This window comes from Coregonus clupeaformis, chromosome 8 (assembly GCF_020615455.1).
Source record: "Coregonus clupeaformis isolate EN_2021a chromosome 8, ASM2061545v1, whole genome shotgun sequence".
Taxonomy (NCBI): Eukaryota; Metazoa; Chordata; class Actinopteri; order Salmoniformes; family Salmonidae; genus Coregonus; species Coregonus clupeaformis.
In genome coordinates, this window is record NC_059199.1 from 58,746,884 (window position 1) to 58,817,774 (window position 70,891).

The 70,891-nt window shown below is 45.2% G+C and overlaps 3 protein-coding genes and 6 non-coding genes across 11 annotated transcripts; 6 read left to right on the top strand and 3 right to left on the bottom strand.

The window, feature by feature from the left end:
* Positions 1-4,787: 4,787 nt before the first annotated feature.
* On the bottom strand, positions 4,788-19,626 carry LOC121572250 (SNF-related serine/threonine-protein kinase-like). Of its 2 annotated transcripts, none has more exons than XM_041884220.2 (4): positions 19,526-19,626; positions 7,764-8,113; positions 6,440-6,658; positions 4,788-5,610 (listed from the first exon to the last, which is right to left on the bottom strand). In XM_041884220.2, exons 2-4 carry the CDS (start codon positions 7,884-7,886, stop codon positions 5,161-5,163), a joined length of 792 nt encoding a protein of 263 aa, XP_041740154.1. In that variant the 5' UTR covers positions 7,887-8,113; positions 19,526-19,626; the 3' UTR covers positions 4,788-5,160. The 2 variants fall into 2 exon arrangements, with proteins under 2 accessions (XP_041740154.1, XP_041740153.1); XM_041884219.2 differs by lacking the exon at positions 19,526-19,626 and adding an exon at positions 18,933-19,130.
* Positions 19,627-25,641: 6,015 nt separating this feature from the next.
* LOC121572248 (60S ribosomal protein L14) lies at positions 25,642-28,338 on the bottom strand. The gene is made up of 6 exons (XM_041884216.2): positions 28,248-28,338; positions 27,473-27,574; positions 26,928-27,022; positions 26,479-26,578; positions 25,971-26,024; positions 25,642-25,737 (listed from the first exon to the last, which is right to left on the bottom strand). The coding sequence occupies exons 1-6, from the start codon at positions 28,248-28,250 to the stop codon at positions 25,675-25,677; spliced, it is 417 nt and encodes a 138-aa protein (XP_041740150.1). The 5' UTR covers positions 28,251-28,338; the 3' UTR covers positions 25,642-25,674.
* A 2,379-nt stretch (positions 28,339-30,717) lies between these two features.
* Positions 30,718-30,789, top strand: trnap-agg. The gene has a single exon. It is a non-coding gene; the product is annotated as a tRNA-Pro (tRNA).
* Positions 30,790-31,801: 1,012 nt separating this feature from the next.
* Positions 31,802-31,873, top strand: trnap-agg. The gene has a single exon. It is a non-coding gene; the product is annotated as a tRNA-Pro (tRNA).
* A 1,019-nt stretch (positions 31,874-32,892) lies between these two features.
* Positions 32,893-32,964, top strand: trnap-agg. The gene has a single exon. It is a non-coding gene; the product is annotated as a tRNA-Pro (tRNA).
* A 1,013-nt stretch (positions 32,965-33,977) lies between these two features.
* On the top strand, positions 33,978-34,049 carry trnap-agg. The gene has a single exon. It is a non-coding gene; the product is annotated as a tRNA-Pro (tRNA).
* Positions 34,050-35,072: 1,023 nt separating this feature from the next.
* On the top strand, positions 35,073-35,144 carry trnap-agg. Its single transcript has one exon. It is a non-coding gene; the product is annotated as a tRNA-Pro (tRNA).
* Positions 35,145-36,165: 1,021 nt separating this feature from the next.
* On the top strand, positions 36,166-36,237 carry trnap-agg. Its single transcript has one exon. It is a non-coding gene; the product is annotated as a tRNA-Pro (tRNA).
* Positions 36,238-48,842: 12,605 nt separating this feature from the next.
* On the bottom strand, positions 48,843-56,142 carry LOC121573016 (XK-related protein 8). Of its 2 annotated transcripts, none has more exons than XM_041885050.1 (3): positions 55,508-56,142; positions 54,322-54,509; positions 48,843-50,286 (listed from the first exon to the last, which is right to left on the bottom strand). In XM_041885050.1, exons 1-3 carry the CDS (start codon positions 55,828-55,830, stop codon positions 49,538-49,540), a joined length of 1,260 nt encoding a protein of 419 aa, XP_041740984.1. In that variant the 5' UTR covers positions 55,831-56,142; the 3' UTR covers positions 48,843-49,537. The 2 variants fall into 2 exon arrangements, with proteins under 2 accessions (XP_041740984.1, XP_041740985.1); XM_041885051.2 differs by having other exon boundaries at positions 49,691-50,305.
* Between the last annotated feature and the right edge of the window lie 14,749 nt (positions 56,143-70,891).

Sequence of the window (70,891 nt, forward strand, 5' to 3'; positions counted from 1 at the left end):
TCTGTGTCACGATCGTCGAAGGAGGAGGACCAAGGCGCAGCGTGATATTCGTACATACTTATTTTATTAAGTGCACACAATAAACAAAACAACAAACGATAACGTGACGTCCTAGGTCTAACACAACCAACACGGAACAAGATCCCACAACTACTGTGGGAAAACAGCCTGTCTAAATGTGGTTCCCAATCAGAGACAACCAGCAACAGCTGACACTCGTTGCCTCTGACTGAGAACCACTCCGGCCAACATAGAAACACAATAACTAGATAATTAACATAGAACACAAACACATAGAATCTACACACCCTGGCTCAACATATAGAGTCCCCAGAGCCAGGGTATGACAGTACCCCCCCCCAAAGGCGCGGACTGCGACCGCGCCTAAACATAAACCAAACAGGGGAGGGCTGGGTGGGCATTCCTCCTCGGAGGCGGTTCCGGCTCCGGGCTTGACCACCACCCTCCAACAATCCCCCCGTAGCGCCCCTGGTCCGGTCTGGCCCCGCTGGCTGGACCTGGACTGGACATCGGTGGAGCGGATTGCTTAGGCTCCGGTGTGGAGCAGCTGACCGGGCACTGGTGACCCAGGCACGGGTTGTGCCGGACTGACGACGCGCATCCCTGGCTTGGTGCGTGGAGCAGGAACGGGCCGGACCGGGCTGACGATGCACACCCCTGGCTTGGTGCGTGGAGCAGGAACGGGCCGGACCGGGCTGACGATGCGCACCCCTGGCTTGGTGCGTGGAGCAGGAACGGGCCGTACCGGGCTGACGATGCGCACCCCTGGCTTGGTGCGTGGAGCAGGAACGGGCCGTACCGGGCTGATGATGCGCACCCCTGGCTTGGTGCGTGGAGCAGGAACGGGCCGTACCGGGCTGACGATGCGCACCATTAGCTTGGTGCGGGGAGCAGGAACAGGCCGGGCCGGGCTGGCAACGCGCACCATTGGCTTGGTGCGGGGAGCAGGAACAGGCCGGGCCGGGCTGGCGACGCGCACCATTAGCTTGGTGCGGGGAGCAGGAACAGGCCGGGCCGGGCTGGCAACGCGCACCCCTGGCTTGGTGCGGGGAGCAGGAACAGGCCGGGCCGGGCTGGCGACGCGCACCATTAGCTTAAATCTCAGCTCTGTTGAAGTAAGTACACTCAAGAAAAAAACATTTTGCTGATCATAGTGAATCAGGAGTGACATGAAGACAGGGTTTATGCCCCACCAACACTAGACAACTATACACTGAGTGTACTAAACATTAAGGACACCTGCTCTTTCCATGACATAGATTGACCAGGTGAATCCAGGTGAAAGCTACGATCCCTTATTGATGTCACTTGTTAAATCCACTTCAATCAGTGGGAGGAGACAGGTTAAAGAAGGATTTATAAGCCTTGAGACAATTGAGACATGGTTTGTGTATGTGTGCCATTCAGAGGGTGAATGGGCAAGAAGGGTGAATGGGCAAGAAAGATTTACGTGCCTTTGAACGGGGTATGGCAGTAGGTGCCAGGCGCACCGGTTTGTGTCAAGAACTGCAACGCTGCTGGGTTTTTCACGCTCAACAGTTTCCCATGTGTATCAAGAATGGTATTTATTTTCAGTAATACCAATTACCCCACCGAAGACATTCTTTAAAAAAGTCATCAAATACTTTATATAAAAAAAGAAATAAAAAATAAAACAGAATAAAAAGGAACGTTTTACATTTTCCTGTCTGAGAGTGTTGAACCTTCCAGACATGGTGTCACGCGCTACGGGGGGGTAGAGAGAGAGTGGTGGTCACGCCTGGAGCCGGATCCGCCTCCGAGGCGGAATGCCCACCCGGCCCCTACCCCGTTGTGTTGGTGTGGCGCGGTCGCAGTCCGCGCCTTTGGGGGGGGGGTACTGTCACGCCCTGGCTCTGGGGACTCTTAAATGTTGAGCCAGGGTGTGGATTTTCATTGTTTAGTTTTCTATGTGTTTCGTTCTAGATCGTTTATATCTATGTTGGCCAGGGTGGTTCCCAATCAGAGACAGCAGTAGCTCGTTGTCTCTGATTGGGGACCATACTTAGGCAGCCTTTTGGCATGTTAGTTTTGTGGGATCTTGTTCCGTAAGGTTTTGTGTATAACCTAGGACTTCACGTATCGTTTGGTTTATTGTTTTGGTTCGTGTTGTGTACGCAATAAAGTATGTACGCTTATCACGCTGCGCCTTGGTCCGCTTCATCTGTCAGCGATCGTGACAGAAGATCCCACCACCAGAGGACCAAGCAGCGTGCCCAGGAGGAGAAGTTGGCGATGTCCCAGGTGGGCGAATGGTGGTCTTGGGAGGACATATTCGCGGGCAGAGGGCCATGGGCAAAAGTAAATGCCCAGGCAGGAGAGGAGAAACGGCGGACTCCGTGCCGACGACGGACACGCGAGAGGCAACCCCAAGTAATTTTTTTTGGGGGGGCACACGGCGTGGACGACGGGGCTGCTGGAAGCAGCTACAGGGCGAATCGGTGGACTAGGAGAGGAGGCCACCAGGTTTGGGGGGCTGGAAGGGTGGTTGGCGGAGCCTAGAGGTAGAGCAGAGCCAACTCCCCGTACTCAGGCTAGGCAGCGTGAGACTGGGCAGGTTCCGTGTTATGCGGAGCCACGTACTGTGCCGCGAGTGTTCCGGCACAGTCCTGTACGTCCTGTGCTAGCACCATGCACGTGTCGTGCTAAGGTGGGCATGCAGCCAGGATGGAGTGTGCCGGCTCAACGCTCGTGGCCTCCAGTACCCCTCCTCAGTCCCGGATATCCTGCGCCAGTGCCACGTGCTGTAGTGCCAGTACGAGTGCACAGCCCTGTACGTCCTGTGCTGATGCCTCACACAGATTGTGTGGAAATAGGCATTCAGCCAGGACGGGTTGTGTCAGCGCTCCGCTCCAGACCTCCAGTCCGTCTCCACAGTCCAGCCCGGCCTGTTCCTGTCCCTCGCACCAAACCAGTGGTGCGCGTCGCCAGCCCGGTCCGGCCTGTTCCTGTCCCTCGCACCAAACCAGTGGTGCACGTCGCCAGCCCGGTCCGGCCTGTTCCTGTCCCTCGCACCAAGCCTGTGGTGCGCGTCGCCAGCCCGGTCCGGCCTGTTCCTGCTCCCCGCACCAAGCCAGTGGTGCGCGTAGCCAGCCCGGTCCGGCCTGTTCCTGTCCCTCGCACCAAACCAGTGGTGCGCGTCGCCAGCCCGGTCCGGCCTGTTCCTTTCCCTCGCACCAAACCAGTGGTGCGCGTCGCCAGCCCGGTCCGGCCTGTTCCTGTCCCTCGCACCAAGCCTGTGGTGCGCGTGTCGCCAGCCCGGTCCGGCCTGTTCCTGCTCCCCGCACCAAGCCAGTGGTGCGCGTCGCCAGCCCGGTCCGGCCTGTTCCTGTCCCTCGCACCAAACCATTGGTGCGCGTCGCCAGCCCGGTCCGGCCTGTTCCTGTCCCTCGCACCAAACCAGTGGTGCGCGTCGTCAATCCGGCACGGTCCGTGCCTGTTCCACCGGTGCCTGGTCCGGCACCGGTCAGCTGCTCCACACCGGAGCCAGAGCAATCCGCTCCACCGGTGTCCAGTCCAGCTCCGGCCAGCGGGCCAGACCAGAACAGGGGCGCTACGGGGGGGTAGAGAGAGAGTGGTGGTCACGCCTGGAGCCGGATCCGCCTCCGAGGCGGAATGCCCACCCGGTCCCTACCCCGTTGTGTTGGTGTGGCGCGGTCGCAGTCCGCGCCTTTGGGGGGGGGTACTGTCACGCCCTGGCTCTGGGGACTCTTAAATGTTGAGCCAGGGTGTGGATTTTCATTGTTTAGTTTTCTATGTGTTTCGTTCTAGATCGTTTATATCTATGTTGGCCAGGGTGGTTCCCAATCAGAGACAGCAGTAGCTCGTTGTCTCTGATTGGGGACCATACTTAGGCAGCCTTTTGGCATGTTAGTTTTTGTGGGATCTTTGTTCCGTAAGGTTTTGTGTATAACCTAGGACTTCACGTATCGTTTGGTTTATTGTTTTGGTTCGTGTTGTGTACGCAATAAAGTATGTACGCTTATCACGCTGCGCCTTGGTCCGCTTCATCTGTCAGCGATCGTGACACATGGAATTGTATCAACTCGCTACTCAGGGCTTTTACTTGTGACATATACGCTGTAGTTAAATGCACTAAGGAGGAACAATGGGTCCATGTTGAAGACGCACACGCTCATCCCCAGAATATTTTTACGTGTCTGTTTTCAAAAGATAAAGCTAAGAACATTAATAACAATATGGAAGAAAATGAAACGTATTCTACAAGAACCAATATCACTCCCTAGAAACACAACCTTATGGAACAAATACTTGGAGAGCTTTTCAGAGTTCATTGATAAATTGGCCCACATGGAAAACTAAAGGCATAGACACCTTAATTGACTTGGTAACAGGAAATATATGTATTTCCATGACTGCTTTAAAAAGCAATTTTGGATTGACCAATGTAGATATTTTCAAATACATCCAACTTAAATGTTTTATATCGCAGAATTTCGATTTGAAATCTTTTGGACATAAGAGCAATCTGGAGGGAATCCTATTTGAGTCAGAAAAGGATATTCATATGATAGGTAAGACATACCAAACCTTGCAGAGAGCCTATCCAACTGACAATCTCTTAGAAAACAATATAAACTATTGGAACCAAGATTTTTAAAAGAACTGATGTAGTTGTTTGTATGATGTCATCGTTTATATGTGTATGTGCTGTTGATAAAATATCAAATAAAATCTTAATTTAAATAAAGAATGGTCCACCACCCAAAGGACATCCAGACAACTTGACACAACAGTGGGAAGCATTGGAGTCAACATGGGCCAGCATCCCTGTGGAACGCTTTCGACACTTTGTAGAGTCCAGGCCCGGACTCATGTAAGTTTGGTGGGACAATGATGGAATATTATTCTAACCCTCAGAAAACTGGACACATGAATGTTCTTGAAACGTTCCCAGGAAGCATGTGTAGAATATTAATATCTTATGTTATGTTACACAGAACATAGCAACCATGTTCTGTGTAAGTTCTGTTTGACAATAAGGGAATGGTCTCATGGAAACAGTCCTTGCATGTCACTGAAAGATTCCTATGAAAACATTAGGTAATGAATGACCTAATGAGACTATTTAAGGGAACGTTCTCTAAAGTTGTGGGAACGTCAGTAGTTATCTGGGAGACACTCACCCACGGAAGGCGCATCATATTCATCTCCCAGCAGAATCTCTGGTGCTGAGTAGGCCAGAGAGCCACAGGATGTGGTCAGGTTCTCTCCTGGCTGGAACTTGTTGCTGAAGCCAAAGTCAGTAAGCTTGACCAGGCCCTGCTTCTCGAAGAACACCACATTCTCCGGCTTGAGGTCGCGGTGCACCACGTGTAGCCGGTGGCAGTAGGAGATGGCATTGGACGATCTGGGCAAAATACCGCTTGGCAGTAGGAGATGGCATTGGACGATCTGGGCAAAATACCGCTTGGCAGTAGGAGATGGCATTGGACGATCTGGGCAAAATAACGCTTGGCAGTAGGAGATGGCATTGGACGATCTGGGCAAAATAACGCTTGGCAGTAGGAGATGGCATTGGACGATCTGGGTAAAATAACGCTTCGCCACCTGGAGGGAGAAGGAGAGGAGAGAACAAATGTTCAGCTTTAGTATTCTGGTCATAATATTTGGTAGGATATTTAGAAGGCTGCTGTAGGTCTCTTTGATCAAACACAAATATAAATGTAAGCATGAACACACACACACACACACACTCCCCCACCACCACACACACACACTCCCCCACCACCACACACACACACTCCCCCACCACCACACACACACACTCCCCCACCACCACACACACACACTCCCCCACCACCACACACACACACACTCCCCCACCACCACACACACACACTCCCCCCACCACCACACACACACACTCCCCCACCACCACACACACACACTCCCCCCACCACCACACACACACACTCCCCACCACCACACACACACTCCCCCACCACCACACACACACACTCCCCCACCACCACACACACACACTCCCCCCACCACCACACACACACACTCCCCCACCACCACACACACACACTCCCCCACCACACACACACACACTCCCCCAACAACACACACACACTCCCCCACCACCAAACACACACACTCCCCCACCACCAAATACACACACTCCCCCACCACCAAACACACACACTCCCCCAACAACACACACACACTCCCCCATCACCAAACACACACACTCCCCCACCACCAAACACACACACTCCCCCACCCCCACCCACACATTCCCCCACCACCAAACACACACACTCCCCCACCACCACTACACACACACTCCCCCACCACCAAACACACACACTCCCCCAACAACACCCACCATCTCCCCCACCACCAAACACACACTCCCCCAACCACCACATACCTCCTCTGTGAGTCCTCCGTCGTGCTTCATGATGCAGTCGTACATGTCTCCTCCATCACCCAGCTCCAGGATGAGGTAGAGCTTGGTCTGCGTATCGATGACCTCGTACAGACGCACCACGTTGGGGTGTTGCACCAGCTTCATACACCTGACCTCCTCGAACAGGTGAGCTCTGGCCACCGGGTCTAACCTGGATTTATCTATCACCTTCACAGCTACCTGGAATAGTAATGCCAAGAGTGTGCAAAGCTGTCATCAAGGCAAAGGGTGGCTATTTGAAGAATCTCAAATATAAAATATATTTTGATTTGTTTTAACTCTTTTTTTGGTCACTACATGATTCCATATGTGTTATTTCATAGTTTTGATGTCTTCACTATTATTCTACAATGTAAAAAATATTAAAAAATAAAGAAAAACCCTTGAATGAGTAGGTGTTCTAAAACGTTTGACTGGTAGTGTACTTAATTATGTATTAAAAGTAAATGTAATTTGCTAAAATATACCTAAGTATCAAAAGTAAAAGTATAAATAATTTAAAATTCTTTATGCTAAGCATTCAACATGTACTTTGGGTGTCAGGGAAAATATATGCTGTAAAAACTACATTATATTTTTCAGGAATGTTTAAGATATAAATAGTAAAGTACAGATACCCCCAAAAAACGACTTAAGTAGTACTTTAACGTTTTTTTACTCTAAGTACTTTACACCACTGATCATCATCATCAACAAAATGATCAACAACATCATCATCATCAGCAGTTCCATGGTCCAGTCTGAACATAAAGAGATTTCCAGTACTTTTGAATACTTTTTAGGCAGTAGTTCTGAAAGTAGCGCTCACTAGCCAAAAGTGGTCCCCGGAAATTGCGTACTACGTCACATATGTGCAGATATGTGCACCACGTCATTGCTCTCTCTCTCACTCTGCTGTGGGTGCATCTTGCTAGCTGTCACTCAAACGGCGAGGGGCTGAAGCTCATTGGCTGAAACTCAAATTGCTAGGGGGCTGGCCCACATGTGGGGAAATGTAGGGAAAATGGCGCCGCACAGCTTCCAGAAAAGAGTCGCTTTCAAACTAGGGACTTCGTGGCTAATGGAGGTAAGAGTAATTCTGCTGATAGATTATACATGTATGAACTAGGCTACACATAGACACATCCAGCCCAAAGCGTGAGGTTTAAAAAAGACTTACTAGTTGTTCCGGAACATGTCTTTAACTAAGTGTCACCTTTATATGCAATAATAATTACAGAATGATTGCAAAACAATTACTTTACATTAATCAATCAATTAACTATTGACAGACTTAGCTATCTACCTTTTCTCCAGTGAAGACATGGCGTGCTAGTTTGACCACAGCAAAGTGTCCTCGTCCCAACGTCTTGTCCAGGTCGTACAGCCCGGCGATCTTCCCATCGTGACCCCTCTTGAACCCCGCCATGACTGCTGGGAACTGGGATGAACTCGGTCTGATACGTTGATCTAAGGTCAGTTTTGCATTTTACCCTCTAATGGTGAAAGTCGGGATAGTGGGGTGATTGAGCTGATCTTAGATATGTGCCTATGGGAGACCTCTACTGATGTCGGATGAAGTTGACTTTAGATTCTGATTTTAGATCAGTCTTCTGTTAGTGAACTGGAACAAATGGTGCAGTCTGCGTTACAGCCCTGTGAGAGAGGGGGGAGGGAGGGAGGGAGGGAGGGAGGGAGGGAGGGAGGGAGGGGAGAAATGGAGGTAGAACGTTTTGACAATCTTTACACACAGGAACCAGTCCAACACCGTAGAGAGGGATTACACACCTGTCTGATTACAGAATACTTCAGACACGTAGGCCTAACGCTCCTTACTGGAATCTGACAGGTAGGCCTAACGCTCCTTACTGGAATCTGACAGGTAGGCCTAACGCTCCTTACTGGAATCTGACAGGTAGGCCTAACGCTCCTTACTGGAATCTGACAGGTAGGCCTAACGCTCCTTACTGGAATCTGACAGGTAGGCCTAACGCTCCTTACTGGAATCTGACAGGTAGGCCTAACGCTCCCTTACTGGAATCTGACAGGTAGGCCTAACGCTCCTTACTGGAATCTGACAGGTAGGCCTAACGCTCCTTACTGGAATCTGACAGGTAGGCCTAACGCTCCTTACTGGAATCTGACAGGTAGGCCTAACGCTCCTTACTGGAATCTGACACGTAGGGCCTAACGCTCCTTACTGGAATCTGACAGGTAGGCCTAACGCTCCTTACTGGAATCAGACAGGTAGGCCTAACGCTCCTTACTGGAATCTGACAGGTAGGCCTAACGCTCCTTACTGGAATCTGACAGGTAGGCCTAACGCTCCTTACTGGAATCTGACAGGTAGGCCTAACGCTCCTTACTGGAATCTAACAGGTAGGCCTAACGCTCCTTACTGGAATCTGACAGGTAGGCCTAACGCTCCTTACTGGAATCTGACAGGTAGGCCTAACGCTCCTTACTGGAATCTGACAGGTAGGCCTAACGCTCCTTACTGGAATCTGACAGGTAGGCCTAACGCTCCTTACTGGAATCTGACAGGTAGGCCTAACGCTCCTTACTGGAATCTGACAGGTAGGCCTAACGCTCCTTACTGGAATCTGACAGGTAGGCCTAACGCTCCTTACTGGAATCTAACAGGTAGGCCTAACGCTCCTTACTGGAATCTGACAGGTAGGCCTAACGCTCCTTACTGGAATCTGACAGGTAGGCCTAACGCTCCTTACTGGAATCTAACAGGTAGGCCTAACGCTCCTTACTGGAATCAGACAGGTAGGCCTAACGATCCTTACCGGAATCTGACAGGTAGGTCTAACGCTCCTTACTGGAATCAGACAGGTAGACCTAACGCTCCTTACCGGAATCTGACAGGTAGGCCTAACGCTCCTTACTGGAATCAGACAGGTAGGCCTAACGCTCCTTACCGGAATCTGACAGGTAGGCCTAACGCTCCTTACTGGAATCTGACAGGTAGGCCTAACGCTCCTTACCGGAATCTGACAGGTAGGCCTAACGCTCCTTACTGGAATCTGACAGGTAGGCCTAACGCTCCTTACCGGAATCTGACAGGTAGGCCTAACGCTCCTTACTGGAATCTGACAGGTAGGCCTAACGCTCCTTACCGGAATCTGACAGGTAGGCCTAACGCTCCTTACTGGAATCTGACAGGTAGGCCTAACGCTCCTTACCGGAATCTGACAGGTAGGCCTAACGCTCCTTACTGGAATCTGACAGGTAGGCCTAACGCTCCTTACCGGAATCTGACAGGTAGGCCTAACGCTCCTTACTGGAATCAGACAGGTAGGCCTAACGCTCCTTACTGGAATCTGACAGGTAGGCCTAACGCTCCTTACTGGAATCTGACAGGTAGGCCTAACGCTCCTTACTGGAATCTGACAGGTAGGCCTAACGCTCCTTACTGGAATCTGACAGGTAGGCCTAACGCTCCTTACTGGAATCTGACACGTAGGCCTAACGCTCCTTACTGGAATCTGACAGGTAGGCCTAACGCTCCTTACTGGAATCAGACAGGTAGGCCTAACGCTCCTTACTGGAATCTGACAGGTAGGCCTAACGCTCCTTACTGGAATCTGACAGGTAGGCCTAACGCTCCTTACTGGAATCTGACAGGTAGGCCTAACGCTCCTTACTGGAATCTAACAGGTAGGCCTAACGCTCCTTACTGGAATCTGACAGGTAGGCCTAACGCTCCTTACTGGAATCTGACAGGTAGGCCTAACGCTCCTTACTGGAATCTGACAGGTAGGCCTAACGCTCCTTACTGGAATCTGACAGGTAGGCCTAACGCTCCTTACTGGAATCTGACAGGTAGGCCTAACGCTCCTTACTGGAATCTGACAGGTAGGCCTAACGCTCCTTACTGGAATCTGACAGGTAGGCCTAACGCTCCTTACTGGAATCTAACAGGTAGGCCTAACGCTCCTTACTGGAATCTGACAGGTAGGCCTAACGCTCCTTACTGGAATCTGACAGGTAGGCCTAACGCTCCTTACTGGAATCTGACAGGTAGGCCTAACGCTCCTTACTGGAATCTAACAGGTAGGCCTAACGCTCCTTACTGGAATCAGACAGGTAGGCCTAACGATCCTTACCGGAATCTGACAGGTAGGTCTAACGCTCCTTACTGGAATCAGACAGGTAGACCTAACGCTCCTTACCGGAATCTGACAGGTAGGCCTAACGCTCCTTACTGGAATCAGACAGGTAGGCCTAACGCTCCTTACCGGAATCTGACAGGTAGGCCTAACGCTCCTTACTGGAATCTGACAGGTAGGCCTAACGCTCCTTACCGGAATCTGACAGGTAGGCCTAACGCTCCTTACTGGAATCTGACAGGTAGGCCTAACGCTCCTTACCGGAATCTGACAGGTAGGCCTAACGCTCCTTACTGGAATCTGACAGGTAGGCCTAACGCTCCTTACCGGAATCTGACAGGTAGGCCTAACGCTCCTTACTGGAATCTGACAGGTAGGCCTAACGCTCCTTACCGGAATCTGACAGGTAGGCCTAACGCTCCTTACTGGAATCTGACAGGTAGGCCTAACGCTCCTTACCGGAATCTGACAGGTAGGCCTAACGCTCCTTACTGGAATCAGACAGGTAGGCCTAACGCTCCTTACCGGAATCTGACAGGTAGGCCTAACGCTCCTTACCGGAATCTGACAGGTAGGCCTAACGCTCCCTTACTGGAATCTGACAGGTAGGCCTAACGCTCCCTTACCGGAATCTGACAGGTAGGCCTAACGCTCCTTACTGGAATCTGACAGGTAGGCCTAACGCTCCTTACCGGAATCTGACAGGTAGGCCTAACGCTCCTTACTGGAATCAGACAGGTAGGCCTAACGCTCCTTACCGGAATCTGACAGGTAGGCCTAACGCTCCTTACTGGAATCTGACAGGTAGGCCTAACGCTCCTTACCGGAATCTGACAGGTAGGCCTAACGCTCCTTACTGGAATCAGACAGGTAGGCCTAACGCTCCTTACCGGAATCTGACAGGTAGGCCTAACGCTCCTTACTGGAATCTGACAGGTAGGCCTAACGCTCCTTACCGGAATCTGACAGGTAGGCCTAACGCTCCTTACTGGAATCAGACAGGTAGGCCTAACGCTCCTTACCGGAATCTGACAGGTAGGCCTAACGCTCCTTACTGGAATCTGACAGGTAGGCCTAACGCTCCTTACTGGAATCTGACAAGTAGGCCTAACGCTCCTTACTGGAATCTGACACGTAGGCCTAACGCTCCTTACTGGAATCTGACAGGTAGGCTTAACGCTCCTTACTGGAATCTGACAGGTAGGCCTAACGCCCCTTACTGGAATCTGACAGGTAGGCTTAACGCTCCTTACTGGAATCTGACAGGTAGGCCTAACGCCCCTTACTGGAATCTGACACGTAGGCCTATCGCCCCTTACTGGAATCTGACAGGTAGGCCTAACGCTCCTTACTGGAATCTGACAGGTAGGCCTAACGCTCCTTACTGGAATCTGACAGGTAGGCCTAACGCTCCTTACTGGAATCTGACAGGTAGGCCTAACGCTCCTTACTGGAATCTGACAGGTAGGCCTAACGCTCCTTACTGGAATCTGACAGGTAGGCCTAACGCTCTTTACTGGAATCTGACAGGTAGGCCTAACGCTCCTTACTGGAATCTGACAGGTAGGCCTAACGCTCCTTACTGGAATCTGACAGGTAGGCCTAACGCTCCTTACTGGAATCAGACAGGTAGGCCTAACGCTCCTTACTGGAATCAGACAGGTAGGCCTAACGCTCCTTACTGGAATCTGACAGGTAGGCCTAACGCTCCTTACTGGAATCTGACAGGTAGGCCTAACGCTCCTTACTGGAATCTGACAGGTAGGCCTAACGCTCCTTACTGGAATCTGACAGGTAGGCCTAACGCTCCTTACTGGAATCTGACAGGTAGGCCTAACGCTCCTTACTGGAATCTGACAGGTAGGCCTAACGCTCCTTACTGGAATCTGACAAGTAGGCCTAACGCTCCTTACTGGAATCTGACACGTAGGCCTAACGCTCCTTACTGGAATCTGACAGGTAGGCTTAACGCTCCTTACTGGAATCTGACAGGTAGGCCTAACGCCCCTTACTGGAATCTGACAGGTAGGCTTAACGCTCCTTACTGGAATCTGACAGGTAGGCCTAACGCTCCTTACTGGAATCTGACAGGTAGGCCTAACGCTCCTTACTGGAATCTGACAGGTAGGCCTAACGCTCCTTACTGGAATCTGACAGGTAGGCCTAACGCTCCTTACTGGAATCTGGTTCCAAGAACACAGAACTGTTGCCAAGAACATTCCTAAGAGGTGACTATACAGGTCACTCTACAAGTGTGTGTGTGTGTGTGTGTGTGTGTGTGTGTGTGTGTGTGTGTGTGTGTGTGTGTGTGTGTGTGTACAGTGCATTCGGAAAGTATTCAGACCCCTTGACTTTTTCCACATTTTGTTATGTTACAGTCTTATTCTAAAATTGATTAAATAAAAATGTTTCCTAATCAATCTACACACAATACCCCATAATGACAAAGTGAAAACAGGTTTTTAGAAATGTTTATTTATTTACATAAGTAGTCAGACCCTTTGCTGTGAGACTCAAAATTGAGCTCAGGTGCATCCTGTTTCCATTGATCATCGTTGAGATGTTTCTACAACTTGATTGGAGTCCACCTGTGGTAAATTCTATTGATTGGACATGATTTGGAAAGGCACACACCTGTCTATATAAGGTCCCACAGTTGACAGTGCATGTCAGAGCAAAAACCAAGCCATGAGGTTGAAGGAATTGTCCCTAGAACTCAGAGACAGGATTGTGTCGAGGCACAGATCTGGGGAAGGGCAGCAAAAAATGTCTGCAGCATTGAAGGTCCCCAAGAACACAGTGGCCTCCATCATTCTTAAATGGAAGAAGTTTGGAACCACCAAGACTCTTCCTAGAGCTGGCCGCCCGGCAAAACTGAGCAATCGGGGGAGAAGGGCCTTGGTCAGGGATGTGACCAAGGACCCGATGGTCACTCTGACAGTGCTCCAGAGTTCCTCTGAGAACCACCCAGAAGGACAACCATCTCTGCAGCACTCCACCAATCAGGCCTTTATGGTAGAGTGGCCAGACGGAAGCCACTCCTCAGTAAAAGGCACATGACAGCCCGCTTGGAGTTTGCCAAAAGGCACCTAAAGGACTCACAGACCATGAGAAACAAGATTCTCTGGTCTGATGAAACCAAGATTGAACTCTTTGGCCTGAATGCCAAACGTCACGTCTGGAGGAAACCTGGCACCATCCCTACGGTGAAGTATGTTGGTGGCAGCATCATGCTGTGGGGATGTTTTTCAGTGGTATCGACTGGGAGACTAATCAGGATCAAGGGAAAGATGAATGGAGCAAAGTACAGAGAGATCCTGCTCCAGAGTGCTCAGGACCTCAGACTGGGGTGAAGGTTCACCTTCCAACAGGACAACGACCCTAAGCCCACAGCCAAGACAACGCAGGAGTGGCTTCGGGACAAGTCTCTGAATGTCCTTGAGTGGCCCAGCCAGAGCCCGGACTTGAACCCGATCAAACATCTCTGGAGAGACCTGAAAATAGCTGTGCAGCCATCCAACCTGACAGAGTTTGAGAGGATATGCAGAGCAGAATGGGAGAAACTCCCCAAATACAGGCGTGCCAAGCTTGTAGCGTCATACCCAAGAAGACTCGGGGCTGTAATCGCTGCCAAAGGTGCTTCAACAAAGTACTGAGTAAAGGGTCTGAATACTTATGTAAATGTAATATCAGTTGTTTTTTTAAATACATTTGCAAATATTTCTAAATGCCTGTTTTTGCTTTGTCATTATGGGGTATAGTGTGTAGATTGATGAGGAGGAAAAACTATTGAATCCATTTTAGAATAAGGCTCTAACGTAACAAAATGTGGAAAAAGGGGTCTGAATACTTTCCTAATGCACTGTATTCCCAGTGGGTTTTCACCATTTTGATTTCACACTCAGAGGAGGCAAGGAAAGGAAGGAAGGAAGCCATTTCAGACTATTGGGATGTCAACTTGAGGACACATTCCAATCAGACAGGCAGGCAATAGGTCAGGCAGTAGGGCAGGCAGGCAGTAGGGCAGGCAGTAGGACAGGCAGGCAGTAGGGCAGGCAGGCAGTACGGCAGGCAGGCAGTAGGGAAGGCAGTAGGACAGGCAGTAGGGCAGGCAGTAGGACAGGCAGTAGGGCAGGCAGTAGGACAGGCAGTAGGGCAGGCAGTACGGCAGGTAGTAGGGCAGGGAGTAGGGCAGGCAGGCAGTAGGGAAAGCAGTAGGGAAGGCAATAGGACAGGCAGTAGGACAGGCAGGCAGTAGAACAGGCAGGCAGGCAGTAGGGCAGGCAGTAGGACAGGCAGTAGGGCAGGCAGTAGGGTAGACAGGCAGTAGGACAGGCAGTAGGGCAGGCAGTAGGGCCGACAGGCAGTAGGACATGCAGTAGGGAAGGCAGTAGGGCAGGCAGGCAGTAGGGAAAGCAGAAGGAAAGGCAGTATGAAAAGCAGAAGAAAAGGCAGTATGACAGGCAGTAGGACAGGCAGGCAGTAGAACAGGCAGACATACAGTAGGGCAGACAGGCAGTAGGGCAGGCAATAGGGCAGGCAATAGGGCAGACAGGCAGTAGGGCAGTAGGGAAGATAGGCAGTAGGGCAGACAGACAGTAGGGTAGACAGACAGTAGGGCAGACAGGCAGTAGGACAGACAGGCATTAGGGCAGGCAATAGTGCAGCCTGGCAGTAGGGCAAACAGACAGTAGGGCAGACAGTAGGGCAGACAGACAGTAGGGCAGACAGGCAGTAGGGCAGACAGGCAGTAGGGCAGAGAGACAGTAGGGCAGACAGTAGAGCAGGCAGTAGGGCAGGAGGCAGTAGGGAAGACAGGCAGTAGGGAGACAGGCAGTAGGGCAGACAGATAGTAGGGCAGACAGGCAGTAGTGAAGACAGGCAGTAGGACAGGCAGGCAGTAGGACAGACAGTAGGGCAGACAGGCAGTAGGGCAGACAGGCAGTAGGGCAGACAGTTGGGCAGACAGGCAGTAGGGCAGACAGTAGGGCAGACAGGCAGTAGGACAGGCAGGCAGTATGGCAGGCAGTAGGACAGGCAGGCAGGCGGGAGGGCAGGCAGTAGGGCAGGCAGGCAGTAGGGCAGAAAGGAAGTAGGGCAGACAGGAAGTAGGGCAGGCAATAGGGCAGACAGGCAGTAGGGCAGACAGACAGTAGGGTAAATAGGCAGTAGGGCAGACAGACAGTAGGGCAGACAGTAGGGCAGACAGGCAGTAGGGCAGACAGACAGTAGGGCAGACAGTAGGGCAGACATACAGTAGGGCAGACAGTAGGGCAGACAGGCAGTAGGACAGAGAGGAAGTAGGGCAGGCAATAGGGCAGACAGGCAGTAGGGCAGACAGACAGTAGGGCAGAAAGACAGTAGGGCAGACAGACAGTAGGGCAGACAGGCGGTAGGGCAGACAGGCAGTAGGGCAGACAGACAGTAGGGCAGACAGTAGGGCAGACAGGCAGTAGGACAAACAGGCAGTAGGACAGGCAATAGGGCAGACAGGCAGTAGGGCAGACAGGCAGTAGGGCAGACAGACAGTAGGGCAGACAGTAGGGCAGACAGGCAGTAGGACAGACAGGCAGTAGGACAGCAATAGGGCAGACAGGCAGTAGGGCAGGCAGACAGTAGGGCAGACAGACAGTAGGGCAGAAAGACAGTAGGGCAGACAGACAGTAGGGCAGACAGGCGGTAGGGCAGACAGGCAGTAGGGCAGACAGACAGTAGGGCAGACAGTAGGGCAGACAGGCAGTAGGACAAACAGGCAGTAGGACAGGCAATAGGGCAGACAGGCAGTAGGGCAGACAGGCAGTAGGGCAGACAGACAGTAGGGCAGACAGTAGGGCAGACAGGCAGTAGGACAGACAGGCAGTAGGACAGGCAATAGAGCAGACAGGCAGTAGGGCAGGCAGACAGTAGGACAGACAGTAGGGCAGACAGACAGTAGGGCAGACAGGCAGTAGGGCAGACAGTCGGGCAGACAGGCAGTAGGACAGGCAGGCAGTAGGACAGACAGTAGGGCAGACAGGCTGTAGGGCAGTCAGTAGGGCAGACAGTCAGTAGGGCAGACAGGCAGTAGGGCAGACAGTCAGGCAGACAGACAGTAGGGCAGACAGGCAGTAGGGCAGACAGTAGGGCAGACAGACAGTAGGACAGGCAGGCAGTAGGACAGACAGTAGGGCAGACAGGCAGTAGGGCAGACAGTAGGGCAGACATGCAGTAGGGCAGACAGGCAGTAGGGCAGACAGGCAGTAGGGCAGACAGTAGGGCAGACAGGCAGTAGGACAGGCAGGCAGTAGGAAAGACAGGCAGTAGGACAGGCAGTAGGGCAGACAGGCAGTAGGGCAGACAGTAGGGCAGACATGCAGTAGGGCAGACATGCAGTAGGGCAGACAGGCAGTAGGGCAGACAGGCAGTAGGGCAGACAGTAGGGCAGACATGCAGTAGGGCAGACAGGCAGTAGGGCAGACAGGCTGTAGGGCAGACAGTAGGGCAGACAGGCAGTAGGGAAGACAGTAGGGCAGACAGACTGTAGGTCAGACAGTCAGTAGGGCAGACAGTCGGGCAGACAGGCAGTAGGACAGGCAGGCAGTAGGACAGACAGTAGGGCAGACAGGCAGTAGGGCAGGCAGTAGGGAAGACATGCAGTAGGGCAGACAGGCAGTAGGGCAGACAGGCAGTAGGGCAGACAGTAGGGCAGACAGACAGTAGGAAAGACAGGCAGTAGGACAGGCAGGCAGTAGGACAGACAGTAGGGCAGACAGACAGTAGGACAGGCAGGCAGTAGGGCAGACAGACAGTAGGACAGGCAGGCAGTAGGGCAGACAGTAGGGCAGACAGACAGTAGGGCAGACAGTAGGGCAGACAGACAGTAGGAAAGACAGGCAGTAGGACAGGCAGGCAGTAGGACAGACAGTAGGGCAGACAGGCAGTAGGGAAGACAGTAGAGCAGACAGACAGTAGGGCAGACAGGCAGTAGGGCAGACAGGCAGTAGGACAGGCAGGCAGTAGGACAGACAGTAGGGCAGACAGACAGTAGGACAGACAGGCAGTAGGGCAGACAGTCGGGCAGACAGGCAGTAGGACAGGCAGGCAGTAGGACAGACAGTAGGGCAGACAGGCAGTAGGGTAGACAGGCAGTAGGGCAGACAGGCAGTAGGGCAGACAGGCAGTAGGGAAGACAGTAGGGCAGACAGGCAGTAGGGCAGACAGACAGTAGGGCAGACAGTTGGGCAGACAGTAGGACAGACAGTAGGGAAGACAGTCAGTAGGGCAGACAGGCAGTAGGACAGGCAGGCAGTAGGACCGGCAGGCAGTAGGACAGACAGTAGGGCAGACAGGCAGTAGGGCAGACAGTAGGGCAGACAGGCAGTAGGACAGGCAGTAGGGCAGACAGGCAGTAGGACAGGCAGTAGGGCGGACAGGCAGTAGGGCAGACAGACAGTAGGACAGGCAGTAGGGCGACAGGTAGTAGGACAGACAGTAGGGCAGACAGGCAGTAGGGCAGACAGGCAGTAGGACAGGCAGTAGGGCAGACAGGCAGTAGGACAGGCAGTAGAGCAGACAGGCAGTAGGACAGGCAGTAGGGCAGACAGGCAGTAGGGCAGACAGGCAGTAGGGCAGACAGGCAGTAGGACAGGTAGTAGGGCAGACAGGCAGTAGGACAGGCAGTAGAGCAGACAGGCAGTAGGACAGGCAGTAGGGCAGGCAGTAGGGCAGACAGGCAGTAGGGCAGACAGTAGGGCAGACAGTAGGGCAGGGTGCTGTATAACTGTACCAGTAGTTACTCTGTCAGCAGAACTGACACTCTGTACTATCAAGGGTCAAGGTCTATATTTCCAATAGACACTTCAATCACTCTCCACAATGTCAGCAAATATATAGCCTAATAACTGCATTATAGCATTATTATTACAATCAACAACTGCAGAACCATACTATTTTTGGAATACTTAGTAATTGAGATGTGACTATATTTTGGAGACAGTAGCTGGCGTTCCTGTAGACTATCGTGTACCACTCTGCCAAGGGGTCTGGACATTTACGGGAACAGATCATGTTAACACAGGACAGAGCCTGTCTGTCAACCCCTTCCTCATCCAAAATCTGACATGCTGTCGAAACTATATAGAGAACCTATATTTTTTTACCCACACAAAGAAAGCCATGGCTTTTCAATGGCGAGGTGGACAAGTGCCATGTTGATACACAAAAGTAAGGTATCATTATATTAGCCTACATTGTAGGCGTCTAGGCTTGTTCGGCACATACAAACATGAGGTCGCCACTAAATGCAAATGACTACATAAGATCCTATAGCCTATAAACGCTACCCGTGTGTGGACGGTCATTGTATTTAGTTTACTTACCGCGCTGCTTGCTTATATACGGTAGATTTCAATGTATTCCTGACCCTCCGCTGCGTTCATTCGTTAGGTAACTCAGACTGCCTTGAGGAGCGACCGTCTGCTATAGACTACAAGTCTATAAAATGTGCTCTGATAACACCAGTCAGCCTTCAGAATTGCCAATGGCACTAGGTTTAGTTCAGATTGAGCACTGCAAATAACTGCGGCTATTTCGAAGCCTCCTTGTGAATCACATAGGCTATAGCCAGCAATTAAATTAAATTCAAAGGGCTTTATTGGCATGGGAAACGTATGTTAACATTGCCAAAGCAAATGAAATAGATAATAAACAAAAGTGAAATAAACAATAAATATTAACAGTAAACATTACACTCAGAAGTTCCAAAAGAATAAAGACATTTCAAATGTAATATTATGTCTATATACAGTGTTGTAACAATGTGTAAATAGTTAAAGTACAAATGGGAAAATAAATAAACATAAATATTGGTTAGATAACCATCATTGGTTACCCTTTTCTTTTGGCAACAATTATTTCGGTCAGTACTATCCGGTATCCTTGGGCTATCTCTTTCCTAAACCAGAACACCTACCTTTTACCCTAACCATTTAACATTTCAATTTCAATGGGGTACGGACGTCCCAAGGAACGGACCATTCTCTCTCTCTACCTCTCTGCATGGAAGCGCGCCGGTCCTATTAATCTTTGACGTCAGAAGTGCGTAAACGAGCAAACATCAACAACACATTAACCACACCATATTTATTTATGTTTTTTAACAGTGGTGGAAAAGGTACCCAATTGCCATACTTGAGTAAAAGTAAAGATACCTTAATAGAAAGTAAAAGTGAAAGTCAGCCAGTAATACACTACTTGAGTAAAAGTATTTGGTTTTAAATATACTTAAGTATCAAATGTAAATGTAATTGCTAAAATATACTTAAGTATCCAAAGTAAAAGTATAAATCATTTCAAATTTCTTATATTACCCTGCCAAAAATAAATTAAGCAAACCAGATGGCACAATTTCCTTTTTTAAATGTATTTACTGATAGCCAGGGGCACACTCCAACACACAGACAATTTACAAACGAAGCATGTGTGTTTAGATGTTCTATAGCATAGGTCACTAACAGGCGGACCGCGGTCCGGATCCGGACCCAGAAGCCGTCCCATACGGACCCGGACCAAAACAAAAGATTATGAATTAAAACCTGACGGGGCGCTTCTATTTTAATGTGCACAGCTTTTGTAGTCTTTACGGTACTCGTTTTGTGAATGAGGAAACTCACCGACCAATTGCATGTGAGTTAAGCGATCCCACGTGATACCACTCAGCCAATGAAGTCTTTGCATTCCTGGCGGTAAACATTGGGACTCTACAGTGCAGACAGATGAGAGTTTTAGAGGCAAGTTACCAAGGAAAAGAAAGTCGGATTAAAAAGATAGCGATATATGTAGAAAACAAAGGGAGCGAAAACAGACGAATGAGACGGAGAAAGGGAACGAAACAGACGAGTGAGAAACAGACGAATGAGACGGAGAAAGGGAGAGATACAGACGAGTGTGCCGGAGAAAGCTGAGGAAAATACGAGTGAGACGGAGAAAGTTGACGAAAATATGAGTGAGACGGAGAAAGGGAGCGAAACAGACGAGTGAGGCAGAAAAAAGGGTAACAGTTAGAGAAAATAAGGAACAAATGGCACTCTCCAAAAAAAAGAAAAGTGGACAATGAAAACAGAGCATTTAATCCAGAATGGACAGACTCCACCAGGATCCTGAGCAACACATTCACTGCCCAACAACGTGCTCTTGAGTGTTCCCTCAGAGTTTCTTGGATTTTGGGTAAACACAAAAAGCCATTTACAGATGGAGGGGTTGTCAAAGAATGCATGAGTGCAGTAGCTGAAACACTACTTGAGGGAAAACAAAAAAATTAGCTTTGTGATAAAATAAAGCAAATTCCCATGTCAGCATCATCTGCCACAAAGAAAAGTGAAATATTAACTCAGGATGTGCTAACCCAGCTAGATGAAGCCATGCATAAGGCACCATGTGTAGGCTTAGCTGTGGATGAGTCCACTGACATATGTGACAATGCTCAGCTGTTAGTGTTTGCCAGGTTTTTCAACACAGCCCAGAAAACATTCTGTGAAGACATGTTAGGTGTCACTCCCCTTCAGACCAGTACAAGAGGAGAGGATATCTACCTGGCCATTAAGGAGATGTTAACAAAAAGAGGAATAGAGCCAAAACAAGTGGTTTCAATAACCACAGATGGAGCCCCTTCTATGATAGGGAAAGAAAAAGGAGCTGTAGCAAGACTGAAAGGGGACAATCCTGAGCTTTTATCTTACCATTGCATCATTCATCAATCTGTCCTCTGTGCCTCCCTGTCAGATGAGCATGCTGAGGTGATGAATACAATGATGAAAATGATAAATTTTCTCAGGGCATCCTCTTCCTACCAGCATCGCATGCTTAGGGAATTCCTCAGAGAAGTTGATGCCAATGCTGATGATCTTTTGCTGCACAACAATGTGAGATGGCTCAGCAAAGGCAGGGTGCTAGAGCGCTTTTGGTCCATCAGGAGGGAATTAGCATCTTTTTGGCAGAGCTAAGCAGTCAGAAGGCAACACAGTTTTCTCTCTTTTTAGAAAATGAGAAATGGATGGATAATGTGGCCTTTTTGGTTGACATCACGTCACATCTGAATGAACTGAATTTGAGGCTACAGGGCAAGGACAATTCAATTTGTGAACTGATGACAGCTGTTCGCTCCTTTCAGAGGAAACTTGAAGTGTTCAAGGAAGACCTGCAGGGAGACTGTGTACACTTCCCAGCAGTGCAGGAACAGGTTCAGGGACAGAGAGATTTGTCTTCTTTTGTTGATTTTATTGATAAGCTGATTGTAAACTTCAGCAACCGTTTTGACAGCTTCAGCTTTGGAGAGCAGCTCACCATGTTCATTCAGAACCCATTTCTGATCACAGATGTCAGGGGGTTCTCAAAGGAAGTCACACAGCACTTTAAATGGGTAAATGCTGGGTCTCTCCAGATGCAATTGGTTGATCTCCAAGCAGATGTGGCCCTGAAAGAGCAGTTTGTAAGAACTGACCCTTCCACTTTCTGGTTCCAAATGGTCCCTGAGACTGCTTTCCCGGGTCTGAGGAAAGTAGCCCTATACATCTTGACCATGTTTGGCTCCACATACAACTGCGAGGCAGCTTTCTCCACAATGAACATAATTAAAACTAAATATCGTTCCAGGCTCACCAATGAGCACCTTCACATGTGTATGAGAATGGCCCTGACTCCATTCAAGCCCAGGTTTAAAATTCTGGCAAGACAGGCTAAAGCTCAATTCTCTCACTGAGCAAAAACATGGTGGAGTGGGATATGAGGGGAAGAAAGTGATACTCTAAAACTGTTCAATTGTTAAGATCTGTTGAGATTTATTATTTGTAAAATTGGTTGAGACTGTTGAGTCAAGATGTGAAACAGAAAAGGGAAATTCAAACTTTTCCTCCCTTTATATTATTTTTCTGAAGTTAAGCACTTTTTTTGAAAATGCACAATTTTCACATTTTATTTATTTTCTCTTATTTTGACATGCAGCCCTAGTTTTATTTAGTTAATTAATGAGAGCACATTGTACATATCTACAGTCATACATATATGTTCAGTAGGGCTGCCCCTCTTAGTCGATTAGTCGACTAATCGGTCGTTTTGGTCTTAGTCGACTAAGATTTCTTTAGTCGATAAGTCATTTTTTATGCTTATTCATGCTTAATTACTCATTTCCAAGTAACTTATGAGAACATTTCTGGTGAACACGAGATTTAAAGTGGTGCTTTTGCAGGATTAATTTCGGAGAAACTCAGTTTTACAGATGGTTAATTAACTACATTTATATTGCGCTTTTCTAGTCTTGCACAGCTCTGTCGATTAAATCAACTAATCGATTAGTCGACAAACTCATATAAGTGTTAGTCGACTAAGAATTTCTTTAGTCGAGGACAACCCTAATGTTCAGTTCTATGTTTCGTGATAATAAATATTGTCAACAAGTTTTTGAATTGTACTGAATTAATTTGATTAGACGGTCAGTTATTGATTACATTCAGAACTACTAGGCTACTTAAATATATATACCACTAAATTGTTAGACATTATGATCTTCTGGACCTTTGCTTCAAAACATTTTCTCTAACTGGACCTTTTTTAAATTTTGTTGAATACCCCTGGCCTAGGCTATAACCCCCCCTAAACATAGACAGGTTCCACACTGAAAATACGCAAAAACATTAGTTTGATAAAGACAACGAGGATATTTTCATCAGAATTATTAAGCATATGCCTACTCACCAAATAAATGTGTGGTGGCGGTAATTCATCACCATGCAGTGTTCAATGTGGAATTTTTCATCCATTTAGAAAATACCAAAGAACAGGCTAAATTAACAAAACAAGGCTATGCCATTGTACAGCCACAGGCTTCTACAAGCAAGCTCCACTGCTGAGGTTACTGCCTTTTTAAAGATTGTGTTCCACAATATAATATAACCAGTTGATATTACAGATTCAATAAATTAATCTTAAATGGCACTTGCTTTTTTATTGACTGAGGGTACAAAATATTAGGATCACCTTCCTAATATTGAGTTGCACTCAGAACAGCTTCAATTTGTCAGGGCATGGACTATACAAGGTGTCGAAAGTGTTCCACAGGGATGCTGGCCCACTTGACTCCAACGCAACGTTGTGTCAAGTTGGCTGGATATCCTTTGGGTGGTGGATCATTCTTGATACACATGGGAAATGGTTGAGCTTGAAAAACCCAGCAGCGTTCCAGTTCTTGACACACTTAAACCGGTGCACCTGGCACCTACTACCAGGGGTGCAACTTTCACTGGGGACATGTCCCCCCATCATTCTGAAATGGCATTTTTGTATTTTCAAATGCCTATCCCTAATAAATACATCCAAAGTGAGTTGGTTTTTCCATCATAAATTGACATTAAAAAAATGGGGCATTTGAAGACATTGAGTGAAGTGTACCCCAGATTTGTAACATTGTAGCGAGACACTGCCAAAGGATCCCTCCATCTAGTGTCATAAAGTACCCAATCTCATCTTCTGTTAGATAGAAACAGTGTTGTTCTCACTTCCATCTCTTATTATCCTGAGTCTGGCAGTATCTCAGATTGTTCTATTTTTGGTCCCACCCTGACTACAGTGAGAGAAGCGCCCTCCCCCAACGCCACACAAACCCAGCAAGACCACTCTTCTCTCCCTTTCCATCTAGACATGCCTGTTGAAGGTGGAGGAAGGCCAAAATAAACTGAGTCAGCCACACACAGCAGGGTAGTGCTACTTACAATATACTATCCCCTTCGTGCATTCATTCTAGATTGCAAACACAAATCTATATTGGACCTCCTGTAGCTCAGTTGGTAGAGCATGGCGCTTGCAACGCCAGGGTTGTGGGTTCGATTCCCACGGGGGGGGCCAGTATGAAAAATGTATGCACTCACTAATTGGAAGTCGCTCTGGATAAGAGCGTCTGCTAAATGACTAAACTGTAAAATATTTATCAAACGTTTGATGAGGTGCGTCTACCCCGCCTTAGAATGTGTGAACCGCTTCGATCACTAAGCCTTGCTCACACAGCAGGCCTTAATGCGCAATCAGTTTTTGAATACCGATTGTCCAAACGGCACATTACAAGTGACAAAAATCGGATGTGTTTATTCATAAGCAGTCATTCACTGACATGGCTACGCTAGTTGTCATAGTAACGACAGGTGTGCGAAATATCTGATTCCATGTGCTTTTTGGCTGTTCAGATGGCAGCAAAAAAAGATTGGAATCACGTATGCAAATAGGATGAGTCACTTAACTGCCATGAACAAGGCTTTAGAAAAGCATCCTCCCCAGAAAAGCAAATTTGAGCTTATTTGGCAGTTTCTCAATCTTTCACCACCTACTGCATTAAAAGAGAATAGCATAGCAGCTGCGTCACATTCAGTTATCTGATACAGGATGCCAGTTTCCACCAGTTACCATTTGAAACTGACGCGCTCAATTGAATTAGTTACACTAAACATGTACATGACCATAATGCCAAGAAAAAAATTAAGTAGTGATTTGTTAATTATTTGTGTTAATTCAAGTGAGCCATTACACTAAAGAAATATATCAGTCAGCGCTTACGTCACCCCGAGCCAGTTACTGTGTTGTGACCTGTACTAGTCGTCAGAGGTTTCAGGAGCACAAACTGCCCGCTGCTCTGCAATGCAGATTATACAATCATAATATCAGTGGTTCACTTGCTCTTTTCATGGTTTAAAAAATATATATATATTCCAACATTTCACCCTTCTGAAACCTGAGCCAGATGTACCTTCAAACAGACACTGCAAAGACAAGTGGCAGCGGATTGGCTGCAGTAAATTAGCAATCACCTGCTGGTTTGCGACAAACCGAAGCGATTCAACGTGTAGATTAGGAGAAAGGCCTAGAAATTAAAAAGACACGCTGCTTTAACGTTCCTAGTCGCAGTGTGTGCAATGCTATAGCGACACCCGGGTTACATTTTGGAAAGGTGCAGTTTCAAAACGTGATCTAGAAGTGTGTGTCTTTACTCTTAGCTAGACCTATGCTGTGATTGACAGGTGAGCAGTAGTAAAAGACCAGAGGAAGGAGAACATTTCAACCAGAGGATTTATTAATGATAGATTACGCCTTCTTCGCTGCCTCTTTCTGCAGCCTTTTCACCTCATGCTTGATGACCTTGTTCCTCTGTGGACACAAACAGCAAAATCAGTGACCAGTCAATCATTGGGGACAAGTATTTTATCACTTACCACTATGCAAATAAGATTTATTTTCCTTTAGATTTTATTGTCACATACATTAAAACCCTTCGTGTGTTGTCCTGGGGTTCAAATACAACATCTTGTCAATGTACATCTCATGTGAAACCCAAAATATTCAATATAATAATGAATAATCTGAACGTTTTCTCCACTTACCATCCTTTTGGCCTTCATCACCTTGAAGCGGTCAAAGTCGGACATCTGTGCCCTCTGCAGAGACACAACAGTTACAGCGGAGACGTAGGCATTAGCAGCGCTTAAGCAAAACATTTTTGCAACAGAAATGAAGAATATTTGCTTAGTGGACAGATTCAGGTAGGTCCTTCCCCGTTTTGGCCCATTTGCTTCCGTATGGTTCATTGTGACCACCACCCTGGAGTTGCAGGAACATTGCAGTAGCATAGCAAGCCAAAAATGTTGATGTGGGCAGTGATTCACCTAAAGCCTATTGAACTATCCTGTGTCCCATTTCACAAAATGTTTAGCCACGACCCTCGAGGAACCAACTGTTACCCACAAGCAGACCAATCCCCCCCCCCCATCCATTTAGAAAACACAGCCCCAGGGTTACTAAGGAGATAGAAGCCCTAGTCCAGAAACATGTGGACCCCATCAGGAGTTTCCTTTTGACTAGCAGCTAAAAGCAATCTAAAACACTCTGTACCTTTTGCCTGGCTTCGATCTTCTTGGCCCAGTTGCTTTCTGCCCACTTCTCTGTGACTTGGGCCTTCTCCCAGGCGCGTTTCACAAACTTCTGACGAGCACTGCAACACAGGAAGGGTTATGGCCCAGAGGATGGAAATGAGCAAAGAGCAGTAGGTCTGTGACTCAAAATCCACCACAGGAAAATGCAAAAGCAACAGCCAAACTATTCATTGAAGTGTTTGTGTGTGCACGTTTTTTTTGTACCAGACCAGCTGTAATACAACTGACTGAACCAATCAATATCTTGATAGAGGACTGGAATGTATTCATTTGTGCAAACCGTAGCGAAACATTTTGCAAAGCAAATAAGTTCATATTGGACAAAGTTAGGTAAGTACTTCCCTGTTTCATTCAGTTTGCTTCTTGCTTGGTTCCTAGTGAATACACCCCTGAGGTCCTCTCACTCACCTGTGTGGGACTTTGATGACGTAGTCAGTGAGCTGCATGCACTTGAAAGGCATTGACTGTCTCTTCACCCCTGTGCAGGGTCCATCCACCAGTGCCTGAGAAACACCACAGCCAGTTTAATCAAACATGTCTATGCTGAGTTGAACCATTCTTAAATTAACTGCTCTATGTGGTAGTTTACATTACGTCAACAACCCGGCTCTACCACTCACACAATGGTGAGTTTTTTGATTAGCTCATTGGACAATACTTTGAAGCAGGACTCTGGAGAAGGGTTGGTGGATAAAAGACTAACAGACATATAACCGCTAGCAGAGTAGGTGATACAGGTGCTGGTTTAGAGCCTGCTCTGCCAACTCCAGGCTTATGTTCCAGCCCTGCAGCAACACCAGTCAACCAATTCCAGGCCAGAAAGAAGACTGTGACTAGTTGATCATGTGAATCTGACATGTTACTGCAGGGTTGGATCAAGCCTGCACAACCAGTAACTTAAAAGGAAGAGAGTTGGGAGACCTCAGTCAGGATATCATCAATGCTATGCTTACTCTGTTTTGGTCGATGACATCGACGATGGCCACCAAGCTGCCTGCGTGGGGCCCGAAAGAGATGTAGGCAACGCGGCCGATCTCAACGTAGCGCTTGAACACCTACAACAAATGAGGGTTGTTAACTTGCTAGGTAGGTAGAGAGCCAGCAAAGAGACAAAACACTTTAATGGTGGTCTTCTAGCTAGCTACTTTCTTATAACGCTCCCGAAACTGTCAAAATGTAGATGGGTTATCTTGGTTAGCTAGCTACACGTTTTACAAATGTGATTTACAATTGTGGCATGGCTATTAGTTTGTGGGAAACACCAAGACCGAGAAGTCTAGACGCTAGCAAGCTGTACCGGAGTGATACTAGTAGCCCACCGCCTAGCACGCTAGCAGATAACTAACGTAACTAGTTAGTTTACATATGGCCGTTGACCGACAAACTCAAAATAAGAAAGACCCGAGGATTTTGAAGATAAATACAGCAACTATTCAGCGTTCGCCTCTCTAATGAGTTTGTCATAGTGGTGACATTGGCGCTTCCCTAGCGCGCTACTAGTTGACTAGTCTGATTATCGGCCTGTTCTTCACCACGTTGTAGCAGGCGGAACATCGAAATGTTTTATGTCCAAAAGCCATCGAAACTATTTTCATCAAAAGCCTAAACGCTAATAAAGCGAACATAGTGATACGCTATGCATTTACACATCAGTTGAGGGTGCTTAACAATAAGGAATATTATATTTAATCAGTTTTTCATAATTCACAAGCTTCATGGCGAACTCACCATGATGACAGTCCGCTTCAGAAAGGACGTAAAAGTTTCCGGTCGACGCAATTACGCCTTTCTGCTCTGTACGCACGCACGCGCATGTGAGGGATTTCTTCTTCGCGTGGTTGGATTATGTTTCAGTTCGGAATGCTCATCACGCCACCTACTGTAGAGGAATGTGTTGGTGTCAAATACAGTATGAACCGCTTTATATTTATTTATACAATTATATGATAATTCCTTTGGTTAAACATGTATGGCACTTTTTTTGGTGGGGGGAATGTACACCTGAAGTGAATGATGAGACAGTGTATCTTCCATCCACACAACTTTAGTCAATTATTCTGAATCTGAATCAATATTACTAGGCTTGTGAAAATCAGAATCACCTTTATTCGCCAAGTACGTGTACACATACTCAGAATGTTACTTGGTGATATATGGTGCTGCTAGTGATAGACAACATACTCAGAATGTTACCGATAATCAGACTAGTCAACTAGTAGCGCGCTAGGAAGCGCCAATGTCACCACTATGACAAACTCATTGGAAAGGCGAGCGCAGAATAGTTGCTGTATTTATCTTCAAAATCCTCTGGTCTTTCTGAGTTTGGTTTGTCGGTCCACGGCCATATGTAAACTAGCTAGTTACGTTAGTTATCTGCTAGCGTGCTAGGCGGTGGGCTAATAGTACCACTCCGGTACAGCTAGTCATAGACTGTTCTCTCTGCTACTGCACGGCAAGCGGTACCGGAGCACCAAGTCTAGGTCCAAGAGGCTTCTAAACAGCTTCTACCCCCAAGCCATAAGACTCCTGAGCATCTAATCAAATGGTTACCTGGACTATTTGCACTGACTCCCCCCTTTTACGCAGCTGCTACTCTCTGTTTATTATCTATGCATAGTCACTTTCATAACTCTACCTACATGTACATATTACCCCAATTACCTCGACTAACCGGTGCCCCCGCACATTGACTTGGTACCGGTATCCCCTGTATATAGCCTCGCTATTGTTATTTTTACTGCTGCTCATTAATTATTTGTAACTTTTATTTCGTATTATTTTATATTGTATTTTTTAGATATTTTTTTTAGATATTTTTTTCTTAACTGCATTGTTGGTTAAGGGCTTGTAAGTAAGCATTTCACTGTAAGGTCTACTACACCTGTTGTATTCGGCGCATGTGACAAATACAATTTGATTTGATTTGATTTGATATGGTGCTACTAGTGATAGACAATATAATCAGAATGTTACTTGGGGATATGTTGCTGCTAGACAACATTTAGAGACAGAGTTTAAACAAAGTTGACATACATTATATAAAACTAGGTAGAGTGAGGATAGAGCTGTAAGAGAATTAGCAGATATACAAATGTACAGTGGGTATACGGTTGATACACAGTGGGTATACGGTTGAAACACAGTGGATGTACACATTTACAGTATCAGTATGAATATATCTAAATGCAGAGAGATGGACAGAGTGCAATGCAGTATAGTGCAGTTATTTTGTGTACAGTTCAGAGATGGCTTGTACACAAACATCGTGTGCAGCATGGAGTGCATAGTCCTTTAGTCTCAATGGGCCAGATGGTGAGGGCCACAGCCCGGGTGAAGAAACTGTTCAGGTGGTGGGAGGTTTTGGTCAAATGATTGCTGATTGGAATTTGTACATCGTTGTCAACTGTGGCAGTGACAAGGTACAATAATCATAGATAGAGCAGGCCTACTAGAGTACAGAGACTGCAATATTTACATTTTAGTCATTTAGCAGACGCTCTTATCCAGAGCGACTTACAGTTAGTGAGTGCATATATTTTTTGTTGTTGTTTTTTGGGCTCGTCCGGGATTTGAACCCGGGACCTCTCGCACCCTAAGAGAGAATCATGCTCCTAGACCAACGAGACAGATGCTCATATTCTCTGTAGTTAAGGTTAGGGTTAAAATCAGATTTTAATAATAAACATTTTAGAAATAGGCGGAGTTTAGACATACTTATACTTAGGATATATATAATTGGTAGGACTCAAGCTCTCATGGTTGTCACTAGTTACCACAGCCATAAAGTCAAAATGGTCTCTCTCGTAAAAATGAATGACAACTAAAATTTGCGTTTTGGTCTTAATTTAAGGTCAGCCATAAGTTTCGCAGTGTAGTTAAGGTTAAGGTTAAAATCAGATTTTAAGAATAAACATTTTAGAAATAGGCGGAGTTTAGACATAATTATGACTTTGTAGCGCTACCTCTCACATGCTAAGCGAGCACTCTCCCATTTGAGCTAATTCCCCAGCTCTGATCTCCCTGTAGTTGAGTCCTGACCTACAGATTTGCGTGGCCATTGTCAAAACGGCCAAAATTCAACAGCAGTACTTCTCAGCGCCACCATATGCCAGTGCAGTACCAGTGAATAACCGAAGTTTTCATGACATGCGTGGCATTGAAATTAATTTGAAAAACCTCTTCTTTTTTTGGACAGACAGGCTCGTTGGTCTAGGGGTATGATTCTCGCTTAGGGTGCGAGAGGTCCCGGGTTCAAATCCCGGACGAGCCCAAGTTTTAGGGTAGGCTAACCTGCAGTTAAATAATGAGAGGCGGATAATCCTACTATATGCCCACCTGTTCTATGGGCCTTTCTAGATAAGCAGCCTGTCGCCACTAGGACTTGTAATATTGCTGGTGGTAAAAACTCTTGGATTTATTTATGTCTCCTTTATTGATACCAGTTATCATTCTGAAATGATACCACTGAAATGAAGAAGGAGAGAGATCTCTCCCAGGATAGAGAGCAATCAAACATTTGTTTTGAACTATGAACGATACAGAACACATTCAATCATAGAGACTGCAATATTTACATTTTAGTCATTTAGCAGACGCTCTTATCCAGAGCGACCTACAGTTAGTGAGTGCATATATTTTTGGTTGTTGTTTTAGTTTTTCATACTGGCCCCCCGTAGGCTCATTCGGGATTTGAACCCGGGACCTCTCGCGCCCTAAGAGAGAATCATGCTCCTAGACCAACGAGACAGATGCTCATATTCTCATAACACACATTATCGTCCATTTTAACTCAAGTGCAATGTATGTTGGGGTAGGATATATATAATTGGTAGGACTCAAGCTCTCATGGTTGTCACTAGTTACCACAGCCATAAAGTCAAAATAGTCTCTCTCGTAAAAATTAATGACAACTAAAATTTGCGTTTTGGTCTTAATTTAAGGTCAGGGCATAAGTTTTGCAGTGTAGTAAGGGTTAAAATCAGATTTTAATAATAAACATTTTAGAAATAGGCGGAGTTTAGACAAAATTATGACTTTGTAGCGCTACCTCTCACATGCTAAGCGAGCACTCTCCCATTTGAGCTAATTCCCCAGCTCTGATCTCCCTGTAGTTGAGTCCTGACCTACAGATTTGCGTGGCCATTGTCAAAACGGCCAAAATTCAACAGCAGTACTTCTCAGCGCCACCATATGCCAGTGCAGTACCAGTGAATAACATAAGTTTTCATGACATGCGTGGCATTGAAATTAATTTCAAAAACCTCTTTTTATCTGGATAGACAGGCTCGTTGGTCTAGGGGTATGATTCTCGCTTAGGGTGCGAGAGGTCCCGGGTTCAAATCCCGGACGAGCCCAAGTTTTAGGGTAGGCTAACCTGCAGTTAAATAATGAGAGGCGGAAAACCCTACTATATGCCCACCTGTTCTATGGGCCTTTCTAGATAAGCAGCCTGTCGCCTCTAGGACTTGTAATATTGCTGGTGGTAAAAACTCTTGGATTTATTTATGTCTCCTTTATTGATACCAGTTATCATTCTGAAATGATACCACTGAAATGATGGAGGAGAGAGATCTTTCCCAGGATAGAGAGCAATCAAACATTTGTTTTGAACTATGAACTATACAGAACACATTCAATCATTGAGAATGCAATATTTACATTTTAGTCATTTAGCGGACGCTCTTTTCCAGAGCGACTTACAGTTAGTGAGTGCATATATTTTTTGTTGTTGTTTTTTTGTTTTTCATACTGGCCCCCCGTGGGCTCGTCCGGGATTTGAACCCGGGACTTCTCGCACCCTACGAGAGAATCATGCTCCTAGACCAACGAGACAGATGCTCATATTCTCATAACACACATTATCGTCCATTTTAACTCAAGTGCAATGTATGTTGGGGTAGGATATATATAATTGGTAGGACTCAAGCTCTCATGGTTGTCACTAGTTACCACAGCCATAAAGTCAAAATGGTCTCTCTCGTAAAAATTAATGACAACTAAAATTTGCGTTTTGGTCTTAATTTAAGGTCAGGCATAAATTTCGCAGTGTAGTTAAGGTTATGGTTAAAATCAGATTTTAAGAATAAACATTTTAGAAATAGGCGGAGTTTAGACATAATTATGACTTTGTAGCGCTACCTCTCACATGCTAAGCGAGCACTCTCCCATTTGAGCTAATTCCCCAGCTCTGATCTCCCTGTAGTTGAGTCCTGACCTACAGATTTGCGTGGCCATTGTCAAAACGGCCAAAATTCAACAGCAGTACTTCTCAGCGCCACCATATGCCAGTGCAGTACCAGTGAATAACCGAAGTTTTCATGACATGCGTGGCATTGAAATTAATTTCAAAAACCTATTTTTCTCTGGACAGACAGGCTCGTTGGTCTAGGGGTATGATTCTCGCTTAGGGTGCGAGAGGTCCCGGGTTCAAATCCCGGACGAGCCCAAGTTTTAGGGTAGGCTAACCTGCAGTTAAATAATGAGAGGCGGAAAACCCTACTATATGCCCACCTGTTCTATGGGCCTTTCTAGATAAGCAGCCTGTCGCCACTAGGACTTGTAATATTGCTGGTGGTAAAAACTCTTGGATTTATTTATGTCTCCTTTATTGATACCAGTTATCATTCTGAAATGATACCACTGAAATGAAGGAGGAGAGAGATCTTTCCCAGGATAGAGAGCAATCAAACATTTGTTTTGAACTATACAGAACACATTCAATCATTGAGAATGCAATATTTACATTTTAGTCATTTAGCGGACGCTCTTATCCAGAGCGACTTACAGTTAGTGAGTGCATATATTTTTAGTTGTTGTTTTTTTGTTTTTCATACTGGCCCCCCCGTGGGCTCGTGCGGGATTTGAACCCGGGACTTCTCGCACCCTAAGAGAGAATCATGCTCCTAGACCAACGAGACAGATGCTCATATTCTCATAACACACATTATCATCCATTTTAACTCAAGTGCAATGTATGTTGGGGTAGGATATATATAATTGGTAGGACTCAAGCTCTCATGGTTGTCACTAGTTACCACAGCCATAAAGTCAAAATAGTCTCTCTCGTAAAAATTAATGACAACTAAAATTTGCGTTTTGGTCTTAATTTAAGGTCAGCCATAAGTTTCGCAGTGTAGTTAAGGTTATGGTTAAAATCAGATTTTAAGAATAAACATTTTAGAAATAGGCGGAGTTTAGACATACTTATGACTTTGTAGCGCTACCTCTCACATGCTAAGCGAGCACTCTCCCATTTGAGCTAATTCCCCAGCTCTGATCTCCCTGTAGTTGAGTCCTGACCTACAGATTTGCGTGGCCATTGTCAAAACGGCCAAAATTCAACAGCAGTACTTCTCAGCGCCACCATATGCCAGTGCAGTACCAGTGAATAACCGAAGTTTTCATGACATGCGTGGCATTGAAATTAATTTCAAAAACCTATTTTTCTCTGGACAGACAGGCTCGTTGGTCTAGGGGTATGATTCTCGCTTAGGGTGCGCGAGGTCCCGGGTTCAAATCCCGGACGAGCCCAAGTTTTAGGGTAGGCTAACCTGCAGTTAAATAATGAGAGGCGGAAAACCCTACTATATGCCCACCTGTTCTATGGGCCTTTCTAGATAAGCAGCCTGTCGCCACTAGGACTTGTAATATTGCTGGTGGTAAAAACTCTTGGATTTATTTGTCTCCTTTATTGATACGAGTTATCATTCTGAAATGATCCCACTGAAATGAAGGAGGAGAGAGATCTCTCCCAGGATAGAGAGCAATCAAACATTTGTTTTGAACTATGAACGATACAGAACACATTCAATCATAGAGACTGCAATATTTACATTTTAGTCATTTAGCAGACGCTCTTTTCCAGAGCGACTTACAGTTAGTGAGTGCATATCTTTTTTGTTGTTGTTTTTTTGTTTTTGTTTTTCATACTGGCCCCCCGTGGGCTCGTCCGGGATTTGAACCCGGTACTTCTCGCACCCTAAGAGAGAATCATGCTCCTAGACCAACGAGACAGATGCTCATATTCTCATAACACACATTATCGTCCATTTTAACTCAAGTGCAATGTATGTTGGGGTAGGATATATATAATTGGTAGGACTCAAGCTCTCATGGTTGTCACTAGTTACCACAGCCATAAAGTCAAAATGGTCTCTCTCGTAAAAATTAATGACAACTAAAATTTGCGTTTTGGTCTTAATTTAAGGTCAGCCATATGTTTCGCAGTGTAGTTAAGGTTAGGGTTAAAATCAGATTTTAACAATAAACATTTTAGAAATAGGCGGAGTTTAGACATAATTATGACTTTGTAGCGCTACCTCTCACATGCTAAGCGAGCACTCTCCCATTTGAGCTAATTCCCCAGCTCTGATCTCCCTGTAGTTGAGTCCTGACCTACAGATTTGCGTGGCCATTGTCAAAACGGCCAAAATTCAACAGCAGTACTTCTCAGCGCCACCATATGCCAGTGCAGTACCAGTGAATAACATAAGTTTTCATGACATGCGTGGCATTGAAATTAATTTCAAAAACCTATTTTTCTCTGGCCAGACAGGCTCGTTGGTCTAGGGGTATGATTCTCGCTTAGGGTGCGAGAGGTCCCGGGTTCAAATCCCGGACGAGCCCAAGTTTTAGGGTAGGCTAACCTTTAGTTAAATAATGAGAGGCGGAAAACCCTACTATATGCCCACCTGTTCTATGGGCCTTTCTAGATAAGCAGCCTGTCGCCACTAGGACTTGTAATATTGCTGGTGGTAAAAACTCTTGGATTTATTTATGTCTCCTGTATTGATACCAGTTATCATTCTGAAATGATACCACTGAAATGATGGAGGAGAGAGATCTTTCCCAGGATAGAGAGCAATCAAACATTTGTTTTGAACTATGAACTATACAGAACACATTCAATCATTGAGAATGCAATATTTACATTTTAGTCATTTAGCAGACGCTCTTATCCAGAGCGACTTACAGTTAGTGAGTGCATATATTTTTTGTTGTTGTTTTTTTGTTTTGGTTTTTCATACTGGCCCCCCGTGGGCTCGTCCGGGATTTGAACCCGGGACTTCTCGCACCCTAAGAGAGAATCATGCTCCTAGACCAACGAGACAGATGCTCATATTCTCATAACACACATTATCGTCCATTTTAACTCAAGTGCAATGTATGTTGGGGTAGGATATATATAATTGGTAGGACTCAAGCTCTCATGGTTGTCACTAGTTACCACAGCCATAAAGTCAAAATGGTCTCTCTCGTAAAAATTAATGACAACTAAAATTTGCGTTTTGGTCTTAATTTAAGGTCAGGGCATAAGTTTTGCAGTGTAGTTAGGGTTAAAATCAGATTTTAATAATAAACATTTTAGAAATAGGCGGAGTTTAGACATAATTATGACTTTGTAGCGCTACCTCTCACATGCTAAGCGAGCACTCTCCCATTTGAGCTAATTCCCCAGCTCTGATCTCCCTGTAGTTGAGTCCTGACCTACAGATTTGCGTGGCCATTGTCAAAACGCCCAAAATTCAACAGCAGTACTTCTCAGCGCCACCATATGCCAGTGCAGTACCAGTGAATAACCGAAGTTTTCATGACATGCGTGGCATTGAAATTAATTTGAAAAACCTCTTTTTTTTTTGGGCAGACAGGCTCGTTGGTCTAGGGGTATGATTCTCGCTTAGGGTGCGAGAGGTCCCGGGTTCAAATCCCGGACGAGCCCAAGTTTTAGGGTAGGCTAACCTGCAGTTAAATAATGAGAGGCGGATAACCCTACTATATGCCCACCTGTTCTATGGGCCTTTCTAGATAAGTAGCCTGTCGCCACTAGGACTTGTAATATTGCTGGTGGTAAAAACTCTTGGATTTATTTATTTATTTATGTCTCCTTTATTGATACCAGTTATCATTCTGAAATGATACCACTGAAATGAAGGAGGAGAGAGATCTCTCCCAGGATAGAGAGCAATCAAACATTTGTTTTGAAGTATGAACGATACAGAACACATTCAATCAAACCCATTAACCTGATTTACAGGATATGTAAAACACAACAACAGCATTCTTCCACTGCAGTCTAAGTTTTAATTCCTGCTCTCAGAACCATATTTACAGTCATGAAACCAAACGAAATTTGGAATTCAGGCAAACTTTGTTTGCATAGGAGGAGGGAGGTTGTTTTGACTCCTCCACGAAATCCGGAAGGCAGTTTTGATTAAATAGCACCGTGAGAGTAGGGAGGAGGAGCTGTGGTGTTCAACCAACAGGACAATGGCAGCCACAGACAGAGATGTCAGGCTCTGTTTCATTCTCCACACTCCATTGAAAATGCCTTTTAGTCCAGGATTGGGCTTAATCTGTGACTGAAACCACACCAATAAACCTACCCCAGTGGTGTAGCGCAGTTTCACGGGGCCCCGCAAGGTCCAAGCAAGGTCCCGCAAGGTCCAAGCAAGGTCCTCCCTTTTTTTTTCTTCTTCCAGAGAAGGGGCAGAGATAAATGTGCCATATTACAGCTAATCTTATCATAGCCACGGGAAGTACCACAGGTGTCTCACATTTTGAGGGAGTGTGCAATTGGCATGATGACTGCAGGAATGTCCACCAGTACATTCAACTGGCCTCACAACCGCAGACCACAGGTAACCACGCCAGCCCAGGACCTCCACATCCGGCTTCTTCACCTGAGGAATCGTCTGAGACCAGCCACTCGGACAGCTGTGGGTTTACACAACCGAAGGATTTCTGCACAAACTACCGTCTCAGGGAAGCTCATCTGCGTGCTCGTCATCCTCACCAGGGTCTTGACCGGGAATGGCCGGCAGGGATGTAGCTCAGTTGATAGAGCATGGCGTTTGCAATGCCAGGGTTGTGGGTTCGATTCCCACGGGGGGCCAGTATAAAAAAAAAAAAAATGTCACTAACTGTAAGTCGCTCTGGATAAGAGCGTCTACTAAAATGTAAATGTGTATGACAGCGTGTTCCAGCAACTTCACACAGCCATTGAAGAGGAGTGGGACAACATTCCACAGGCCACAATCAACAGCCTGATGAACTCTATGGATTACTGCAACTCGCTGTTGGCTGGGCTCCCTCCCTGCCTACAACTCATCCAGAATGTCGCAGCCCGTCTGGTGTTCAACCTTCCCAAGTTCTCTCACGTCACCCCGCTCCTCCGCACACTCCACTGGCTTCCAGTTGAAGCTCACATCTGCTACAAGACCATGGTGCTTGCCTACGGAGCTGTGAGGGGAACGGCACCTCCGTACCTTCAGGCTCTGATCAGTCCCTACACCCAAACGAGGACATTGCGTTCATCCACCTCTGGCCTGCTGGCCCCCCTACCTCTGCTGAAGCACAGTTCCCGCTCAGCCCAGTCAAAACTGTTCGCTGCTCTGGCACCCCAATGATGGAACAAGCTCCCTCACGACGCCAGGACAGCGGAGTCACTGACCACCTTCCGGAGACACTTGAAACCCCACCTCTATAAGGAATACCTGGGATAGGATAAAGTAATCCTTCTACCCCCCCCCTTACCCCACCCAAAAAATAAATAAATTTAAAAAAACATTGTAAAGTGGTTATCCCAAGGTGAATGCACCAATTTGTAAGTCGCTCTGGATAAGAGCGTTTGCTAAATGACGTAAATGTAATGTAAATGAGATGTGTCACGCTGCACGAGGCAAATGGTGGTCACACTGATTTCCTTATATGAACTGTAACTCAGTAAAATCTTTGAAATTGTTGCATGTTGCATTTATATTTTTGTTCAGTGTATAATAATGTTCAGAACATCACTGGGGCCAAGATTCCTGCCATCCAGGACCTCTATACCAGGCAGTGTCAGAGGAAGGCCCTAAAAAGTGTCAAAGACTCCAGCTACCTTAGTCATAGACTGTTCTCTCTGCTACCGCATGGCAAGCGATACCAGAGCGCCAAGTCTAGGTCCAAAAGGCTTCTTAACAGCTTCTACCCCCAAGCCATAAGACTCCTGAACAGCTAATCATGGCTACCAGGACTATTTTACGCTGCTGCTACTCTGTTTATTATTTATGCATAGTCACTTAAACTCTACCCTCATGTACATATTACCTCAGTTACCTCGACTAACCGGTGCCCCCGCACATTGACTCTGTACCGGTACATAGCCTCCCTACTGTTCATAAACATTTTGAATTTCCATATGTACTAGGAAGCTAAGGGTTTGTTTCTTGGGCTTCAGGAATGTGACTGATCAAAGTGCCTCAGGCCTGGGAAAATAATTTAACTCATTGAAAGTAAGGGGATATCGGTGAACAAATGCTGTGGTCAAGGCTACAATGGCGCCAGTGCAATGAGTGGAGCTTAAAGGCTCTGCATGGTCAATCTGTCACCCGATTTACTGCGATACAGCCTCTGAGACGTCAGGGCTTTCATACTTCTTGCGCTTAGCGGAGCAGAGCTATTGTGAAGGAAGTTGTCAAAAAGTGAGTGTGTGTTTATACAGGACTTACCGCCCCCATCTACGGTCAACCAATCATGTCAATGCGGAGCTATACGGAGCCCTCCGCATTGTTACAACATTTGAGAGTCGCACAGCGATTCCGTACAAAGCTTGACTTGGCCTCTGCATGCCTCCGGAGCCTCGGCGATTGCGTCACACTCTCCATAGGAAGCCTCCGACCACATTTTCAGATCAAGCATAAATAGGCTGTTCTGGCAGAAGTCCATTCATTTCATTGGGAGGCAATTCACACTGTTGCGACTCATCTCAGGACTAGGTTGCAGTGCTTGGCACTGCATGCAGTGTGTCACATCGTTGGATTTTTCCAACTTGTGCATTGCTTTGCCATGCGCTACCCAGTGGTGGAAAAAGTATTCAATTGTCATACTTGAGTAAAAGTAAAGATACCTAAATAGAAAATGACTCAAGTAAAAGTGAAAGTCACCCAGTAAAATACTACTTGAGTAAAAGTCTAAAAGTATTTGGTTTTAAATATACTTAAGTATCAAAAGTAAATGTAATTACTAATTACTAACAATTTTCGTGTTTTTATTTATTTACGGATAGCCAGGGGCACACTCCAACACTCAGACATCTTTTACAAACGAAGCATTAGTGTTTAGTGGGTCCGCCAGATCAGAGGCAGTAGGGATGACAAGGGCTGTCCTCTTGATACGTGCGTGAATTGGACCATTTTCTGTCCTGCTAAGCATTCAAAATGTAACCAGTACTTTTGGGTGTCAGGGAAAATGTATGGAGTAAAAAGTACATCATTTACTTTAGGAATGTCGTGAAGTAAAAGTAAAAGTTGTAAAAAATATAAATAATAAAGTAAAGTACAGATACCCCAAACAACTACTTAAGTAGTACTTTAAATTATTTTTTACTGAAGTACTTTACACCACTGGTGGTACCAGTAGTAAACCACAGAAGAAGTTGCTAATGTCTAGCGTGATTCTTTTTGTTGTGATGCAGCGCATGTATTGTGAAGACTATATAAAATGTACACTGCTCAAAAAAATAAAGGGAACACTTAAACAACACAATGTAACTCCAAGTCAATCACACTTCTGTGAAATCAAACTGTCCACTTAGGAAGCAACACTGATTGACAATACATTTCACATGCTGTTGTACAAATGGAATAGACAACAGGTGGAAATTATAGGTAATTAGCAAGACACCCACAATAAAGGACTGGTTTTGCAGGTGGTGACCACAGACCACTTCTCCGTTCCTATGCTTCCTGGCTGATGTTTTGGTCACTTTTGAATGATGGCGGTGCTTTCACTCTAGTGGTAGCATGAGAGGGAGTCTACAACCCACACAAGTGGCTCAGGTAGTGCAGCTCATCCAGGATGGCACATCAATGCGAGCTGTGGCAAGAAGGTTTGCTGTGTCTGTCAGCGTAGTGTCCAGAGCATGGAGGCGCTACCAGGAGACAGGCCAGTACATCAGGAGACGTGGAGGAGGCCGTAGGAGGGCAACAACCCAGCAGCAGGACTGCTACCTCCGCCTTTGTGCAAGGAGGAGCAGGAGGAGCACTGCCAGAGCCCTGCAAAATGACCTCCAGCAGGCCACAAATGTGCATGTGTCTGCTCAAACGGTCAGAAACAGACTCCATGAGGGTGGTATGAGGGCCCGACGTCCACAGGTGGGGGTTGTGCTTACAGCCCAACACCGTGCAGGACGTTTGGCATTTGTCAGAGAACACCAAGATTGGCAAATTCGCCACTGGCGCCCTGTGCTCTTCACAGATGAAAGCAGGTTCACACTGAGCAAGTGACAGACGTGACAGAGTCTGGAGACGCCGTGGAGAACGTTCTGCTGCCTGCAACATCCTCCAGCATGACCGGTTTGGCGGTGGGTCAGTCATGGTGTGGGGTGGCATTTCTTTGGGGGGCCGCACAGCCCTCCATGTGCTCGCCAGAGGTAGCCTGACTGCCATTAGGTACCGAGATGAGATCCTCAGACCCCTTGTGAGACCATATGCTGGTGTGGTTGGCCCTGGGTTCCTCCTAATGCAAGACAATGCTAGACCTCATGTGGCTGGAGTGTGTCAGCAGTTCCTGCAAGAGGAAGGCATTGATGCTATGGACCGCCCGTTCCCCAGACCTGAATCCAATTGAGCACATCTGGGACATCATGTCTCGCTCCATCCACCAACGCCACGTTGCACCACAGACTGTCCAGGAGTTGGCGGATGCTTTAGTCCAGGTCTGGGAGGAGATCCCTCAGGAGACCATCCGCCACCTCATCAGGAACATGCCCAGGTGTTGTAGGGAGGTCATACAGGCACGTGGAGGCCACACACACTACTGAGCTTCATTTTGACTTGTTTTAAGGACATTACATCAAAGTTGGATCAGCCTGTAGTGTGGTTTTCCACTTTAATTTTGAGGGTGACTCCAAATCCAGACCTCCATGGGTTGATACATTTGATTTCCATTGATCATTTTTGTGTGATTTTGTTGTCAGCACATTCAACTATGTAAAGAAAAAAAGTATTTAATAAGATTATTTCATTCATTCAGATCTAGGATGTGTTATTTTAGTGTTCCCTTTATTTTTTTGAGCAGTGTACCTTACGGCAATAACCTGTGTGCACGCGGCATGCTTTGTTCTTAGGTAGTTCTTTATGAGTTTTAGTTCAGAAAACGATCTCTCTGAAGCCACAGTTACAGGGATGGTAAAAACAGCTTGATTGTCGTTAGGAACATCAGAGGAAATAGTAGAGACATTTCTTAACTACCAATGCTGTGCTTTTCATAAGGATGGTTCCCTCTAGCTCCCTGCAGCTGGTCTGGGCGTGTAGTCAAGGACACGGGACAGAGATAAACTTGAGGAACAGATAGACCTGTATTGTTTCAAATTTCTCGTTGCTTCTGAGTAACCTGGTCACACGGTCAAGACAGAGTGACCACAGTTTTTCAGTTAATCCTGTCTTCTACTATCCTCCAATGGCACAGCTGTGTAGCGAGCTGGGCAGTAACGGAGCTAACTTTATCACTTGTTTGTGCGCTATGACCCCGATACACATAGCCACAAGAAGAAAACAAGGTAGCTCCTGATCTGCCGGGGAGGGGTGGAACCAGCCGTGACTAAGCATTTTTAGGTCCACTATATAAGACGTCAGCAGTTCCTGTTTGTTGGGCTCTCACTCTATTCACTTTGGTGTGGGTATTGTGACCAGCTCCCTTATCAATACGTTTTTAATAAAGCTAATATTCTGATTGGTGATTGACCTGGTCTCTCCTCATTATTGATTAAAATATCCACCACAATAGGAAGCTCTTGGACAGGTCGTCTGGATACAGGACAGACGATAAATTGGCAGATGCAAACAGATTATCATCATCTTTAGTGGACAACAGTTCTTGAGGGCTCAAACAAAAAAAAGAAAGTGGTTTGCAATTTTCTTCATACTGGTGAACCAGTGTTTGAGTTGTGTGGTTGCAATATCAACAGTCCCTTATCTCTGGTGTACAGTATCTTGGCATGCATCATTCAAGACTACATTTAAATTGTGCGAAGCGCAATGGACAATGCACAATGTCGCAGGAGGACTTCAGAGTTCAACAATAAATAGTGGCTAAATTTATCCTCAAGCCAACTAATTTCTCCCTCATTGTTAGGTGATATAAAACTTTTGGTGGTCCTCTGTAGCTCAGCTGGTAGAGCACGGCGCTTGTAACACCAGGGTGGTGGGTTCGATCCCCGGGACCACCCATACACAAAAATGTATGCACGCATGACTGTAAGTCGCTTTGGATAAAAGCGGCTGCTAAATGCCATATTATTATTTATAAATAGCAGCTAAATACTGTATATAGCTATAGATAGTAGGCTACACTGCATAATGAAACAATCCATAAGCACAACAACTTGGGCGTATAACGCGGACGTCTAGCAACCCAGAGATTGCGAGTTCGAATCTCATCACGGACAACTTTAGCATTTTAGTAACTTTTCAACTACTTACTACTTTTTAGCTACTTTGCAACTACTTAGCATGTTAGCTAACCCTTCCCCTAACCATTTTATCTAACCCTTCCCCTAACCATTTTAGCTAACCCTTCCCCTAACCCTAACCTTAACCTAACTCCTAAACTTAACCCCTAACCCCTAGCTAACATTAGTCAGCTAGCTAACGTTAGGCACCTTGCTAGAGATCATAACATATCATACGTTTTGCACATTTATAACACATTGTACGTTTTGCTAATTCGTAACATATAATAAGAATTGTAATTCGTAACATATCATACGAAATGGGTGACATCCACAAATTAATAAACAAATGTAACATATTGTGCTAAAGTTAGTTCACGAAAGCCATTTTTTAAAGATACTCTGTGGGAATATTTAAAATACACACACCATTTCTGTTGAAAATGGAGAAAGAGGAGGAGTTGGACCGTTTTTCGTGCCCAAAGTCGACCATTAAAGCTAATTTCCTGCAATTCTACACATTTTGCCATTGCTTATGACATGTTAATTTGCTATCTGGTGGCCTCCAACCCAATTTTTTGTTGTTGATTTTAAATAAATTATTGTGGGGGACAATTCGAGATCTTGGCCAACAACCTCCTTCCCTCAGTAAGAGCATTGAAGATGGGTCGTGGCTGGGTCTTCCAGCATGACAACGATCTGAAACACACAGCCAGGGCAACTAAGGAGTGGCTCCGTAAGAAGCATCTCAAGGTCCTGGAGTAGCCTAGCCAGTCTCCAGACCTGAACCCAATAGAACATCTTTGGAGGGAGCTGAAATCTTTGGAGGGAGCGACAGCCCCGAAACCTGAAGGATCTGGAGAAGGTCTGTATGGAGGAGTGGGACAAAATCCCTGCTGCAGTGTGTGCAAACCTGGTCAAGACCTACAGGAAACGTATGATCTCTGTAATTGCAAACAAAGAATTCTGTACCAAATATTAAGTTCTGCTTTTCTGATGTATCAAATACTTATGTCATGCAATAAAATGCAAATTAATTAATAAAAAATCATACAAATGTGATTTTCTGGATTTTTGTTTTAGATTCCGTCTCTCACAGTTGAAGTGTACCTATGATAAGAATTACAGACCTCTACATGCTTTTTAAGTAGGAAAACCTGCAAAATCGGCAGTGTATCAAATACTTGTTCTCCCCACTGTATATAGTACAATCTGGACAGGTTGATATCAAGATTTTAATTAGGTAACATCACACAGTGTGACATGATAATCGTAAAAGACTGAATCCGATGTACAGTATGCAAAGGCCTTTAGTAATGTCTCTAATGCCGTGTTCAAAACAACTGGGAACTCGTAAAAATACGAAATCATGACGTCAGTGATCTTCAGGTCGGAAAAGTCGGAGCTCTACTCTAGAAAGAGGCCAGAGTTCCCGAGTTGGAATTCCAAGTTGGATGACCGTTCAAATAGATTTTTCCCAGTCGGAGTTCGTTTTATTTCTGTGTTCCCAGTTGTTTTGAACGCGGCATAAACTCACTTTAGTCGAGTCTTCATCTACTTGGTCGCGTTGTTTCGCTGTAGGTCTATTTGTTCCTCTCTATTGATCAATCTAGTATTTGCCATAACATGCAGTTGCCAACATAATCTTTCAATTATTTCTTGACTTTAGGATCGTGTTCTTTCCTATTTAAGAGGCATATTTTTTGTAACTAAAAAGGGAATGCCAAAATGGATCACCTTTTGTCCATGGTCATTTCTCATCAAGATCAGAGATAAAATATCCTTGGACTGTCCATATTTGAAATATGTAAATCAAGTCAATCGTGATAGAGTTATATAATGTACATGTTTTATCAAATGAAAATGTAGTCAAATAGTTTTTCAAATGGCATACAGTGGGGAAAAAACGACGTGTACCTATGATGAAAATTACAGGCCTCTCTCATCTTTTTAAGTGGGAAAACTTGCACAATTGGTGGCTGACTAAATACTTTTTTTCCCCACTGTATATTATATTATTTTGCAATTAAAGGTGAAACGTTTGAATGAAATATAGGCCTACTACTTCTGTATTGTTATATCCCTAATAAGTATTTTTACATTCATCAGCCTTACGGTTTCTGATGCTCCTGATAGGTCAATATTGAATTGGGGGCGACAGAAAGATATCCTAGAAGCAGCTGTCTGGTATCATAATGGTAACCTTCCCCTGATCAGACGTTGCATGCATCAACCAATGGATGCGTGCCACGTCATCGACTGTTTCATCAACTGACAGATTGCTATAACATATGGAAGATCTGGCAGGCGTCAGCAACGCCTGGGCAGAGGAACGCGCCCAGAACTTACAACGCCTGGATAGGTATTTTACATACAGTATCAGCTAACCACATCATATGTTAGTAGTCCCCTGTAGCTCAGTTGGTAGAGCATGGCGCTTGCAACGCCAGGGTTGTGGGTTCGTTTCCCATGTGCACTCACTAACTGCAAGTCGCTCTGGATAAGAGTTATGTCGCGTTCACTTACTAATTGGAACAAGGAAACTCTGACATGCAAACAGGTTGAACAAGGCAGGTGTTTAACTACAACCAGTTAGCAAGTTGGAAATTTCAGAGTTTCCTAGTTCCGACTAACACGTGAACGCAGCATTATAGCAATCTGTCAGTCGATGACGTGGCACGCAAACCATTGGTTGATGCGTGCAACGTCTGAGCAAGGGGAACGGGACCAATCACTAGACGCGGTAACAATGAGAGATCAACTGGGCCGCATTCAGTAGTCGAAACGTTGCAGATAGAAATGCCACGAATAGAGCAGACTTGATTCCTTATGCTACATGTCAGAGAAGCATGTTTGTTCCACATAGCATATTTATATCTGAACTTTACAAAACGTTGCGTCCTGGTGAACATGCCCGCCATCTGCTGGTTTATTCTTGTGGGGTTTTTGGTATCAAGCAAGTTCGCTTTTATATGCAGGTGCATGTAATCTCCATAGAGATGTATAGAGATAGCAACATTGTATCTGTGCCATTATGGTGTCTGTGCCAGCACGGGCAGAGCCATTGAGGCTATCTCCATCTTAAAATAGTCCATTTTCTTCTTCGTTTGAAAAAAAAAAAGTGTAAAGTTAATATTGGTGACTTACCGCCACCTGCAGTGCTGGAGTCTTGAACCAAATCGTGTCATTAATTAATTTTGGCCACTTGATGACGGTCAAACTAGGCTTAAAGCCATTTACAAACTAGGCAAACCAATTTGAAGAAGAATTCCCACCCAGTTAACTACCTTAAAATGGTGGAAACCCTCAATGGCAATGTCCATGCAAAAACGCGTTATTTCCAAGTAATGATCTCTATATATCCCTATGGTAACCTCCCGTTATTAGCGTTTAAAGAAATCCAGCAGTAATGTGTAGCACAGCGCTACATTCTGCCCGTTGGTTTTAATTGGCCAGTAATGTACATTTGCATACGACAGAGTATTTCAAGTTGTAGACAACCTGATCAGATAGTAAACAATACTATTAAAGATTAAAGCAAATTAACAAAGTTATTGAAGTCACTATAGATGGGTTATCTGACAACGTCACAAAAACGATGGGCACGCTTCAATGGGGAAGAAGTCCATGAGTTGTTGTGATTCTGGAAGGCCAGATAGCTACCAACAATGATAAGAAACTGCCATGTGGGGAATTGTAAGTGACTCATTTCAGTTAGTTTAATCTTGTTCTTGATACCATGTCTTGCTTTGAAGTGTTTTGACTGATGTCATGTCAATGCTAATATGGCAAAAAATTCGCTAGCTATCTAAACAACAACTGTAACGTTGTATTTGAGACAACAAGAGCTCGTTGTGCAAATGTATTTATGTTTTTAATAAACATTTGGAGACTAAATATAGTTTACATGTTGTTAATCTAAGCCCCGTCTGTTTTGCCCCATAGTTGCGCACGCGCCAGTTTTGTTGCTAAACAACCAACCCATCTATGGGTCCTCATGGACAAAATAGTGCACTTCAACTTACGTCACGTTTGAAGACAGAGATACACTATATATACAAAAGTATGTGGACACCCCTTCAAATTAGTGGATTTGGCTATTTCAGCCACACCCGTTGTTGACAGGTGTATAAAATCGAGCACCCAGCCATGCAATCTCCATAGACAAACATTGGCAGTAGAATGGCCCATACTGAAGAGCTCAATGACTTTCAACGTGGTAGCGTCAGAGGATGCCACCTTTCCAACAAGTCAATTCGTCAAATTTCTGCCCTGCTACACCTGCCCCGGTCAACTGTAAGTGCTGTAATTGTGAAGTGAAAACGTCCAGGAGCAACAACGGCTCAGCCGCGAAGTGGTAGGCCACACAAGCTCACAGAACGGGACCGCCGAGTGCTGAAGCGCGTAGCGCATAAAAATGATATTATACTCACGTACTGACGATGTCAATATGTGATGCCCTGGAAGTACACTTGAGGACCTTTTAAGAAAATAATATTGAAACCACAGATATAAACCAAAGATAAGACATAACCCTGGGATTTTAATAGGCCAGCATTACACGCTCTTTAAATGATGAGGTAAGAGAAAGGTTGAAGTGTTGACCTTCAGGGGAAAAGGTTCACACAACACATTGTGTGACAACAATCATGTGCAAGAATGAATGAGATGACAGTTAAACTATGGAATATCGAGTTCCATTCTGCAGTGTCCAATGTTACATACCGAAAACCTTAACATTCTAGGAACATTACTTCACAAAGCCACAGGTATGGCTATACATCAAGAACATTGTCCAGAACATTGGGCCCTGGTCAAAAGTAGTACACTATAGAAGGAATAGGGTGCCACCTATAGGGAATAGGGTACCATTTGGGACCCAGACATACAGTGCGATTAAAGAGTAACTGTATTAAAAGTTCCCTCCACGTGTACGTACAGTGTAAGCTTACATAGATTTGATACAAACAAATACAAATGAAGCTGTTGGATGAGTGAACGTCACCGTAATTATTGGTTGCACTGTCTGCACAGTTACAGACAAGGGAGTTAAAAAAGAGCAGAACAGTAACAACAGGAAAGTGAGAAATGTAAATAAACGTCAAATAACTTTCAGAACACTGTAGATAGGTAACAACCTCCCAAATTCACACAATAATACAAACGGATAAAATAGTCCCATTATTTATTCTTCTAAACATGCAAACACTTCCTCGCAGCATGTTCAACGGTGGTAAAACATAGTTGATATCGTACAACAGGCATCATAAATTACCTTTGGCGGCATGAATGGTGACAGGGTCGTTTCACGAAATGAGTCCCTTTTTGCGTCCCTTTAATATTTTAAGTAGAAATTTGTGCACCAATATTGAAATTTACAAGCCTGTTATATTAAATGAAGTGCCATTTAATATTGACCAAATCGAAAATTCTATTAACTGTGTGTTTTAATATGAATTAACACTTGCTAAAGTGCCAAAGCATTTTGACATGTCCCTCTGTGCACCCTTTTTATTTTAATTTTTAATTTTTTCACCTTTATTTAACCAGGTAAGCCAGTTGAGAACAAGTTCTCATTTACAACTGCGACCTGGCCAAGACAAAGCAAAGCAGTGCGATAAAAACAACAACAGAGTTACATATGGGGTAAAACAAAACATAAAGTCACTTCTAGGAAGATTTTAACATTTCTCCAAGTTTTTACCATTATTGTAAAGCCCTAGTGATTTTGTTGCTATTATTTATTTAATGTTATTAGTGATTCATTTTAAGGTAAAAAAAAAAAAAAACCTGTCCTCATTTTAAGGTCAATCCTGTTACGTGAACTAAACTCTCATTTTAATATGATTCCTTTTTAAATATTTGTTTCAAAATAAACATTGAACATCTAATAGTCAAATCATAGTGTAAATGCAGGTGAGCTAGTTCTACTCTTTTTGGCCATTTTCTGGTGTTTTGTGGTGGAAAACGGAGCAGGTCAAGTATAACACGTCTATCTATTGGTAACAGGGTTGACAGGCTAGAAATGTTTTAACAATTTAGATAGTTCTGTGAAGTTTGCAATCAATTACCCCTCCCTGTTGCACACACCAAGCTTCCATTCCCCCTGTCACAAGGGGATTTATGGCTGATTTAAGATGAAATAGTCAAACATGTTACGGTCAACCCTGTTACGGTCAACCCTGTTACTTTATTTGGCACTTAATAGGCAGTCACTATAAGTCATTTCTTTATTTATGAAAGAATATTACAATTAGGTGAAATCAAGTTTTTCAGCTGTTTACAGCTGTTTCCTAACAACTGTAATTTCGATCAATGTAACCTCCGACCCAAATGGCACCCTATTCCCTAGATAGTGCACTACTTTAAATCAGATCCCTATGGGCCCTGGACAAAAGTTGTGCACTATATAGGGAATAAGGTGCCATTTGCAACGAAACCTCTGAGCTTATCACTGTTTCCCAGAATATGCTAATTGTAACATAAAGTCTGGTTTACAATGAGTTGTGCAGCGCTTTATTTATACAAAAAATACAGCATGAAAAACATAAATCGCATGTAAATAAGAGTCTAGTTCAAGCACATCCAGTCAGACAACAGTGTTGGCCTCGCGCCCGTTCGTCTTACTGAGCTTCCTGGTTTGCTCCTCGGAGTAGAAGTGAGTGGCATGGCTTGCCATCCTCTTGTTATGGAACTGGGGACTACTAGCCTCGGGGGTGACGGTTCTGAACACCACCTCCTGACCATCAGGCAGCTCCTCTCCTACCACTGCCTCCCTGACGGGGGGCCTCCACAGCGTGGGGTGAAAACAGCAGTAGTAGAGGGTTTTAAACAGGACCCCCATCAGGTAGGTGAGGGGCAGAGTGGCCAGCAGGATGGGGGCGTAGGACTGCGTCAGGACCGGGTCTCTGTAGAACCACCATGTGACCAGCAGGATCCCGCCGTCCGTGGCCATGAAGGAGTGATAGATGATGCTCCTCCCTCTGGTCCCTCCCTCCGCCACGTTGAACCAGCTGAAGTACCAGATGAGACCTACGGTGGCCCGGTAGAGCCATTCTCCGCCGGCGCTGTCCATGAAGTCTGTCTCCTGACACCACACCCAGAACACCAGCACTGGCCAGATAAGCAGGAAGTGGGCGGCCACGTAGGAGGGCAGGACTGTGGCGAAGAGGGCGACTGATGCCACGCGCGGGGCGATGAGAAGCAGGTTCCACAGGAAGTAGACCAAGGCGGAGCCCCAGCCCTGCTTGGCCTTGTCTGGGAGGAAGGAACGCAGGGAGCGGTGGTAGTCCACCACCATCCAGGCTATGGAAGTAGTTGACGCCACGACACTCACACCTACAAATGAGATGTGAAACTATCACAACAATGAAAAGAAGAATTGATATGCCAAATATGACTTTGTGGTGCTTGGAATAGTTAAGCACACAGAACAAAACATATCCTGAAATTTGAGACTAATGTAGTCACGAAAGTTCAATCAGTAAGGCTGGTCTGAATGGATCGTCACTTTTCATTCATTTAGTAAACTCATAATTTACATTGCTCCCTAGCTCACTCATCAGCATAGCAAGTATTTATAAGGTATTATAAACTGGGTGGTTTGAGCCCTGAATGCTGATTGGCTGACAGCCGTGGTATATCATACCACGGGTAAGACACAACATTTATTTTTACTTCTCTAATTACGTTGGTAACCAGTTTATAATAGCAATAAGGCACCTTGGAGGTTTGTGGTATATGGCCAATATACCACGGCTAAGGGCTGTATCCAGGCCCTCTGCGTTTCGTCGTGTGTACGAACAGCCCTTAGCCGTGGTATATTGGCCATATACCACACCCCATCGTACCTTTCTGCTTAATTATACCATGGCATTGTTGAATACTCCTTTCTGATTGGCTTGAATGGAAGGGTATTCTAGAGCGTGCATTATTTCCCTATAACTCACAGTATATTTACACGGTAGAATTCAATGGCTATAGTTAATATTTCCTTTTTTTTTTTTTTGCTGCTTGTGAAAGCAAAAGTCGAATTGAAAAAGGTATATGGCTAGGACTGATGGTTTTGGTAGCTAGACTAGCAAGTCTGTTTGTTTGGTTACCACGGCAACTACTGTAGCTATCTAGTAAACTTGCTAGCTACTTCAGTGGATGTTGAACATATTTCTACCGGCATTTTAACACATTTCTAGAGGTAAATGTGTTAAATTATAGCCATGGTATAAAAGGGATAATCAACTCAGGGCTCTATGCGTTCTCTGGAGAATAATGCAACACCAGGGAAAGTCAGTTAGACTCCACTAGCGCGTCGTAGAACGCACCTTCCACATCGTTCATTATTTTCCGTCTCTAATGTTACCTCATTAGTATAGCCGGTATTTATAGGGTAGTCATTCTAATGTTACTTCATCAGTATAGCCGGTATTTATAGGGTAGTCATTCTAATGTTACTTCATCAGTATAGCCGGTATTTATAGGGTAGTCATTCTAATGGTACCTCATTAGCATATAATATATTTATGGTAATGATTATAACGTTACCTCATAAGCATAGCAGGTACAGTTGAAGTCGGAAGTTTACATACACCTTACCCAAATACATTTAAACTCAGTTTTTCCACAATTCCTGACATTTCATCCGAGTAAAAAATCCCTGTATTAGGTCAGTTAGGATCACCACTTTATTTTAAGAATGTGAAATGTCAGAATAATAGTAAAGATAATTATTTATTTTAGCTTTTATTTCTTTCATCACATTTCCAGTGGGTCAGAAGTTTACATACACTCAATTAGTATTTAGTAGCATTGCCTTTAAATTGTTTAACTTGGGTCAAACTTTTCAGGTAGCCTTCCACAAGCTTCCCACAATAAGTTGGGTGAATTTTGGCCCATTCCTCCTGACAGAGCTGGTGTAACTGAGTCAGGTTTGTAGGCCTCCTTGCTCGCACACGCTTTTTCAGTTCTGCCCACAAATGTTATATGGGATTGAGGTCAGGGCTTTGTGATGGCCACTCCAATACCTTGACTTTGTTGTCCTTAAACCATTTTGCCACAACTTTGGAAGTATGCTTGGGGTCATTGTCCATTTGGAAGACCCATTTGCGACCAAGCTTTAACTTCCTGACTGATGTCTTGAGATGTTGCTTCAATATATCCACATCATTTTCCTTCCTCATGATGCCATCTATTTTGTGAAGTGCACCAGTCCCTCCTGCAGCAAAGCACACCCACCGCATGATGCTGCCACCCCCGTGCTTCACGGTTGGGATGGTGTTCTTCGGCTTGCAGGGTACCCCCTTTTACCTCCAAACATAACAATGGTCATTATGGCCAAACAGTTCTATTTTTGCTTCATCAGACCAGAGGACATTTCTCCAAAAAATATGATCTTTGTCCCCATGTGCAGTTGCAAACCGTAGTCTGGCTTTTTTATGGCGGTTTTGGAGCGGCCTTTCAGGTTATATCAATATATAGGACTTGTTTTACAAGGTCCTTTGCTGTTGTTCTGGGATTGATTAGCACTTTTCACACCAAAGTACGTTTCTCTTCAGGAGACAGAACACGTCTCCTTCCTGAGCGGTATGACGGCTGCGTGGTCCCATGGTGTTTATACTTGCGTACTATTGTTTGTACAGATGAACGTGGTACCTTCAGGCGTTTGGAAATTGCTCCCGAGGATGAACCAGACTTGTGGAGGTCTACAATTTTTTTTCTGAGGTCTTGGCTGATTTCTTTTGATTTTCCCATGATGTCAAGCAAAGAGGCACTGAGTTTGAAGGTAGGCCTTGAAATACATCCACAGGTACACCTCCAATTGACTCAAATGATGTCAATTAGCCTATCAGAAGCTTCTAAAGCCATGACATAATTTTCTGGAATTTTCCAAGCTGTTTAAAGGCACAGTCAACTTAGTGTAAACTTCTGACCCACTGGAATTGTGATACAGTGAATTATAAGTGAAATAATCTGTCTGTAAACAATTGTTGGAAGAATTACTTGTGTCATGCACAAAGTAGATGTCCTAACCGACTTGCCAAAACTATAGTTTGTTAACAAGAAATTTGTGGAGTGGTTGAAAAACAAGTTTTAATGACTCCAACCTAAGTGTATGTAAACTTCCGACTTCCAACTATATATGGAAGTGTAATAATGTTACCTCATCAGCATAGCGTCATGTCTTTCCTCCCCCTTTACTATTAGCAAGCGTGCGGAATGGCCTTTACCTATTAACTTCAGCCTATGAGCATGGCACACTAACGCAATTCCACCACGTTTGCTGATTAACCTATGGGCTCACCCGTAATCACTTTCCTTTCCTTCAACCAATGGGCTTGAATCTTGGGGAGTATTTATGTCAATTCAAACCTTGTGTCTCCCACTTGCTGTTTAGCAGCAACGGTCTTCAAACGACCTTCCACCTCCAACGGAAGGCCCGTCATCGGATCCCCGTTCCGCCCAGCATAGAGCAACCTGTCATCAGCGTATGGCTCTGAGCAGCATTCCTCTGAGACAAGGCCTACCCCCAAACTATTCAATCAAATTCCATATTGTATTCGGTCTCTGTTGTCATTCAGTTAAGCCTGTACTCAATTTAAATGAGATATAGAGAGAAAATGGTGTGTAACCTCAATGTGTAACTAACACCTTGTGTAAACTATTCTAAAAACTCACTGAGGGCCACAATGATGGTATGAGGAACTTATTTACACTTCTCAATAACCTATAGCAGGGTTCCCCAATAGGTGCCCTGTGGGCCAAATTCAGCCCATGGGTGATTTTATTTGACCCCCCATGTTTTGTGAGCAATTTTTTGTTGTTGTTGTGTGTTTTTAAATACTTTTGGATATAAATTACCGTAAAATCACCAGGAACTCATCTAAAGTTATTTTTATTGAGGGAATCTGTTCCCAAATATTCCCACACATTGAGAGGCATAGTGTGTAATTATGCCATACTATGTGATCGTATTTCCCTGTATCTGTTTGGGCTTCTTGCAGTCCATTTGCAGTGTAAAATGTAGTCATAAATATGTTCCGGCCCGGCCCCGACCATCCGCTCAAGAAAAAAACTCAGCCTGCTGCTGAATGTAATTATGGACCCTTGGTGTACAGCATCAGTGGTGCATTCTACTCCAGTCTGGTGTCCAGAATAACAGGGAAGTGTCCCAAATGGTACCCTATTCCCTATTTGGTCCAACTACTTTAGACCAGAACCCTATGGGCCCTGTTCAAAAGTAGTGCACTATAAAAGGAATAGGGTGCCATTTGGGATGAACCCCCAGGTGTAGAGGTGACAGCAACTCACACTGTACCGTCCTGGCCTTGTTGGTGTGTGTAGAGGTGTGTGTACTGTGTAGAGGTGACAGCAACTCACACTGTACCGTCCTGGCCTTGTTGGTGTGCAGCATGATGTGGGTCATGAGGGTGAGCTGCGGTGCGCTCTCACAGAAGGTCTCGATGAGGCGCAGCATGCTCAGGTCGTGGGTCAGGTACACGGCGAACCCCGAGCCCTGCTCCCTCCGCCACCACACACAGAAGCCCTGCCATATGGCTGAGATGTGTCTGTGAACAAACACTATCTGTTAGTAGGAGCAGCAATAAACAACAGGAAAACACCTGCCAAGGACAATAGAACATGGACATCATTCCAAAAATGTATTCCACTTAGCTAACTTATCATCTGTGTAGATGGGCAGTAAGTTGACCAAACTGTAAGGTCCTTATACCGCGACCTAAATAGTTTTAATTCCCATCTTGTGTGTTACTAAGCAGCAATAAACAAATAGACACACCCGTCATTGCCAGAGAACAGGGTGTAGACATAGGCCTATTTACCTCATTCTAAAATATGTCTTCCACTTGGCAACGTATCATCTGTGTAGGTAGGGAGGGAGGTTGTGAAGACACAGCACACTGGCCTTGGCTACACAGCTGACAAAACAGGGTGGTCACTTGATGGTTTCTACACAAGTCAAATGTTATTAGCTGTGCATGAGCTGCTCTGTGAGCCTCAGCATTAACATGACAAATGGGAACTCCCTGACATGTATTTCTCTTATTTGGAAAGATGGCTTAGGAAATCAATTTCATAGGCTACATAAAACCTGCAGAGGAAATTATAGTTATTATTATAATATGGCCACGTTATTATGACCAAATAATTGTAAAAAGGTTATGCAACGCATCAGTTTCATGGTGCATAGAAATTATGAACTACACTGTAGCCATAGAATAAATCAATGTATTTCCCAATATGTTAAATCAATTTAGATGATGTATTTTAGACTACCGTGTCTAGTACACTGTGATAAAACAGGGTGTCGTTGACAAACATCCACATGAGAATCACGTGCATGCAAGTGTTTATGGGGCGGCAGGTAGCTTAGTGGTTAAGAGCGTTGTACCAGTAACCGAAAGGTCGCTGGTTCTAATCCCCAAGCCGACTAGGTGAAAATTCTGTCCATGTGCCCTTGAGCAAGGCACTTAACCCCTCTGCTAAATGACCAATTTATTTATTTTAATTTTAATAACTTCTCTGATCAAAATAAAAAGTTAGCTACCTGCAAAAAAATCCGAGCTGAAGTACATGTAGCAGGAATGAAAGTTTGATGCAGCCTCCCAAGAGGACATTCTTGGCAGTTTGCTCATCGAATCCCTCCAGCTCCCGGTCGTATTTGAACCAGAACCAGCTAAACATCTGGACCACGACCGAAGACAGGACCATGAGGCCGATCAACACTCCGAACCAGAAGAAATCCCCACGCGAGTAGAACTCCGTAGCGACCCAAATGTCGGATCCCACGTCAAACAAGAAAGTACACACACCGACTACCGAGAAAAGAAAATCAAGCCATGAGTACTTCGAAAACATTGGGCTCTCCATAGTTCAATGTCCCTGGTCCGAACGCTCTCTAAAGTTTTTCCGTTAGCTTTCTTGCTTCATGCATTTGTTGCACCATCTTTAGCGCAAATATCCGCTATCATGAGCAACCGAATATTACAAGTCTAAAAAATCATGTAATCTCGCGCATGTTGTCCAATGCATCTGTTAGGAAATGTAAACTGTAAACATGGAAGACAACTTCTAGTTACGTTTGAGGGCAACAATTTAGCGAGGACAGACATTGTCGCTAGCGATCACATCTCCATTGCAACGTTGATCTCAAGACTAGTTTGAATGGTTGCCAGTGACGTGTGTCCCACGCCTGTCCACAACGATCAGCATCCAAATGTATAGAAGCCCCTCCCACAACAATACATTGAAAACATCCGGATAGTGGACAGAGAAGACTCATAACTTCAGTGTAAAAACGGAAGATCTTTGGATTGACCACCCTGACCCCACATAAGATCATGATCATTCACATGTGCTGTGGACAAATCCACACGTGTGAACAACTATGCATTGAACAAACATAAATACTGTAAGCTTCTATAGGGCTACTACTTGGGTGGACAAGTAAACTTGACATTTAAATTTGAGTCATTTTATACTTTCTTATCCAGAGTGACTTAGGGTTAAAGGTCCAATGAAACCGTTTTTATATCAATATCAAATCATTTCTGGGTAACAATTAAGGAGATTACTGTGATAGTTTTTAATTAAAATGGTCAAAAAGAAACAAAAATAATAATTTTTGCTAGGACTGTCTGGGAGTGGTCTGAGTTGGGAGGGGAAAACTGTAACTGAATTAACTATTGAACACTATGGAATAGGAATTAAAATGAACTACACTACTACCCCAAAAATAGCCTCCCAGATCTGTTTGTGCTTTTGCCTATTCCAAGTTAAACATGGCATGACAATACTATAAAGGGTTTATCATAGTCCAAAAGGTGGATATTTAAGCAATAAGGCACGAGGGGGTGTGGTATATGAGGATGGGTACTGGAGATTCGCTGGTTGGGAATTGTGGAGAGGTGCAAGTTCGGGCTGTGCATCCCCCACAGATGGTGGTCTCAGAGTCATGTCACAATGGAACACCTGACTGGACACCTGACTATTGTGTCCTAACGTCTGTGGACTATGATTTACGCTTAAAGGCAGACTCAGTAAGTCCCAAATAAAATATTCAATTTTTTTTCTGGTTTAATATGTTTCTAAATGTATAGATGAATTTGCCATTTGGATCACTTCAAAGTGCACAGGGCCAGTTGCACCTTGAACTAGGCATACTACTGGTGATGGCATGCCCACTTTTATGCACGACCCTAAATGGTGTTCAGGAATACCCTTAAAATTGGACTTTTTCCACACCTGCCACCTGGATTGACATGTCCTCGGTTTTCCAGAAAATTGGGCCACTTTGAAAATGATCTCGAGGTTTAAAAATGTATTGCACGCTGGTTGCGGGTTTTGGGGCTACTTCTAAATTGCACCGTGGCCGACATGGCTTTTCTCTTTTAAAAAAATTAACAATCTAGCCTATTAATTTCACTGTGACCTGCTGCTGCTGACTATCAAGCAGTAATGCAGGCTGTTCCTGAGTGAGTGCTGGGGCGGCTGAGTGAGTGCTGGGGCGGGAGCAGTGTTGCCAACTCATTTTCAGGGGAAGTTGCTAGAGGCAGGTCGATTTGTTGCTAAAAGTTGCTAAATTACGTTATGATGGCGTTGCGTGATGACGTCATTACGTAACAACGTAAAACTGCGTCATTACGTAGAATACACAATAACGTTACTCAAATTTAATAATACTGGCAATCTCGTTGACAAATATGATTTGACATTTGTTAGTTTAGATTTGTTTGTCTATTATCACATATTTTTATTTGTAAAAGTAATATAAACACAACACATTTTATTTGATCAGATATTTTTATTTTTAAACACAGCACATTTAATTATTGAACAATTACACATTACACATTATTGAACAATTACATTTTATTTATTTTCTTATTAACTAGTAAACCTACACATTCTGAACAATTATAGTTTTAAGCAATGTATTGGTAGTTAGTTAACATGCTACCTAACTGATCAACAGGTATATGTACAAGCTAATAACAAGGTATATATGCTATCTTATTGAACAAGCAACTTAACTAAAATAATGATGTGTGGGCTAGGCATCTTTCTCCAGCTCTCTCCAGGTTGTTGTGCTGCTTGGCTGGCCTGCTGCTGCCTGTGCACGAGCTGAGCGCCTGCTGCCGACGTCACTCACAATGCACTTTTGCAGCCAGGCATGTGTGTTGTGACTGAGTGTGTGACAGAGAACATCGTTTTTGTGTAATTTAGAGGGAAAACGCTTGCATTTTAGCGTTTGAGTCACTTTTCAGAAGTCGCTAAAAGGTCCAAATACATTTTTTAAAGTAGCTACATTTGTTGCTAGGTGCTGTTTGAAAAAAAAGTTGACAGGGTAGTCTGAAAAGTTGCTAAATCTAGCAACAAAATTGCTAAATTGGCATCACTGGGCGGGAGAGGTGTATGTCATTGGGCGGATTCGATTATGCTGAGCCGCGGGTCACCGGTCATAGGCTCGTCACGAAAGCGGGAGGCGATCCCTTCTAATCGAACAGGAATCTTTGAGTCGCATGGTCATTTTGTCAACAAGGCAGCATGGTTCATCATCCAGAAACATACATCAATTTTCCATAAAATGTCTAACTAGTTTTCATTGGGAAGGCATATAAAGTGTTTTTATTTAAAAAAGGAATTCCTTTTGCATGGGAAAACACTGAATCCTAGTAATTAGGCCGAATACACGTGCTTAATTACGTCACTTTTGTTTTGAGCCGACTTCGCGGTGGGCTTTGAACGGGGCCCCTGGCTCACGCCCAGGAGGCAGCCCTGTTCCAAATCGAATGCAATCAACTTTCAGCCGATTCGAAACACACTTCCACAGGCGCCCGGGTGGGATTAATCGAACTCCCTCATTGGTGTAGAGAGAGCGCTTGCAGCAGGCAGCAGAGTCACGTGAGTGAGAGGAGCACGCGTTGTATCCTGACCGCCCCAGTCCTACCAAACATTGACCACGTTTACATGCGCGCAGTATTCCGGAAATTCGCTCATATCCCACTTAAGGTCTTATTCGGGATAAACTGTTTACATCAGGGGTGTCAAACGTACGGCCCGCGGGCCGGATCAGGCCCGCAAACTGGTTTAATCCGGCCCGCGAGATGATTTAAAAAAAATATATATATATATATTTTTTTTGTAAAGTATAAAAATGCGCTGCAATTTTTCTATAAAATAAACTGCTGTTCCAATTGCGTCCACTGGATGGCGCAATAGCAATTGTGTTAAGCAAGCAAACTGTTTATACCGGGGCAGAGCAAGTAGGTCAAGCACGTGCAGCCAATGAGCTACTTTGTTTTGCCCGCGATATTTATTACGGCTTCTACTTTTAACATTATGTGCTTTGGCATCCTCATTGCCCCAATATGTCTCTGTCAAAAAAGAGAAAAGTGGACGCAGAATGCAGAGTGTTCCAAGAAAAATGGTCATCCTATTTATTCACGGAATTGAATGGGAAAGCTGTATGTTTGGTGTGTTCAGAGCATGTTGCAGTGCTGAAAGAATATAACCTTCATCGCCACTATGTGAGTCTTCATGCCGACAAATATGACAACTTTCAAGGACAGCGGAGATGAGAGAAGGTGAATGAACTGTTGGCGGGTCTGAAGAAACAGCAGTCTGTGTTCACTCACAGCCGAGACATCAGTGACGCTGCAGTGAAAGCTAGCTACCTCATTGCTAATGAAATCGCAGTGGCTTCAAAACCATTTAGTGAGGGTGAATTTGTAAAAACATGCATGATGAAGGCAGCGGAGATTGTGTGCCCTGAAAAGCGGCAGGCTTTTGCAAATATCAGCCTGACAAGAAACACAGTTGCAGACAGGATTTCCGATCTTTCAGTGGATTTGGACAGCCAGTTTAAGCAAAAAGTAAAGTCATTTATTGCGTTTTCGGTTGCAATTGATGAAAGCACGGACATTACAGATGTTGCACAACTGGCCATTTTCATCCGCGGAGTTAATGACACATTGACCGTCACCGTGGAGTTGGTGCCGATGACAGATACAACGACAGCAGCTGATATTTTTACCGCACTCGTCGGCGCGCTGGACAGGGTCGGAGTGGACTGGTCCCGCGCTGTCAGCCTGGCTACAGATGGTGCGCCCTCAATGATCGGGAAAAAAGCAGGCGTTGTGACAAAGTTCAGAGAGAAAGTGCAATCTGCAAATGGAGGACGTGATTTTTTGACTTTTCACTGTATTTTGCACCAGGAGGCTTTGTGTTGCAAGTCATTAAAGATGGATAACGTCATGAAGGTGGTCATCCAAACTGTTAATTTCATCCGATCCAGAAGCCTGAATCACCGTCAGTTTGACAGCCTTCTCAGAGAGAAAGACCACATCTATGGCCTGCCATACCACACTGAGGTAAAATGGTTAAGCCGAGGTGCTGTGCTGAGGCGTTTCTTTGATTTACGAGAAGAAATTGAACAGTTCATGGAAGAAAAGGGCAAACCAGTGTTAGAATTTCATTCCACAGAATGGATGCAGGACCTTGCATTTATGGTGGCTGTTACAGAGCACCTGAATAACTTGAACAAACAGCTGCAAGGGTGCAACAAAGTTGTCACGCAGTATTATGACAGCATACGTTCTTTCAAGTTGAAGCTGTCATTGTGGGAGACGCAACTTGCCGGTGGTGATGCAGCTCACTTCCCCTGTCTGAAAAATGTGTGCGCGACCCAACATGTGGCAGACATGAAGCGGTTCAAAGATAAAATAACGGGACTGTTACGGGAGTTTGAGCAACGCTTTCAGATTTATGTTTATATGTTTTTATGTTGATGTGCTATTGTTTTTAATTGATTTTATTTTATTTGTATATTTAACCTATTCTTGACTCTGTGGTTCTTGCACTTGTTTGGGGAACAGGATTTCATTATTTTTATCTACATTTCTGCCTGAGAAATGACACCCTGATATAGTTCTGTGATCTGTGAAACAGTTCTGTTAATCACTGAGGCATTGTGTGTTTGTGTGTTCTTTGTCCTCAGAACTTTCAAATAACTTGAGGTGTTTTATGATTAATAGTGATGTTGTGCTTTTGGACACTGTCCTCAGGCTCCAGCTTTATGTTTATATGTTTTTATGTTGATGTGCTATTGTTTTTAATTGATTTTATTTTATTTGTATATTTAACCTATTCTTGACTCTGTGGTTCTTGTACTTGTTTGGGGAACAGGATTTCATTATTTTTATCTACATTTCTGTCTGAGAAATGACACCCTGATATAGTTCTGTAATCTGTGAAACAGTTCTGTTAATCACTGAGGCATTGTGTGTTTGTGTGTTCTTTTTCTTTAGAATTTTCAAATAAACTTGACGTGTTTTATGATTAATAGTGATGTTGTGCTTGCACTATTTTGGACACACTGTCCTCAGGCTCCAGCTTTATGTTGTATGTTGATCGTATTAAAACAAAGAAAACAATCTGAAGTTGTTGTTTTTAAGTTATATATACCATGATTTTCCCAGTCCGGCCCACTTGGGAATATATTTTCCTCCATGTGGCCCCTGAGCTAAAATGAGTTTGACACCCCTGGTTTACATGAACCTTTGATATCCCATTCACGAGTGACCCTGTATAATTGAATAAACACAATATTCCTAATTGAAGTTCATATGGGTTCAATGGAATAGTAATTGAAATATGGACACTGACAGTAGGCCTATAACCTCTCACATGTAGCATAATATAATATCAACTCCTGCAGAATTATGCATTTCTTGCAGTAAAATGATACAACAAATGTTAATTTTGCCTTGAGTGGAGAAATAGGATTTATTTATTTCAGCATTTCTTGAGAAAATGCAAAAGTGTGTGTAATGTCTTATATTTGACAATGTTATGCAATCAGCAGACAGTATTTCAACCACAAAAAATACTGAAGTCTCATCAGAAACGTGTTTAATCGTTCTTTAAGCTTTTCATTTCCTTAAAACCAGTCTGATGACACAGGACCAATCTTTCCACAGTTTTTGGAGTTATTGCGTTTTCTCCAGGTCCCTAAACGAAAAACAGACAACGTTAGCGGTGTTAACTAGATTCATGCATTCATTCTATAGACGTAAGACATTATTCTGCTGAGCACTACTCTTCTAAGGCAACAAATTATGACAGAAGAGAAGCTGGCCTACCAAATGTCGGAAATTATCAGCAGAAATTAGTGGTGAAAGTAGCCAGTAGGGTAGACAGTGCATTCGGTAATAATTCAGACCCCTTGACTTTTTCCACATTTTGTTATGTTACAGCATTATTCTAAAATGGAATAAATAAATGTTTTCCCCTCATCAAGCTACACACAATAACCCTTAATGACAAAGCGAAAACAGGTTTTTAGAAATGTTAGCAAATGTATTAAGAATACAAAACAGAAATAACTTATTTATGTAAGTATTCAGACCCTTTGCTATGTAACTCGAAATTGAGCTCAGGTGCATCCTATTTCCATTGATCATCCTTGAGATGTTTCTACAACTTAATTGGAGTCCACCTGTGGTAAATTCAATTGATTGGACATGATTTGGAAAGGCACACACCTGTCTATATAAGGTCCCAAAGTTGACAGTGCATGTCAGAGCAAAAACCAAGCCATGAGGTCAAACAAATTGTCCATAGAGCTCCGAGACAGGATTGTGTCGAGGCACAGATCTGGGGAAGGGTACCAAAAAATGTATGCAGCGTTGAAGGTCCCCAAGAACACAGTGGCCTACATCCTTCTCTTAAATGGAAGAAGTTTGGAACCACCAAGACTCTTACTAGAGCTGGCCGCCCGGCCAAACTGAGCAATCAGGGGAGACGGGCCTTGGTCAGGGATGTGACAAAGAACTCGATGGTCACTCTGACAGAGCTCTAGAGTTCCTCTGTGGAGATGGGAGAACCTTCCAGGAGGACAACCATCTCCGCAGTACTCCACCAATCAGGCCTTTATAGTAGAGTGGCCAGACGGAAGCCACTCCTCAGTAAAAAGGCACATGACAGCCCACTTGGAGTTTGCCAAAAGGCACCTAAAGACTCTCAGACCATGAGAAACAAGATTCTCTGGTCTGATGAAACCAAGATTGAACTCTTTGGCCTGAATGCCAAGTGTCACATCTGGAGGAAACCTGGCACCATTCCTACGGTGAAGCATGGTGGTGGCAGCGTCATGCTGTGGGGATGGTTTTCAGTGGCAGGGACTGGGAGACTAGTCATGATCGAGGCAAAGATGAACGGAGCAAAGTACAGAGAGATCCTTGATGAAAACCTGCTCCAGAGCGCTCAGGACCTCAGACTGGGGTGAAGGTTCAACGCAGCCAAGACAATGCAGGAGTGGCTTCGGGACAAGTCTCTGAATGTCCTTGAGTGGCCCAGCCAGAGCCCGGACTTGAACCCGATCGAACATCTCTGGAGAGACCTGAAAATAGCTGTGCAGCGACGCTCCCCTTCCAACCTGACATAGCTTGAGAGTATTTTTTTAATTTTTTTATTTTACCTTTATTTAACTAGGCAAGTCAGTTAAGAACAAATTCTTATTTACAATGACGGCCTACACCGGCCAAACCCGGACGACGCTGGGCCAATTGTGCGCCGCCCTATGGGACTCCCAATCACGGCAGGTTGTGATACAGCCTGGAATCGAACCAGGGGGTCTGTAGTGACGTCTCAAGCACTGAGATGCAGTGCCTTAGACCGCTGCACCACTCGGGATCCCATAGGGCTCTATCTGCATAGAAGAATGGGAGAAACTCCCCAAATACAGGTAGCGTCATACCCAAGAAGACTCAATGCTGTAATCGTTGCCAAAGGTGCTTCAACAAAGTACTGAGTAAAGGGTCTGAATACTTATGTAAATGTGATATTTCCGGTTTTTGTTTTTTTATAAATTAGCAAACATTTCTAAACACCTGTTTTTGCTTTATCATTCTGGGGTATTGTGTGTAGATTGGTGAGGGGGAAGAAACAATTGAATCAATTTTAGAATAAGGCTGTAACGTAACAAAATGTGGAGAAAGTCAAGGGGTCTTAATACTTTCCGAAGGCACTGTAGCCAGGGCATCCCATGATTATACAAAAATATGTCTGAAATGGTTCAAACAGACTCTGGGACAGTTCTGGGACGATAGATCAAAAATTCATACAACTAGGACTACATTTTAGTAATTTAGCAGACACTCTTATCCAGAGCGACTTACAGTTAGTGCATACGTTATTATTATTATTTTTCATACTGGCCCCCCGTGGGAATCAAACCCACAACCCTGGCATTGCAAACGCCATGCTCTACCAACTGAGCTACATCCCTGCCGGCCATTCCCTCCCCTACCCAAGACCAATTGTGCGCCGCCCCATGGGTCTCCTGGTCGCGGCCGGCTACGACAGAGCCTGGATTCGAACAAGGATCTCTAGTGGCACAGCTACTGTACTTTGCTCCGTTCATCTTTGTCTCGATCATGACTAGTCTCCCATGACTAGTCTCCCAGCCTTAGACCACTGCGCCACTCGGGAGGCTACATCAACAACAAAAATTCAAGCAATGAGGCTGATGCAACAGATCAGAACGTTTAGCTTAAAATGTTAACAAACTATTATTTCTGCACATCATAAGCGCAGCACTGCACACATAGAAGGCTATGCTCGAATGTTCCAAAATGCAATTTGAGGGAACGCGCCTTTCTAAAAAGCACACTGGCACTGCACATGTGAGTGGTTTCATGTGACAAATGTTGAAAGAAGGGAGATCTACAGATGCAACGAGCAATATGGGATTGTGAATGCTGACTGCCTCCACTCAGATTGCAAGGTGGGTGATGATGTGTGCTGTGCACAACAGGCACTGGTCTTTCTCTCCACTCGTGTGACCATTTGATCTGAATGAACTGTGCCTTGAGTCTGTCAACAGAATAAAGCGTTTAGATGTTAATATCAATTATCCTACATTATATTTGTCGAACATCACTGGCATTTAGCCTATATTTATGTCATTAAAAGTCTCATTAAAGTTTGGTAAAAATGTTTTACTTGTAGGATAATTATTTATCTTATTTATGCTAAATAGTTTTTGTGGTCCTCTGTAACTCAATTGGTAGAGCACGGCGCTTGTAACGCCAGGGTAGTGGGTTCGATCCCCGGGACCACCCATACGTTAAAATGTATGCATACGTGACTGTAAGTCGCTTTGGATAAAAGCGTCTGCTAAATGGCATATTATAAATATTATTCCCAATGTTGGCCTTTTCAGAGGCAGTTTTTTAAATGTGAACTTCTGGCTTGTTGTTGACAGCCCCGTTTATGTATAAGGCTACTACTCTTATTAGACTTTGAAATCACTGTGAATTTTATTTATATTTTTTATTTCACCTTTATTTAACCAGGTAAGCCAGTTGAGAACAAGTTCTCATTTCCAACTGCGACCTGGCCAAGATAAAGCAAAGCAGTGCGATAACAACAACAACAACAACAACAACAACACAGAGTTACACATGGGATAAACAAAAATATACAGTCAATAACACAATAGAAAATCTATATACAGTGTGTGCAAATGTAGTAAGTTATGGAGGTAATGCAATAAATAGTGCATAGTGCAAAATAATTACAATTTAGTATTAACACTGGAATGATAGATGTGCAGAAGATGATGTGCAAATAGAGATACTGGGGTGCAAATGAGCAAAATAAATAACAATATGGGGATGAGGTAGTTGGGTGGGCTAATTACAGATGGGCTGTGTACAGGTGCAGTGATCGGTAAGCTGCTCTGACAACTGATGCTTAAAGTTAGTGAGGGAGACAAGTGTCTCCAGCTTCAGAGACTTTTGCAGTTCGTTTCAGTCATTAGCAGCAGAGAACTGGAAGGAATGGCGGCCAAAGGAGGTGTTGGCTTTGGGGATGACCAGTGAGATATACCTGCTGGAGCGCATACTATGGGGGGGATTTTCCTAGCAGTGATTTATAAAATTACATTACATTTACATTTTAGTCATTTAGCAGACGCTCTTATCCAGAGCGACTTACAGGAGCAATTAGGGTTAAGTGCCTTGCTCAAGGGCACATTTACGTCATTTAGCAGACGCTCTTATCCAGAGCGACTACAAATTGGTGCATTCACCCTATAGCCAGTGGGATAACCACTTTACAATTATACTTTTTTTTTTCTTTTTTTTTGGGGGGGTAGAAGGATTACTTTATCCTATCCCAGGTGTTCCTTAAAGAGGTGGGGTTTCAAATGTCTCCGGAAGGTGGTGAGTGACTCCGCTGTCCTGGCGTCGTGAGGGAGCTTGTTCCACCATTGGGGTGCCAGACCAGCGAACAGTTTTGACTGGGCTGAGCGGGAACTATGCTTCCGCAGAGGAAGGGGAGCCAGCAGGCCAGAGGTGGATGAACGCAATGCCCTCGTTTGGGTGTAGGGACTGATCAGAGCCTGAAGGTACGGAGGTGCCGTTCCCCTCACTGCTCCATAGGCAAGCACCATGGTCTTGTAACGGATGCGAGCTTCAACTGGAAGCCAGTGGAGTGTGCGGAGGAGGGGGGTGACGTGAGAGAACTTGGGAAGGTTGAACACCAGACGGGCTGCGGCGTTCTGGATGAGTTGTAGGGGTTTAATGGCACAGGCAGGGAGCCCAGCCAACAGCGAGTTGCAGTAATCCAGACGGGAGATGACAAGTGCCTGGATTAGGACCTGTGCCGCTTCCTGTGTAAGGCAGGGTCGTACTCTCCGAATGTTGTAGAGCATGAACCTGCAGGATCGGGTCACCGCCTTGATGTTAGCAGAGAACGACAGGGTGTTGTCCAGGGTCACGCCAAGGCTCTTCGCACTCTGGGAGGAGGACACAACGGAGTTGTCAACCGTGATGGCGAGATCATGGAACGGGCAGTCCTTCCCCGGGAGGAAGAGCAGCTCCGTCTTGCCAGGGTTCAGCTTGAGGTGGTGATCCGTCATCCATACTGATATGTCGGCCAGACATGCAGAGATGCGATTCGCCACCTGGTTATCAGAAGGGGGAAAGGAGAAGATTAGTTGTGTATCGTCAGCGTAGCAATGATAGGAGAGGCCATGTGAGGATATGACAGAGCCAAGTGACTTGGTGTATAGGGAGAAAAGGAGAGGGCCTAGAACTGAGCCCTGGGGGACACCAGTGGTGAGAGCACGTGGTGCGGAGACAGCTTCTCGCCACGCCACTTGGTAGGAGCGACCGGTCAGGTAGGACGCAATCCAGGATTGAGCCGCGCCGGAGATGCCCAGCTCGGAGAGGGTGGAGAGGAGGATCTGATGGTTCACTGTATCAAAGGCAGCAGACAGGTCTAGAAGGACAAGAGCAGAGGAGAGAGAGTTAGCTTTAGCAGTGCGGAGTTCCTCCGTGACACAGAGAAGAGCAGTCTCAGTTGAATGACCAGTCCTGAAACCTGACTGGTTTGGATCAAGAAGGTCATTCTGAGAGAGATAGCAAGAGAGTTGGCTAAAGACGGCACGCTCAATAGTTTTGGAAAGAAAAGAAAGAAGGGATACTGGTCTGTAGTTGTTGACATCAGTGGGATCGAGTGTTGGTTTTTTGAGAAGGGGTGCAACTCTCGCTCTCTTGAAGACGGAAGGGACATGGCCAGCGGTCAAGGATGAGTTGATCAGCGAGGTGAGGTAGGGGAGAAGGTCACCGGAGATGGTCTGGAGAAGAGAGGAGGGGATGGGGTCAAGCGGGCAGGTTGTTGGGCGGCCTGCAGTCACTAGTCGCAAGATTTTATCTGGAGAGAGAGGGGAGAAAGAAGTCAAAGCATAGGGTAGGGCAGTGTGAGCAGGACCAGCAGTGTCATTAGACTTAACAAACGAGGATCGGATGTCGTCAACCTTCTTTTCAAAGTGGTTGACAAAGTCATCCACAGAAAGGGAGGAGGGGGGATTCAGCAGTGAGGAGAATGTGGCAAAGAGCTTCCTAGGGTTAGAGGCAGATGCTTGGAATTTAGAGTGGTAGAAAGTGGCCTTAGCAGCAGAAACAGATGAAGAAAATGTAGAGAGGAGGGAGTGAAAAGATGCCAGGTCGGCAGGGAGTTTAGTTTTCTTCCATTTCCGCTCAGCTGCCCGGAGCTCTGTTCTGTGAGCTCGCAATGAGTCATCAAGCCACGTAGCTAGAGGGGAGGACCGAGCCGGCCGGGAGGATAGGGGACACAGGGAGTCAAAGGATGCAGAAAGGGAGGAGAGGAGGGTTGAGGAGGCAGAATCAGGAGATTGGAGGGAGAAGGATTGAGCAGAGGGAAGAGATGATAGGATGGAAGAGGAGAGAGTAGTGGGAGAGAGAGAGCGAAGGTTGCGGCGGCGCGTTACCATCTGTGTATGGGGCAGAGTGAGTAGTGTTGGAGGAGAGCGAGAGAGAAAAGGATACAAAGTAGTGGTCGGAGACATGGAGGGGAGTTGCAGTGAGATTAGTAGAAGAGCAACATCTAGTAAAGATGAAGTCAAGCGTATTGCCTGCCTTGTGAGTGGGGGGGATGGTGAGAGGGTGAGGTCAAAAGAGGAGAGGAGTGGAAAGAAGGAGGCAGAGAGAAATGAGTCAAATGTAGACGTAGGGAGGTTGAAATCCCCCAAAACTGTGAAGGGTGAGCCATCCTCAGGAAAGGAACTTATCAAGGCGTCAAGCTCATTGATGAACTCTCCAAGGGAACCTGGAGGGCGATAGATGACAAGGATATTAAGCTTAAATGGGCTAGTGACTGTGACAGCGTGGAATTCAAATGAGGAGATAGACAGATGGGTTAGGGGAAAAATTGAGAATGACCACTTGGGAGAGATGAGGATTCCTGTGCCACCACCCCTCTGACCAGATGCTCTCGGGGTATGCGAGAACACATGGTCAGACGAGGAGAGAGCAGTAGGAGTAGCAGTGTTTTCAGTGGTAATCCATGTTTCCGTCAGCGCCAGGAAGTCGAGGGACTGGAGGGTAGCATAGGCTGGGATGAAGTCAGCCTTGTTGGCGGCAGAACGGCAGTTCCAGAGGCTGCCTGAGACCTGGAACTCCAGGTGTGTGGTGCGTGCAGGGACCACCAGGTTAGAGAGGCAGCAGCCACGCGGTGTGAGGCGTTTGTGTAGCCTGTGCGGAGAGGAGAGAACAGGGATAGGCAGAGGCATAGTTGACAGGCTGCAGCAGATGGCTACAATAATGCAGAGGAGATCGGAATGAAATGAACTAAACATCTGGGAAAGGAGAGAGCAGGCCTCCCTCACCAAAAAAAAAAAAAAAAAAAAAAATTACAATTTGAATTTAAAAAAATAAAAAATAAAAAAAAAATATATATATATATATATAACTCTCCCAACTTCCACCTCAGAAACTATAATTGGTTCACTGAACCACCCGAGTAAAACTCTCCCAACTTCCACTTTAGAAATTAGAATTGTTGTAAACTACAGCAGACTGTTATCAGTAGCTGTAATTAAGTACAGCAGCTACCAACCACCTAACGTTAATGTCTCGGATGAGGTTAGAAAAACAGCTGAATGGTAGCAGCTAGCCAAGGCTCTTCGCACTCTGGGAGGAGGACACAACGGAGTTGTCAACCGTGATGGCGAGATCATGGAACGGGCAGTCCTTCCCCGGGAGGAAGAGCAGCTCTGTCTTGCCAAGGTTCAGCTTGAGGTGGTGATCCGTCATCCATACTGATATGTCTGCCAGACATGCAGAGATGCGATTCGCCACCTGGTTATCAGAAGGGGGAAAGGAGAAGATTAGTTGTGTGTCGTCTGCGTAGCAATGATAGGAGAGGCCATGTGAGGATATGACAGAGCCAAGTGACTTGGTGTAAATGACCTGGAGCCAGTGCGTTTGGCGACTAATATGTAGTGAGGGCCAGCCAACAAGAGCGTACAGGTCACAATGGTGGGTAGTATATGGGGCTTTGGTGACAAAACGGATGACACTGTGATAGACTACATCCAATTTGCTGAGTAGAGTGTTGGAGGCTATTTTGTAAATGACATCGCCGAAGTCAAGGATCGGTAGGATAGTCAGTTTTACGAGGGCATGTTTGTCAGCATGAGTGAAGGAGGCTTTGTTGCGAAATAGGAAGCTGATTCTAGATTTAACTTTGGATTGGAGATGCTTAATGTGAGTCTGGAAGGAGAGTTTACGGTCTAACCAGACACCTAGGTATTTGTAGTTGTCCACATATTCTAAGTCAGACCCGCCGAGAGTAGTGATTCTAGTCGGGCAGGCGGGTGCAAGCAGCGTTCGATTGAATAGCATGCATTTAGTTTTACTAGCGTTTAAGAGCAGTTGGAGGCTACGGAAGGAGTGTTGTATGGCATTGAAGCTTGTTTGGAGGTTTGTTAACACAGTGTCCAATGAAGGGCCAGATGTATACAAAATGGTGTCGTCTGCATAGAGGTGGATCTGAGAGTCACCAGCAGCAAGAGCGACATCATTGATATACACAGAGAATAGAGTCGGCCCGAGAATTGAACCCTGTGGCACCCCCGTAGAGACTGCCAGAGGTCCAGACAACAGGCCCTCCGATTTGACATATTGAACTCTATCTGAGAAGTAGTTGGTTAACCAGGCGAGGCAGTCATTTGAGAAACCTTTTATCGATCGCGGTTATAATATAATTTGGACCTTTAGCATGGCTGAGGTGCACCCATGACCAGCTCGGAAACCAGATTGCATAGCAGCGAAGGTACGGTGAGATTCGAAATGGACAGTGATCTGTTTGTTAACTTGGCTTTCAAATACTTTCGAAAGGCAGGGCAGGATGGATATAGGTCTGTAACAATTTGGATCTAGAGTGTCACCCCCTTTGAAGAGGGGATGACCGTGGCAGCTTTCCAATCTCTGGGGATCTCAGACGATACGAAAGAGAGGTTGAACAGGCTAGTAATAGGGGTTGCTACAATTTCGGCGGCTAATTTTAGAAAGAAAGGGTCCAGATTGTCTAGCCCAGCTGAATTGTAGGGGTCCAGATT

Bases quoted from the DNA above. Each gene is read 5' to 3' on its own strand.
- LOC121572250 (XM_041884220.2), bottom strand. From the start codon at position 7,886: ATGGCGGGGTTCAAGAGGGGTCACGATGGGAAGATCGCCGGGCTGTAC. The intron at 6,659-7,763 runs GTAGATAGCTAA...TTACTATTCCAG, and splicing joins ATGTCTTCACTGGAGAAAAG to GTAGCTGTGAAGGTGATAGA. The intron at 5,611-6,439 runs GTATGTGGTGGT...TTCTCCCTCCAG, and splicing joins ACGGAGGACTCACAGAGGAG to GTGGCGAAGCGTTATTTTAC.
- LOC121572248 (XM_041884216.2), bottom strand. The intron at 26,579-26,927 runs GTGAGTGAGAGG...CCTGTGTTGCAG, and splicing joins GTCATCAAAGTCCCACACAG to TGCTCGTCAGAAGTTTGTGA. The intron at 25,738-25,970 runs GTAAGTGGAGAA...TTGTGTCCACAG, and splicing joins TGATGAAGGCCAAAAGGATG to AGGAACAAGGTCATCAAGCA.
- LOC121573016 (XM_041885050.1), bottom strand. From the start codon at position 55,830: ATGGAGAGCCCAATGTTTTCGAAGTACTCATGGCTTGATTTTCTTTTC. The intron at 54,510-55,507 runs GTAGCTAACTTT...GTTTGTTCACAG, and splicing joins CAGCTCGGATTTTTTTGCAG to ACACATCTCAGCCATATGGC. The intron at 50,287-54,321 runs GTGAGTTGCTGT...TCTCATTTGTAG, and splicing joins CAAGGCCAGGACGGTACAGT to GTGTGAGTGTCGTGGCGTCA.